The 67012-nt window shown below is 41.7% G+C and overlaps 1 protein-coding gene and 1 long non-coding RNA gene across 6 annotated transcripts; both read left to right on the top strand.

Moving 5' to 3' along the window:
* The first annotated feature begins 9239 nt into the window (after window positions 1-9239).
* On the top strand, window positions 9240-29102 carry ETNPPL (ethanolamine-phosphate phospho-lyase). Of its 5 annotated transcripts, none has more exons than XM_025465874.3 (13): window positions 9240-9258; window positions 12956-13074; window positions 13343-13502; window positions 15313-15399; window positions 18859-18949; window positions 19893-20009; window positions 22076-22158; window positions 22766-22991; window positions 23893-24047; window positions 24702-24791; window positions 25039-25169; window positions 26386-26453; window positions 27809-29102. In XM_025465874.3, the coding sequence occupies exons 2-13, from the start codon at window positions 13020-13022 to the stop codon at window positions 27935-27937; spliced, it is 1392 nt and encodes a 463-aa protein (XP_025321659.1). In that variant the 5' UTR covers window positions 9240-9258; window positions 12956-13019; the 3' UTR covers window positions 27938-29102. The 5 variants fall into 5 exon arrangements, with proteins under 5 accessions (XP_025321659.1, XP_025321656.1, XP_035565565.1 ...); XM_025465871.3 differs by lacking the exon at window positions 9240-9258 and adding an exon at window positions 10032-10241 and having other exon boundaries at window positions 15325-15399; XM_025465870.3 differs by lacking the exon at window positions 9240-9258 and adding an exon at window positions 10033-10241.
* Window positions 29103-33371: 4269 nt separating this feature from the next.
* On the top strand, window positions 33372-41086 carry LOC112671627 (uncharacterized). Its single transcript, XR_003143748.3, has 2 exons — window positions 33372-38312; window positions 39284-41086. It is a non-coding gene; the product is annotated as an uncharacterized LOC112671627 (long non-coding RNA).
* The last annotated feature ends 25926 nt before the right edge of the window (window positions 41087-67012 follow it).

Raw genomic sequence — 67012 nt, 5'->3', positions numbered from 1 at the left:
CAAAGGGAACAAAAACAAGTTCTAGGCAAGCCTGAGTTTTTATTTCTATAAACATTTATATCAACTTATTATAAAATATCTTTCTAATATTTCCCAATTTAAAAATCATTTCACAGCAATTATGTCAGCTGAATTTTGCAGAATCAATAAAAACAAGTTCAGGAAAGTGAACACCTGGCTGTAAGTCCCCTGTAGAAAGTGATGCGTGGGGACTGGAATCCAGCCCCAGGCAGAGGGATCTCAGATGTCTGACAAGATCTTTCACCAAGCTGCAGCTGTCTGCCAAAGAGTCAGGAGTTCCAACAATACTATCAGGGGATTCAGAACCATCTAATTCAAGATCACAACCGTGAGCAGGGTGGCGTCTTTTCATGGCTGGGGAATGCAACCAACCACCTGCACTCAAACCTTCCCAGAAATTCAGCACTACTGGATTTAATTTTTTCCTGAACTAGGGGTGGGAAAGAGTCTGGTTTGGAGCCTGAAATTATTCACTAATGTATCCTAGCAAATAAGCAGTAAGAACCAGCACTTACAGAGCATTTACCATATGTCAGGAAGATATAGATAATTTTACCCATCCTCCTCCCAGAATCAGCTGCTCTACTTCACCTGAGGAAACCAAAAAGAAAAATTCAATGATGTGACCATGGTCACATGCATCAGCTCAGAGCCAGTGCTTGAACCCAGATTCCCTGCCATCAAAGCCTTAACTCTTCCATCAAGTCGTGCTCCACCTTGAGAGGGTGCCTCAACATAAGCACTGAACAGTTCTGCTCCACAAAGACAAGGGGCTGGAAAGGGGCTTACTTTTCCAGGACTTGTTTTTTTTTTTTTTTTTTTTGTTAGCTTGTTTTTCTTTGTTTTTTTTTAAGATTAATTTATTCATTTGAGAGAGAGAGAGAGAGAGTGTGTGTGTGTGTGTGTGTGTGTGTGTGTGTGAGCAGGGGGAGGGGCAGAGAGGCAGAGAAGCAGACTCCCTGCTGACCGTGGATCCTTATCTGGGGCTCCATCCCAGGAGCCTGAGATCATGACCTGATCCAAAATCAGGAGTCAGATGCTTAACCACTGAGCCATCCAGGTGCCCCTATTTTATTTTATTATTATTAGTTTCAGGAGTAGAATTTAATGATTCACCAGTTGCATATAACCCAGAGCTCATTACATTGTGCCCTCCTTAATACCCATCACCAAGTTACCCCATCCGCCCACCCACTGCCCTTCCAGCAACCCTTAGTTTGTTCCCTATAGTTAAGAGTCTCTTATAGTGCCTCCCTCTCTGTTTTCTTTTTTTTTTCTGTTTTCATCTTATTTTATTCCTTCTCTTTCCCTATGTTCATCTGTTTTGTCTCTTAAATTCCGCATATGATGAGATCATGTGGTATTTGTCTTTCTCTGATTGACTTATTTTGCTTAGCATAATACCCTCTTGTTCCATCCACATTGTTGCAAATGGCAAGATTTCATTCTTTTTTGATGGCTGAGTAATATTCCACTGTGTATCTGTACCACATCTTCTCTATGGATTCATAACAAGATAAAGAGAAAATTCTGAAAGTCACTTGGGATGAGGGGTCCATAATCTACAAAGGTAGACACATAAGGCTGGCAGCAGACCTATCCCCAGAAACCTGGCAGGCCAGAAAGGACTGCCATGTCATATTCAATGTGCTAAATGAAAAAAATATACAGCCAAGAATACTTTATCCAGCAAGGCTGTCATTTGGAATAGAAAGAGAGATTAAGTTTCCGGGACAAACAAAAACTAAGGGAATTTGTGACCACTAAACCAGCCCTGCAAGAAATATTAAAGGGCATCCTTTGAGTGGAGAGAGTCCAAAAGTAACAAAGAACAGAAAGGAACAATCTACAGAAACAGTGACTTTACAGAACCTTCTTTTCAAACCCCTTTATTTAGTATGGCATTCAAAATTCTGGCATGTGGATGTATGCTGCAAATAATGAAAAGTTGTTAATAATCAGCCTAAAGCGATACAAAGAAAATGAATGTACATGTGAGAAAACTGAAGAGCACTAAGTCAGGGCATCCTCTCCCAGGCAGAGCCTGAACACCTGCCAGTCAATTTATAAGGAGAGTGGCAGTCCTGAGGGGGCTTAGTCGGTTAAGTGTCTGCCTTTGGCTCAGGTCATAATTTCAGGGTCCTGGGTTCAAGCCCCACATTAGGCTCTCTGCTCAGTGGGAAGTCTGCTTCTCCCTCTCCCTCCCCATCTACCCCCCGCTTATGCCCTCTCTCTCTCCTTCTCTGTCCCTCTCTGAGATAAATAAATAAAATCTTTTTTAAAAATTTACAGGGCGATTGTTGAAGTTTAAGGAAGAACAGAAAGTATATTTCTTAGAACTGACATTTTTTTGCAAATAAAATATATTTATGTGTCAACAGCATTTTAAATCCTGATAGCCAAAAATCTTTACACAGGATAAAGTAAGGGGAGAGAGGTTCGAGGCTTTTATGAACCTCCATCACTGACGTTTGCAATCATTTGGTTCTCTTTTAGTTAACCCCTCTGGGGAAAGGAGGTGTTGGTAGCATAGGAATTCCCAGATCTTTATTTCTCTAAAACTAACAGCAAAAATCAATAATTAATGTTCTACCAAGACCAGATATTTTACATATGTAATAATAATAACAACAAGAGTAATGACTAGCACTTACTAAACACTTGCTGTAATGTCAGGCACTATTCGAGATGCTTTCCTGTATTATCTCCTTTGATTCTCCTAATGACCTACTATTTGCCCTATTTTCCATAAGAGGAGGTTGAATAACTTGCCCAGAACTCACACAGAAAACAAATGATGGAATCCAGCAGTCTGACTCTAGGCCCTGAGCTCTAACCCACGTGTGACACGCCATGTCATTTGAGCATCCCCCAAGGCACCTAGGTGGCTCGGTTGGTTAAGGGTCTGACTCTTGATCTCAGCTCAGGTCTTGATCTCAGGGCCATAAATTGAAGCTCCGTGTTGGGCTCCATGCTGGGCACGTAGCCTACTTTGTAAAAAGAAAGGTGTGACAATTTGAACATCTCCGTAATCTTGTATCCTGTGAGATCCTTTTTATGGCTAACAAATTTGTAGCTCAAACAGGTGAAGCAGTTGAAACAGAGCTCGGCTTCAAATTCAGGCCACTCTACCTCCAAAACCCCTATTCCTTCTACCACAGTTTCTCTAATGAGGCGTCACAGATGGAGACAAGAAGAGATGGGTCTAGGGAGCCAGCTTTACAGATGCACCTCATATGTCGATGGGGGTTTCTCCTGCCCCAGGAGTGGTCAGGGGTGCTGTTTTGTCCTGGCCATCCTCGACTCCAGTCGAGGGCCATCCTGCCCCTGCTGATCGCTCTTCCCCTTTTCCTCTTGGAATTCAGCGCTGTCCCCATCATTTCCATGGTGGTCCCAGGTGGAAGCCCTGTTCTTCTGTTTAAAAATAAGAAAGTTTCTCAGAGCTTCTCTCCCACCCAAGCCCCAGCCTCTCATCATGACGCTCATCTCTCTCTCCTTCACCCTCCTGTCCTCTTTCCTTGAGCCCCTGTCTCCAGAGCAAGAATTCCTTCCCCCTTTCTAGGCTGAGAAATTCAGTCTCGGCCTCTCTTATTTAAGATCCCCTCCCCAGGCCTGTAATTTCATATCTAGAAACCTTTCAAGGCGTTTCGCTTTCCCAGAGGAGGCACAACTCTGGCTTTCACATTGGCAATCACCCCCTGCTACCAAACTTACCACAGATCTTTATCATCAGGAAAACTATGGGCTGGGGAATCATTTCAAGGCTACAAAAATTGAATATTGTAAAAACCTCAGTATACTTCATTAAAAAAAAAAAGGACTTTATTTATTCATGAGAGAAACAGAGAAAGAAGCAGAGACACAGGCAGAGGGAGAAAGCAGGCTCCCTGAGGAGAGCCGGATGTGGGACTTGATCCCAGAACCCCAGGATCATGCCTTGAACGAAAGGTAGATGCTAAACCACTGAGCCACCCAGGCATCCCAGTGTATTTTACTTTTTACAACTTTATGATACCAAACACGTAACATCAAATTAGACACTGCTTTATCTCCATTGCTAAAGTTAAACATACATCTTACATAACTTGGCTGTGGCTGACCTGCCTCTGTATCCCTCAGTCTCAGGGGCAAGTCAGAAAGAAAGGAATCTTGTTGGCCAAGCACTTGGCAGCCACGTGGCTCCTAGCCTGCCAGTTCCCAGGGAGGCTGAGTCCTGGCAGCCTGCCTGGAAGCCTCGGTACTCCTGTGTCCCACGTCTATTCTTGAAGTGTCACCCAAATTGTGACTCAGGAGACTTACTGATGTCTCTGGACTTTTTTCACATAAAAGCAAGCTAACACATCAGCTGAATGCTGCCTCGTTCATGACTCTAAAAATTGCTTTTCAGTTTCACTATGACCCTCAAACATAGACTTTCTCCAGGAAAAACAGCTGATGCTATCAGGCTCAGCTAAAGCTGCCAGGAGCTATCTTAACCCTGTATCAGCAGGCTAGATTGGCAGCGTGAAGAAGAAGATAAACACAAGATTCCTGAGGAAGGAATTCCGAGAAGGTAGGTACTATGGTGCACCAGGTAACGCTCCAAGCAGCTGGACAGAAATAAGGGCATGAGCTTTAGATCTTGTCCTGGCTCTACCCCAAAGCAGCTCTGTGGCCTGGAGTATATCCTGTGACCTGAGCCTCAATTCCCTTCTTTAAAAATGGAGATAATAATTTGTAGCTGTTACTGCTGTTACACTAGTTACCAAGTATGATCTTTATTTTAAAGGTATTTATTGAGTAGCTACTATGTGCCAGGCCCTGGACCAGACACAAAGGATACAGTGGGAAAAGGTCAGACCCCGTCTCCAGCCCATGGAACTTTAATTTTAGGGAGGAAAAACAGACCTTCAATGTGTAATGAATGATACAGCTAATCTATTAATTAGTTACTGTTGTGGCAAGTGCTCCTGAGGGAAAGTATGGATACTGAGGAAACAGCAAACAAAGATAAACTGGCTGCGGTGACTTCCTGAGGTGGGGCAGGGGCGGTGGGGGCTGTGGCTGACCCCGAGCAAGCACCACAGAAGCTGAGGCCTGAGTGAACAGGGGGAAATGGGAGAACCTGGGCCTCAGCACAGCTTCCCACAGAGGACCCAGCTAAGGAAGCTCTGAGGAGTGCCAATGCACCCGGACTTGAGCAAGCAAGAAGGGGAGAGCCAGATGCAGGGCTGGAGGACACAGGGCCTGCGGGCCTTGCTCAGGAGCATGGGGTGCATTCCTAAAACGAGCGGGAAATTATGTACAAGTATTTGTAGGAGAGTGGGAAAACCCAGCTTTCACAGGCAGTGAGGCTGCTTGGAGGATGGGGCACCAGAGGGGACCCAGGAGGCTGCTGGTATCACTCCACCAAGAGGCAAGGACATCTTAGCCCAGGAATAACAGACATCTCCTAAAATGTACCTTCCAGAGACTGTGCTTTTTATGACCCCAACCAGTGGAGGACCCACTAAGGTGTAAACTCTTAGTTACTCTTAGTTCACGTGATACTTGAGCTACTTAGAACTAAATTAAGCACGAAGTGACACATAGTGGCACAGCCAGAGTGACACTTTTAATGTGACAGCGGGATCATCCCCCTCCCCTTCTTCACGATCTCCCACTCTCCTCAGGGATACAGTCCATGCTCCTGAGCAAGGCCTGTGTAAGCCCTGTGTCCTCCAGCACACCCTCTTCCTCTCTCTTATAATATTTTGCTATAGTATTTTCAACATTCAGACTATCTATATTGGTATTTTTTAAAATATGTTCCTTGAAACATGAGTGTTTTGACCCCTGATAGATATACAGCTGCCAAGAGAGGTGAGAAGCTAGGCACTATGTAACTGCAGAAACTTCCAGGGACAGTTAGAATGGAGAGCAATGGAATGGAACACTTGTTTAATTCTACATTCTGTAAGCGTCCTTCAGAGCAAAGTACCTCCCCAGCCCAGAAGTAGTTGAACTTGGGACTTTGTTACTCGCCCCCTACCTCTGCCAGCTTCTGGGAGGAAAAATATCAAGACCTCACATGGATTATGTCCTTGGAAAATTCTGTTCAGAACTGGCATGGTTGCATAGCATCCAGTTGGAGTAAGAAGGAACCTGTTTGCAGTCTATCCAATTAGCCTCTCTATCAATTCACTCAAGACAAATTTGTATTCGCTTATGGGGAAGCACACAGAAAAATGTGACTCCACAGGGTGGTTAGAATCTGGAGCTAATATACCATCTTTTCTTGAAGTAAGATTCATTTAAGGGCATGTGGCTGGCTCAGTGGTTGAGCATCTGCCTTTGGCTCAGGTCATGATCCCAGGGCCCTGGGATCGAGTTCTACATCAGGCTCCCCACAGGGAGCCTGCTTCTCTCTCTGCCTATGTCTTTGACTCTCTCTGTGTGTGTCTCTCATGAATAAATAAATAAAATCTAAATAAATAAATAAATAAATAAAGTTTATTTATTTATTTATTTGAGAGAGAGAGGGTTGAGGGGCAGAGGGAGAGGGAGAGAGAGTCTTAAGCAGACTCTGGGCTGAGCACAAAGCTTGATCTCATGACCCTGAGATCACAGCCTGAGCTAAAATCAAGAGTTGGTCACTTAACCAACTGCACCACCCAGGTGCCCCAGAGCTCATATACCATCTTAATGGAGGAAAGGGAAAAGAAGAAAGAGTACTTATGACAAAACAAATGACATTTAGGAAAGCTAAATGGGCCCTTAGAATAGATGTCATGTTTGGTAGTTCTGTGACTATGTATGTTCAGGTGATCTTGTATCCAGATAGTAAGAATCAACCTTCCCTGGTTGTGAGGAAGAAAACAGGATTTATGACAGCTGAATTCTTGCTGGGGGAGTGGGTACTCTGCTGTCAGACAGATAAAGGGAGTTAAGGAAGAAAGCCCCTTCCTGACTCTCAAATGCCTATAGCTCAAAATAATTTTTATGCCACAGTGGCATATTCTGGACGCCTTCATCGTTAGAAACGAACTCATTAGAAATAAACTGAAGCCATATCCTAGATCCTTGTCTGCATCTTAGAGCATCACGAAGTTCTAGTATCGGACTCTTGAGTCACTCCTGGGTTTTAAGAAGGGGACAGGATTGTGCACACAGGGTGGGAAGAGGAAGCAAGGAAATGCTTCTGTATAGATCCTGGAGGAGATGCAGAAGGCTTCCATATGATGGTAGTAGATAGGGTGGTAACAGAGAGATTTAACATGTATTTTGAAGTAGAGTCAATAGAGCTTAGAAATAATTTGACATGGGGATGGGCTTGATGAAAAGAGAGGAATTACCCAAGACTCCTAGGTTTCTGGCTTAGGATCATTTTTCTTAGTTTATTTCCTTCAAAGCACCACAATTAAAGCAACTGAAGCCATTATCTTGTTAATATATTTATGTGTTTATTCTGTCCATCTAGAATAATCCTGTCCAATAGAAAAGTAAGGTAAACCACTTATGTAATTTTAAATTTGCTAGTAGCCACATTAAAAAAGAGGTGAAATTAATTTTAATGATTTATTTTGCTTAATTCAATATATCTAGAATATGCCTAGAATATTTTTTCAACAAATAACCAATATAACACTTACAAGAAGTTTTGCAGATTTTTTTTTTTTTGTATTAAGTCATCAAAAGACAGTGTGTATTTTACGCTGAGAGCACATCTCAATTCAGACTACCACATTTTAAGTTCCTAAAAATCACCTGTGGCTAGTGGCTATGTGTCGACAGTGCACATAGTATGAGCCACCGAGGGTGTGTCCATTCAGTCTTGTTCGCTGCTATCTCCTGCAACTGAAACATTCAATGGCACACAGTGAGCATTTGATATATTTTGGATGAACCACTGAGTGCCTGGTTTGGGGGACCCTATTGGAGGCAATCGTTTTGGGGGTGCGGATCAAAGCTTCCATTTTAGACTGATTCAGTCTGAGGTATATATGAGGCCTCTAAGTAGAGAAGTTAAGAAAGGAAGTAGATATTACAGTCTGGACTAAAAACAAAGATCTGGGTGGAGATGTAAATTAAGCACCTTGATGGGTCCTAAATCCAAAGGAATCATTGTGGATTACCTTTGGAAAGAGCATAGAGAACAGAAAGAGCCCAAGACTTTACCTTTAGAGATACCAACATTTCAATGTTAAGTGACAGAAGGAAATCAGGGAAGTGTGGTGGTGCCAAGAAGTCAAAAGAGTAAGTGCTTCAAGGACAAAGGAATGGTCTACTGCTGAGAGGTCAGGAATTTAAAAAACAACAACAAAAACAAACCAAAAAAAGGGTAGGATCATCAAGATCTTAACAATGATCCTGCCACACATTCCACAATCATCCCCTCTTTTAAGCCCTCCTTATAATGCTGAGTCAAAGAGAGATTTTTTTTTTTTTAATTTTAAGTACAAAGAAATCTGGCCTCCAAAAGGTCAAGAAGCTCAACTACTTTATGTAAGAAACAGATTACGCCCAAGACTCTTGGTCCAGTATTACTTACAGAACATATTTTAAAGCATTGGGAATAACAGGAAACTACAGAGGTTTATAGAAAAAGCATGACTATCTGTGCCTTTACCAGGACTGAAGGTTTTGAGAATAAATGTACATTTGGCATCATCTTTCATATACGGAACTAGACCAAGATTACATGTTGGGGATTTTTTGCAAGTTTCCTAAGTGCCTTCTGCCCTCCATTTATAATATCTAACATTCTTACCACACTGTTCCTCGTAGGACTCAGTTTCTCAACCTATCTTAGGCAATGCAATAATACCACTTCTGCAGTGTATTAATATAAGTTAAATAGCTTCTTTCAGGAGAAAGATCATCAGCAAACATTTTTCAAGTGTGTTGTTATAGGTAAATTAAGCTTTCTTTTCTGTCTTTCAAAACAGAAAGAATGAAATGATCTAGGTTAAACTCTATGGCTAAGTCGTTGCATGACCTTGAATAAAACTTCACCTTTCCTGCGCCTCACTGTTCTTATCTCCGGAACAGGGGAGTTAAATCAGAGGCTGTCTAGTTCTCAAAATAACATGACCTAATGTTATAGTTAATTAGGGTTAACTCTGTCCAGATACTGAACTTCTAGTTTGATCAGGTGTGCGAAGATCGTTCCAAAGGAAGTCAAGAAACCTATGAATCAATTCTAGGGGCACCACCAGCAACATGGGACATACGGTAATGGCATGATAACTCTCCTGATCGTCTCAAGGACTGAACCAGGTAAAGTATGTCTTATAATCTGTATAGTAGAGAAATTAGGAGTGTAATTACCGTTAAAGTAGATCTTTGAAACCCCGTTATACGTTATCACTCCAACAAGTAGCAGGCTGAGTCCCTGTTACTTGGATGGTTAGGTCTTGTGACTCGTTACTTCTGTGGGTTACAGGTACTGACATAGGCTCAGAGTGAGAAAGGAGACGACTGGAGGGCTGGGTCACCTCCAGAGAGCGCCTATCTGAATATTTACAAGAACATCACGGGATACACCAAAAATAAACAAGAAAGAAAGGGGGAAGAAGGGCAGCCAGCCGGGTGGCTCAGTGGTTGAGCGTCTGCCTTTGGCCCAGGGCGTGGTCCCGGAGACCCGGGATCGAGTCCCACGTTGGGCTCCCTGCATGGAGCCTGCTTCTCCCTCTGCCTCTCTCTGTGTGTCTCTCATGAATAAACAAGTAAAATCTTTTTAAAAGGCCGGGGGGGGGGGGGGGGGGGGTGGGGGAGGAAAGAATTCTCTGGCAGAAGAGGAAGAGGTGCAAAGGCAAGACCAAGCTAGGGAAATGGAATAAGTAGCAAGGATGGGGGGCGGGGGCGGGGGCGGGGGCGCGGAGCGGGAAGGGCAGGGCAGGCCCGGGAGCCAGGGCGGCCGGGGGCAAGGGTGGCGGCGAAGGAGCTGCCAGTCCGGCGACTCGCCAAAGCCCGCACCGGGCGGAGGAGGGGACCGGGAGGGTGGGGCTTGCGAAGGGCAAAGGCAAGCCAAGACTTAAAAAGGGAGATGGCCCCAGCTGCTTGAGGCCGCCAGTGACTTCCGAGGCCCAGGGCAAGGGACCCCACGAGAGATCACGGCGGGGAGGCCCGCCGCCAGGCAGCCAGCGGAGCGGGCTCGCGAGGGGGGCACACGCACGCGAGGGAGCGCCCGGCCGCCGCGCCACCATGTGCGAGCTGTACAGCAAGCAGGACACCCTGGCGCTGCGGAGGAAGCACATCGGGTGAGGGCTCCAAAGGCGCGGCGCGGCGCGGTCGCCCGGGGGTGAGGTCCCCGCCACCGCCGCACCTGCGCGCGCCCGCCCGGGGGTCCCCGCCGCACCTGCGCGCGCGCGCCCGCCCCCGGGGGTCCCCGGCCGCCGCCTGTCCCCGCGCTGCCCGCGCTCCGCAGCCCGCCGAGGGGGCGGAGGGGGCGGAGGGGGCGGAGGGGGCGGGGGGGTGCGGCCGGCGGCTGGAGGGCTTGACCCGCGAGGGTCCCGAGCCGCAGCCCGGGAACTCCACTCCCGGGACGGGCGCTGCGACGGGAGATGGGTAGCTCCCCGCCACGGGCCACCAGCTCGAACGTGTCTCAGAATTTATGGGCTCAAAATAGTTGTCACCGCGGCCGTGAAGCAAACTCATTCTGACAACTTCTGCCTCCAGCGGACCCTTTCTTCCTGCGTGCTTGGTTAGCAGATCGAGGGCTAACCCAGGCGGTGTCCTAGCACAGGATCCCGCAGCCTGTTTCTGGCGGGGTGGAATGCCGCTCTCCCGACGTGCTCGCCCAAGCGGCGCCCCCGCTGCGCTCTGCAGATGCGCTGCTCTCGCCGGTCCGCTTCTGTTTTGCCCGCGTTAGAAGCGTCCAGGACTGGCCGTGAAGGGGGACCTGGCCCCTGGTCCTAGGACGGTGTCTCGTCACCTGTGCGACCTCTGTCCAGTTACTTTAATTTCCCCTTCTGCGGAAGCAGGAGTCACATTCTGCTTCACAGGAGCGAGCCCGTGAGATTATTAATAAGCGTGATCGGGTTTTTAAGAAGGCACGTGTGAGTATGAAAGATGATCGCAGGGTTCACGCGGAATCCACGCTGTCCCGGGCGCACTCGAGACAGGACTGGGGAACGTAGGAAAGAAGAACTGGTGTCCTCTTCTGAGAAGTGCTGGCCGGTTGCTCCTACTCATCTGCTGGTCTCAACCGGGGAGGTTTCTAGATGCCTCTTAGGAGACTGGTTGGAACTCTCATCCCCGCATAGGAAAAGCCCAAAGGGTCCTATTCCTCCCTCATTAGCCAGGCAGCCCGTTACTCTTTTCTGATCACCAGTCTGTTCTGTTTAGTTTTCAGTCCCATGTAGTAGTTAGATTCCAATGCAAATTCAGTGATTTCAGAGAAACTAAACCGAAGCAATTCTGTGAAGGGAGGAGTGGAGCCGTGGACAGCCTGATAGAATTTTACCTGAAGTCTGAGTGGTGAGGTGGAAAGTACCCACAGCAAGGGAAGGTGAAGTCTGCAGTGAACAGCCCACATTCATGACTCAAAGGTTTTCTTTGGCTTTTAACTCACAGGTATATAAACTCACAGTTGGGATTGAACCAATAAGAAATTCTCATTGAATATTAGTTTCATTTTAACTGATGACACTTAAGCTGAGGCAGTTTTAAATTAAGATTACCTATACACAATAATTAAAACAGTTTCTAAAAAGTTGCATATCAATTTAATATATAAGCATCGAATCACCCTTCAAAATACCTCCAGTGCACGTGCCATTTTCTTTGTGCAGGCAAAGTCACCAAAGTTAAAATAACATATTCCATTTTAGTTTCTACATGTTCAGAGGGTGAACATCAGAAAACTTTGTGATGTTTCTCTGTTGCTAAAATTTATACTCCAGACATTCATCCAAATAACCAAGAATATGGATGACTTTTTATTATGCTCAAAATAATGGATTAAGGGGTAAGAAGAATAGTTGGATTTCATTATTTAAGAATGGTAAATCCATTTGATACAGGACAGGCACCACTTAAAAGACTTAAACCAGTCTCTTGTAAAATCTCTTCTACAGTATTTATTATCAATTTATTTGTACTTAGCTTTCAGTGTTATTCATTTCTTTAATTAGATCAGAAGAGGAGAGAGAGAAAGCAAGCAAGCACTGTCTTGGGTTGTGGTTTGGACAGTCTACTTCCAAATTGTTTGTTTGTTTTTTTTCACTTACTAGCTGTGTAATTTTTTTTTAAGATTTTATTTATTTATTCATAGAGTCAGAGAGAGAGAGAGGCAGAGACACAGGCAGAGGGAGAAGCAGGCATCATACAGAGAGCCCGATGTGGGACTCAATCCAGGGTCCCCAGAATCATGCCTTGGGCTGCAGGCGGTGCTAAACCGCTGCGCCACCGGGGCTGCCCTAGCTGTGTGATCTTGAACAAATTTCTTGATTTTTCTGTGCCTCAGTTTCCTCACCTATAAAAATGTGAATAATAGCCCCTACTTCATTTGATATTTGGGAGGATTAAATGAAATACTTGTAATACTTGTTGCTTCCTGACACATAGTAAACTTCAAAAAAAAAAAAAAGTTAGGTTTTTGGTTTTTCCTTTGTTGTGTTTTGTTTTGTTTTCTGGTAGAATAAAACTTCCCAAAGAAAAATTAGTTATTGATGTGTGTAATTAGAGCTGTCAGAGTTGATCCATGTACCTCTAAACAGAGTTGTCAAATCGTGGCAAACCTAATATAACAAACATATAAACTGTGAGCAATGTCACAAAGGGGGGATTAAAGTAGAAGGTTCCATGCTATTGTGAAATGATAATTTTAAAAAAAATAACGTATGTCACCCAGATTGTGTTTTTCCCTTTCCTTTATGTAATTGAAATTTTCCACTGATCGTGACCTTCAACTGAGAAGGAAAAACACGGAGCAGTCCTTCCAGACCGAAGTGTTTCCTTTCATTATTTCTAGGCCCTCCTGCAAAGTCTTCTTTGCTGCGGATCCCGTCAAAATAGTGCGAGCCCAGCGGCAGTACATGTTTGACGAGCGAGGCGACCAGTACCTGGACTGCATCAACAACGTTGCCCACGGTAAGCGTCCTGGTCCTGTCCCTGCTGTGGAGCGAGGCAGACGCAGCATCACTAAGATGTGCCCCGGGCGGCAGGTGCCTGGGCCTCTGGGGGGGGGGGGGGGCGCAGTGCTAGCCTGGCAAAGTCACAGCGCACTGTGGCAGGGAAAGCCACTCAGCTTTTTTTCTTTCTTTTTTTTTTTCCTCCCCCTTGCTTCAGAATTCCCCTCACTTCCCATGGAATTTAGAATTGTAATTCCTTTTTTGGGTTTTTGCCTCCTAAATTTTAGTGGGACACTGTCACCCAGAAGTGGTCAAGGCTGCCCTGGAACAGATGGAAGCGCTGAACACAAATTCTCGATTCCTCCATGACAATATTGTTGAGTATGCCAGGCGCCTGTCAGCAACCCTGCCGGAGAAACTCTCCGTTTGCTATTTTACAAACTCGGGGTATGTTTTGAGGTTTCGCACCTGCCCCCATTCCCACCAGTCTGGTTTTTTACCCTCTCACACATAACCTTTCTTTTTTATTCCTGGTGGAGCATATACGGCTAAGGTTTCCAGAGATTCTTGCCCTTTACTAAATGACAACCCGATGGGGCCTGATGGTTCTGTTTCTTTGGCTTTACTTCATGAGCTTGTGGTAGATAAGACCCCCAGCAGTGCGTTCCAGGGTTTCTGACCCAGTCAGTGACACTAACATGTACATGCCACTCAACTTTTTATTACTGAGGCTTCCTTGGTGAAAGATGGGGAAAGCAGACCTGGTATGCCTTCCTATCCCTAAAGGTTAAATCCTTGGGTGGTAACGATGGCAAAAATATCCAAGCCCGCCGTTCATGTGAGAAAACCTAACCAGTCAAATGACTCTCACCTACTGAGAAGGTAGAGTAAGTAGCTAAAGAGTCAGTGGGCCTGGATAGTTTTTTTATGGCATGAATGAGGGATTTTAGCAAAAAAAGAATCCTACTAAACAAGCCATAACTTTGGTAAAGCTTTTGATTGACTTGCTTCTTAGGCATTCAACATTTCCTCAACACAAATACAAAAAAGGCAAGAGGAAATTCAAAAGAATAGATGTGTTCCAGCCTTTAAATTCTGTAAATCCAAGTTATTATGTATACATTCTGTGGACTATTATGCAGACATTAAAAATATGTTTTTGGAACTACATCTCTAATGACAGGTGAAAAGCTCAAAATGAGATGTTATATTGGGAAGAAAGCTGTACAAACAGCAAAAACTCATATTTTAAAAATTATGTATATGTATAAATGTATTAAAACTATTAGAAATTCTGTAAATGTTCAATTATATGATACTGTGATTCACTTTTGTCTTCAATGAAATTTTAAACCAAATTTATAAGCAGAAGATTGTCCCTTTTTCGTTGTAAAGAATTAAGGTATTTTAGGATCTAATTTATTGTTCTAAAGCATTTTTGCCTTCAGTACATTAAATATTTGACTTTGATTTCTAAGGAATCCTCTATTGTCAAAGAGTGCTGTCACCAGAGACTGGAGGTGACAGACTTAGGACAGTACAAAGAATAATCTTAAAGTTAAACAGACTTCAGTCTGGATGCTGGCTCTATGTCTTACTAGCTGCGAGAACCTCTGCCTCCTTCACCTCTCTGACGAGGTTTCTTTATCCCTAAAAAGGAGATGGCAACCCTTGCCTTGCAAAGGAGTTACTAGAATAAATGCAAACAAAACACTGAGCGTGATGTCTGGCAGATAGTAAACATCCCACAAATGATTGTTTTCTTTTTCTGTGTCTGAGTAGTATATTTAGGCTATCTAAGCCAAATAGAAAAAAATTATGATCTTTATTTTATCGATAAGGAACTGATCGACTATTGGGTCAGTACAACCACAACATAGTTTAGTGGTCAAGGTGATGGGCTCTCCCACTCCCATTCCTCCCTTTGAGATCAGGCTTAATGTGGGCTTCCCAATATTCTCAACGTTAGTCACCTACCGATGTCGCTGCTGAACTGGGCAGAAGTTTGAAATGAGCAGTGTATCCTTTGAATTGGGTTTCTTCTGTGTGTCTCGTTCTTTATTGAAGATATCTGGGAAACTTGTGTTGGAAGGATGAAGTGAGATCACCGAGTGGGCAAGACCAAAGGGGAGAGAGAGGATTCCCCGTACATTTCTGAATGACTGGGATCTTACAACTTTTGTAATTAACATTTTGAAATACTTGAAAGAGTGTATTGAAATATTTTAAAAAAGAACGTATAACCCCTCTCTCTGAGTTGTCTTAACAGATCTGAAGCCAATGACTTAGCGTTACGTTTGGCTCGGCAGTTCAGAGGCCACCAAGATGTGATCACTCTTGACCAGTAAGTTGTAGGTGCAAGACTTCTAAATAAGAAGCTCCTTTAAGAGACAAAATTTTACTGTTCCTGTCCATAGTAATACTACAAGCATATATGGAGGAGGGTGGATACATGGCATGATGATTTTTATTATGTATTAAGGTATCAGGGCCAGCTTAGGCCTGCAAGATACTTAATTCCGTCTAAGTTCCTGCAAATGGAGGGGGCTCTCTTGGATGCTGTGATCATGGCCTTATGGGCTTTGCATGAATCATTAACTGTTTATTGAGCCACTATAATGCATTACTCAATATCTTTCAAAATAAAAATAGAATTGATTTCTTCAGACTCTATACGTTCACATCACTACTGTGATTATCCACTGTAATTAATTTAAAAGATAACAATTTAGAGCAAATTTTAAAGAAAATAAGAAACCAAGTACTTTCTCCTTAGTTTATGACTATTACCAGCCATTATTTAATCTCATCTCTTTAACATGAATTTATTACATTTAAAATAAATTCATTTTCTTTTCATTTGTTTTCTACCTCTCTACCCCCCTAATCTCAGTCACAGAAGATTAAATTGAACACAAACCTCATTTCTTGCCATTAAATAGGCTTCTCTTGTGTTATGCGTTGGACCATATGTTCATTTTCTATTGCTGCTATGAGAAATTAACCACAAACGTAGTGACTTAAGCAACATGAATTTATTCTCTCATGGTTCTGGAGGTCAGAAATCCAAAATGGGTCTCCCTGGACCAAAATCAAGGTGTCAACAGGACTGTGTGCTCCTTCTGGAAGCTCCTTCTGTTTTCTTGCCTTGCCCACCTTTTAGAGGCTGCCTGCCTTCCTTGCTCGGGAGCCCTCCTCTCATCTTCAGAGCCAGCCATTCCACCACTGCCCCCAGCCTCACCTCACTTCCTCTGCCTCTGTCCACCATCCCCTTGCCTCCTCCTTTCGCTTGTAAAGACTCTTGTGATTCCACTGGACCCTCCAGGATTGCCTCTCCATCTCAAGATTCTGAATTTACTCACATCTGTGAGGGCCCTTTGGCCATGTAACATATTCCTAGGTTCCTAGGACTAGAATGTGGGCATCTTGAGAGGGGGTGCATTGTTCTGCCTACCATAGTTCATTTTTTGTTTCTCTTTTATTCCCGTTTCCCCCCCTCACCTACAAACAACTGTTCTAATCTGTTAGATGTACATCTTTTATTTTTGTATTCCTTTTTTTAAAGATTTCATGTATTTATTTGAGAGAGAGCATGGGGGGCAGGGGTAGAGGGAGAAGCAGACTCCCTGCCAAGCAGGGAGCCTGATGCGGGGCTGGATTCCAGGACCCTTGGATCATCACTTGAGCCAAAGGCAGACACTTTTTTTAACTGACTGAGCCACCCAGGTTCCCTATTTTTGTATTTTTATTAATATATATTATGTGAATCTGTTTTAATTTTACAAAAACTGCTATAAATCTCTTTCTGTTTTGAACTTTTTTCCCTCGGCACTGTTTCAAGTCTGTATTACTGGATGTACATCTAGTCTCTTAATTCAGTGTTGTCTGGTAGAAATATAGTATGAGCCACATAGGGCATTTAAAATTTCCTATTAGTCAATATATTCAAAATATCACTTCAACAGTTAATATAAAATATATTGAGTTTTTCTTTTTTTTTTTTTTTATTAAATCTCCAAAATCCAATGTGTGTCCTACACTTACCATGTGTGGGCAGTAGCTGCCATAGGGGACAGTGCAGCTCAAACTCCTGCCTCATCCTCCCCACAGAGGAGGCTACTGTCACTCTCCTTTTCTCCTCACTTCTGGAAGTGACTCTCATTGAGCATCCTTGTACGTGTGACCTTATGGACCTTTTAAGAAGGTCTTAGGGATAAACACCCAGAAACAGGATTGCCAGCCCCTAGGGGTCCCAGAAACATTGTTAATTTGACTAACTACTGCCAGATTAGTCTCCAGAACGGTTGCATGAAAGGTCCCATTTTCCCCTATTCTCACCAAAACCTTATAATACCCTGCTTTCTCATTTTTTTCTAACTTCTGCCAGTCCAATAACTAAAATGGTATCAATGTTGTTTTAATGTGCAGTTTCCTAATTATGGGTTTGAGTATCTCTTCAGATACATGCATTTGTGATTTCTCTTCTGAGAAGTACCTGTTCATATTCTTTGCCCATTTTTCTTTTGGGATTCCCATCTGTTTCTTGTTGGTTTGTGTTTGCTGATATAGTCTAGATCAAAAGATTTCAACCTTGACTGTGTCTTAAAATTACCTGGGAAAAAATTTCCCTAAATGCCAATGCCCAGGTCCCACACCAGACCAATTAAAGAAAATCAGAAGTGGATTCCAGGAAACACTATATATTCTTAAATTTCCCAGGTGTTTCTACCATGTGGGCAGAGTTGAGAACCACCAGTGTGAATGAGCATTTTACTTTGAAACATTTCAGAATCTTTTCCCACACTATCATGTGTCTTTTAGCTTTGTCCATGGTATCTTTCAACAGAAATCTTTCATTTTGATCAGATCAAATAAATAAAATTTTCATCATACGGTTTATGTGTTCTAAGTTTTGTTAATATCTCTCCCCCTACACCTCCCACATCCCCAGAGCACAAAGATATTCTTTTTCATTTTCTTCTACTGCCTCATATGAAATCTACCCCTGTGTTACATTTATGTGTGGGTGTGTCTCTGATTTGACCTTCTGTCCCAGTCTCCAGTTTGTTCTCATTTGGATGCATGCTAACTTTATTACTGTGGCTTTGTAGCATGCTTTAATCTTGCTAAGGGAAGTCCTCTCTCTTTGTTTTATCTATTCATGGGCTTTTTAAAAATTTCTTTTCCAGATCTCCCAATTATGCCTCTGTGCAAGAAACAGAAAAGGGAATATTATAACCACCTATATTTTAAGCAAGAGAAAAGACTCTCACAGCCACTTGGCCATCTCTCAATCATACTTCTTCCTGAAGAGACCTCCTGCTCTTACAACTTGTGTTTGCCCAGCATATGCAATCAGACATCCCATAGAAACCATTCCAGACAGAAACACAGCCCATTCTGTGATGTAAAGTTGTTTTTAGAATTTACTAGAATGTAACTGTCAAATAAATTTAAAGGATACATACTTTTCAAGTTTTTCATGAAGCTATAGAAAACAATTTTTACATTTAGACAACCTAATTTAGCACACCTAATATCATCCTAAGAAATTAAGTTTTCTTTGCCTGCTTAAAAAAATTGTCTATGAGGATACATACTTGGTTTCCTATGTGTTTTATTACATGAACAAAGAGAACTGGACAAATTAAATGGCCAATCTTGCCATGAAGAATTAGATCCTGTATAGTTCTATCTGGCACTAAGGTTGAGATTTTCCCTTGATGACGTACAATGCTATTTTTCATATACTACAAAAACTTCCTTCTCTGAGTGATTTTAGTTACTGTTCTTTTTCTTTCAGTGCTTACCATGGTCACTTATCATCTTTAATTGAGATCAGCCCATATAAATTCCGAAAGGGCAAAGATGTCAAGAAAGAATTTGTGCATGTGGTAAGCATCTTAGAATCCAAAAATCAAAAAAAAAAAAAAAAAAAAAAGAATCCAAAAATCAGAAAGTTAGTACTGGAAGAATGCCTAAGGACAATCCAGCCTGATCCTTCCATCAAAATGAAGCTATGAAAAAAGAAACTAAGATCAAGAGCATTTATGTGACTTACTAAAGTCAAAAGGCCAGAAAATGACAGGATATGGTTTAAAATCCATTGATGAGCATCACAATCAGCAAATTAGCATAGTGGTAGTGAAAGCTATTATTCATTGCTATCATTTTATTTTCCTCACCTTTTGGTCTTCAAGTTTTCTGTCACTGATGCCAGCTTGAAATTTGGAGTTAAATCTAACATGTATGAATGTCTTAAACTGCTCTATGCTAAATTGTTATATAGAGTTATGAAGTAAAATGAAAAGTAAAAAAAAAAATAAAGAAACCAATCAAGTCATTGTTGAAACATAAAAACTCATTTGGTTTAATTAAGGATCAGTAGTCTTTCATAAGAGAATTGTCAGTTCTTTCTTCCAAAATGTTAAGACTTGGCATCAGTGCTAAAGCATTCTAGTTTTTGGATGATTGCAGTTTGCCATATAGTCGGTAAGTGTTGGTTTATTTTCAATATAGAATAGTTAATAAAATTTTCATCCATTGAAATTTTCAAATACAGCAATCACACTTGTTGATTTGAATGTGTTCTTTATTTGAATAGGGATGCAGTCTTGACTTACAAGGGTCTAGGAGCAAATCCAAGCTCCTGTTCACAATACAAAGACCTCAGCTTTCACAGAATTCAGGAATGTTAAGGAAAAAGAACAAAAGAACCTAGAGTCACTTAAGTCCACATAGTTACCTTTCTAAATGCTCTTGTGGGGAAGTGCCTTTTTGCAATAGCTCATCTGTCCAAGACGTGAATCTAAAGAAACTCTACCATTTGGTTTTCAGGCACCAGCTCCAGATACTTACAGAGGAAAATACAGAGAAGACCATGCAGACCCAGCCAATGCTTATGCAGATGAAGTAAAGGAAATTATTGAAAAAGCTCATAACAGTGGGAGGAAGGTTTGTATTTATAGTTTTGAAAACAGCTTAACATCTTTTATGAAGTGGACTGAAATCACTGTGACACACTGGAAAGGTGGAAAAGGATTAGATCTCAATTCCCTTTCTATTTTTCTCCACTTACATTTCATTCAGCTCATGTTTCAAAAAGTGCATTATTATGATCATCCTCTAAGATTATCTATTTTTATTTATTCTGGAAATGCAATCACTATGCCTGTTCCAGGACTGGTGGCCTAATTCTCACTTTCCCAGTGGGATGCCGACTCTTGTCCAAAGGGCTAGAGGGAGAGAGGATTAGGAAAGGTGATAGGCCGTGGACAGACTCTTCCAAATGAAAGTAGCATGGGGAGCTGAAATAGGAAGAAGGGGAAGAGTCATAGTGGCCTTGGGGCCTCTGAACCAATGAGGGTTCCTAGGCCCAGGAAGCCTTGGTGCTTCCCTTGAACTGGTACAACTTTCCTGAAGCTGCAGACCCTGGTTTAACAAAGGCAAAACAAATGTTTCTCCAATCTGAGCCTGAGCTTCAAAGACAGAACCAGAATCGTCTGGTAAGAAAAAGAGTTTCCGTTTTCTCAGTCTTCACCCTACTCAGCCCATTTGGGGGTTATTTATGTGGAGTTTTAAAGTGATTTGATATATGCTTTGCCTTTAAACTGGCTTATGGCATCAACATGGCAATACAAAAATCTTAATTGAGATAAAAAATGAAGACTTTGCTTTTTCCAATTCAAATATATTTATCTTAGTGACTAGAGAGTCATTTGTATTTAACGGTTTTCTTCCCATCCAATTCATTGTTTGTAGCTGCACAACTAGTCCCAAGTGCTACCTGTTATGGGGAGCTCTATATGCTTTTCTTTTTCAAGGGTAGTCTGTATTTTCTTACACAACGGTAAAGAGTGCTTCTAGAAAAAAAATTCACATTACCCGGATCACGTGGTATTTTTGCTGCTAGAAGGTTCGGATAACTTTTTCAATTACATTAACATTCAGTAGTTACTGACTTGATGCTGTTCTGTTAACAATGCTGAAAGCAATGAGCAAATAGAAGATGGAGGCTTCAGAATATTAGATGTGCTTGCAAAGTCAGGGGATTTTAGAGCAGCAAACTCTTAAGTCCAATGGCTTTGTTTTATAGCTAATAAATGAAATATTTAAAAGTGAAGAACTTAAGCCAAGGTAATATAGTTACTGGATGTAGTCTGGACTAGAGCCTTGGTTCTGTTGACTCCATATCTCATCCTCTGCCTATGCTTTCTCTTCTTGATTCAATGGTACCTATTTTCTACTCCTCCTTTCTTCCTCTCTAGAGCATTTCCTTTGTAATTCCTCTTGTGAATTGCCTGATTCCACTGAGTTAAGCCCGGTTCAGGGTAAGAACTAGAAATATAGCATAGTAACTAAAGTGTGCGGCCAGAAGTCACCCTGGACTTTCCTGAGAGCAAATTCCAGGCTCAGGCAGTCCTCCTTCACCAAGCTGAGGAAACAGGCACCACGATAATGGGTTTAGAACCTGGGTAATTTTTTTAGAAATTCGTATCAAAGACTGCTCAAAACATCATTCTTGTTCAGTTGATCCTAAGGAAAACACTGCATTTAATTTTTTTTAAGATTTATTTATTTATTTATTCATGATAGACATAGAGAGAGAGAGAGAGGCAGAGACACAGGAGGAGGGAGAAGCAGGCTCCATGCCAGGAGCCCAATGTGGGACTCAATCCCGGGACTCCAGGATCGCGCCCTGGGCCAAAGGCAGGCGCTAAACCGCTGAGCCACCCAGGGATCCCCTGCATTTAATTTAATAATGGAGAACTGGAGGTTGCCCTTCCTCCATTTCTCATGGTAGTTCCACTGGTACTCTAGAATTTTAGAAACAGGTGCTTCAGATCAGTTGCTTCTCCAATGCGAACATCTTTTCTTTTTGTCATCAAGTGGCCTATTTGCTACTTGACATAGGTCCATTCCCAACCATTTTGAAAATTACCTGCTCTGTTAAGAAGTCCTCTTTTTTAGGGGGTTCAAGGGGGACCTAATGGACTTTGACGCCGTCTTCTCTTGTATAGATTGCTGCCTTTATTGCTGAATCCATGCAGAGTTGTGGCGGACAAATAATTCCTCCAGCAGGCTACTTCCAGAAAGTGGCAGAGTATGTACTTGACCTGGGCATTCTTTGTCAAACTGAAGGCTCTGTGACAGTTCTGAGAGGCCATATTGGTTAAAATATTGAAATACTTCCAGACTAGCTGGTCAATAGCCACTTTGGCATGCCTGCCACACCAGGACTCCCCAGAACCCCTCTACCTTCCCAAGATCCAGCAAATAAAGGGATAAAGGGTTTACACGTGGTCCAGCAGGGGGAGCCTCCGGGGCTGGGCTCCGGTCCCCAGCCTGGCCTCCTCCCTGGCTGGTGCCCATGCCTTACCAATTAGTAAAACTTTGAAGATTAACCCTGCTAAACACTACTTCTTGTTCACTTCTCTCTCTTCCCACTTAAAATACCACAGTATAGCTTACTTGAAGCAGCACAAACCTAAATAATAAGAATGTGTCTACTCTGGAAATTATGTGATTATATTTCAAAGTCAGTGACATCATGGAGATGTCACTGGGGATTTGAGCACGGAAATGTTTTTGACAACGATTCCAGACCTCAAGTTAACATTTTCTTAGGCCCTCCATAATCGGTATCTTTGTGGGTGGGTTTGGGGATTCTCGATGACTTGAAAACATTAGATTTCCCTTTTGCTTTGCAGATATGTACACAGAGCAGGAGGTGTGTTTATTGCTGATGAAGTTCAGGTGGGCTTTGGCCGAGTTGGGAAACATTTCTGGAGCTTCCAAATGCAGGGCGAAGACTTTGTTCCGGACATCGTCACAATGGGGAAACCAATGGGCAATGGCCACCCAATGGCATGCGTGGTAACAACCAAAGAAATCGCAGAAGCCTTCAGCAGTTCTGGGATGGAATACTTCAATACGGTAAATTTTGGCCTCCCCGTTTGTGCTAAGAGGGGAAAATATTGTGTGTTCTTATACTTCTTGCCAATGTAGTAAAAAATAAAGTTTAGTATTGCCAGCTAACTACCCCAGGACCCTAGCCAAACTTTTATCTAACTATATTTCATTCTCTGGCATAATTCTTGTATTTTTCCTTGTGTATCTTTCCCCTTTCTAAAATGATTAATTGTTCCAGTGATAAATGGTTGCCTTGCTAAACTCTAGAGATTATGATGTTTTGTTCACAGGTGGTATGATCTTCTTTATTTTGTATCACATTTAAATTCCCCAAACATTTCTAAAGTGTTTAGATGATACAGTACTATAAATGTTATATGGCTGTCACAGGAGATACTAAAGTTTCTATCTTTCGGAAATTTTATTTCCTTGGTTTTACCCCCCAAAAGTCATGAACTTTAAGCTTGGAAAAATTATTATAGTTTGTGCCATATGTGTAATAGGACTTGTGACAATGAAAAGTAAGATTCAAATCTAAGGACATAAATTATTGAGAGAAAATGCCATTGCTTAGCTGTTTTTACACAAGTGTTCAGAGGTAGAACCCTTATCCCCCTCAGCGAACCACACTCTGAAATTCTTAGTTCCCAGTGCAATGTCTGGTTTTTGTTTAGATGAACTAATAAATTCCCTGATAGTCCTTCATACCAATTATGCAGCATGGAGAATAAAATTTGGAATTAATTTTCACTCAGTCGTAAACAAATAGAATCACACTATATTCCAAATCTAAAAAGTTTACATCGCAAGAGAAAAATTCACTGAAATTATATCTTTACCTGCTTATGTATGAGCCAATTTCTCGTAGATGAAGCAATACCAATAATTCAACCATTGTGGATTCTTTTAAATCTTTTTTCTGCAGTATGGAGGAAATCCAGTATCTTCTGCTATTGGTTTGGCTGTCCTGAATGTAATTGAAAATGAAGACCTTCAAGGAAATGCCACTAGAGTGGGGGATTATCTTACTGAGTTACTCAATAAACAGAAGGCTAAACACACTTTGATAGGAGACATCAGGTACGTTTATTATGAAATTGTCGTGTGGCTATTCATTTTTCCAAATGAAAATAGCTTAAACTTTATCTTATAAATTTAAAATAAATTACATAAAACTAAATCTAGAAAACACTAAAAAACATTTTTAAAAACCTCATTCTTAATTTAGAACCCTGATATAAAAATTAACCACTGTTAACCACTGTATATATCGTTCCCAACTTTTATACTTTAAAAAAATAAATAAAGCCAGTATAACTTTAGCCCCTAAGAGATGAGAAGAAGTAACTTAAAGTAACTCTTAAAGATTTATTAAAAATTATTAAAATTACATCCTGGAAGACTTGGTATTTTTCATATATATAAACATTGAACATTTATCATCATTACTGTCCTGAGAAACTAGCATAAGAAGGTTGTTTCTTAAGACTTTTTCTTTTATAATTAAGTAAAGAAAAAAAACTGGGTGACAAAACCAAGTTGATTTCAAAAACTGGAAAGACCTGTGGCACTGGATTGATATCTTGGATTAGTTAGAATCAATAACAGGTTACCCCTACAGGGAATTATATCCAGCTTCAAATTAAACTGAAGTTTGGGGACAGTGGTAATATTTTATGACAATGCAGTATCTGATAGAGCATCTGTCATGTTTTCTCTCTTTACCTTCCTCAGGGGCATCGGCCTGTTTATCGGAATTGACTTGGTGAAGGACCGGCAGGAAAGGACCCCCGCCACAGATGAAGCTCAACATGTCATCTACAAGTAAGAGCACCCCGACACCCGACTTGTCTCCCGCCTTGAAACCTGTCCCCTCTCCCCCCGTACCCCCCATAACTTGAAATCTTCTTTTACTTCCCCCCACATCTCCAAATAAGGGAAGTTTGAGACGCATGCAGTTGATAAATGTGGGCTGCTTGCATGAGAATACTGAGCTGCTCTGTGTTCACATCATTCTTAAATAACCTGTTACTAGTTGTATGCACTCACGCATATTTCCTGCGCTAATTAGGATGAAAGAAAAGCGAGTCCTTCTCAGTGCCGACGGACCTCATAGAAATGTGCTTAAAATAAAACCACCTATGTGCTTCACGGAAGAAGATGCGAAATTTATGGTGGACCAACTCGATGAGATCCTAACAGGTCTGTTCACTGACATTTAGGATGCCACCTTGTCCCACACTGGGTCATACAGAACGTGCGTGGGGTTTTTCACAACAGAAGTGAAAGAGATTGGAAATGAATGTGCAACTTTGTATGTAGAACTAGAAAAAGGTAGCTGAAAAGGTAATAACTATGTAGACTCTTCATTAAATCTAAATTTTCTGCCCGGGCTCCCACAGCTCCAGCTCTGGGTTTTTAAGGACCTGAAGACAACTTTATTTTTCTCTACTTTCACTTTTTAAAAAAGCTGCAGGTCTGCCTTACACTGAGCACCACAGATGCTGCAGTGTACAGTGTGTTAGCATTTTGCCTTGGAAATGTGAGAAACATTAATAATAAAAATTATAGGTTACAGGTTAACAATCATTTGCTATATGCTGAATTGCTTGACTTGTGTATTTCACTTACTACATTAACTCTTGAGGCTTTCTGTTTGCCATTCAGAATTAGCCTTGTCATAGGAATTTATCTTTTGCTTACTACCTGTATTATATACTTAAGTTCATTTGTTTTTCTGTTATGAACATAAATTGAGCTTAAAAAGTGAACTAGCAATGTAAAACCATGTTGGAAAACGTAACGTACTGTCAAATGTTAGAACATTTTTTATTTTGCTTTAGTTATATTTTCAAGATTCAACTTCTCTGCTCCCTTCTCAGACTTTTGGGGTTAGGGCAAGGCCGATAAGCCAGGAATTGATATATCATACAAAATAGATTGTCAGTGTTGGAAAACTTGAGAGCCAGCCCAAGTTATCTTTAATATGGTCACTGTCTTTGAACCAAGAGTACTCTCACACCCACACTTGGCAAGCATTCTTCACACACCTGCGTGAAGGGCCAGGTGGAAAGAAGAGTATAGGATGGGGCGAGTCTGTACCCTTGCTTCAGAGTCATCTCAGAGATTGAGCATTAATAACAGTGAGGTGAAGAACTTACTTTGAATAAAGTGAATGGGGCATACCTAACACAGGTTTAGTGTCGCTTGTAAATGATAATGATGAAATGCTACAATGAAAGTTTAAAAGCAGCAATTCTAATAGTGACATGTTTCAAACACAGTACATTTACTTCTCAGTTCTTCATTAAAGGTATTTTTATTTTTAAAAAAGTATTTTTATAGACAGCAAAAAGTTTTTTTTTTTTTAAGATTTTTATGTTATCCTGTCTTCTCTATTGTATCTTCTTTGATGTAGTTTTAGAAGAAGCCATCGGAGCCAAAAGTGAGAGTGTAATCTCTGAGAATACTCCATGCAGAGCAAAGGTAAGAAAGAGTCTGCTACTCTATTTTTAGGGGAAAATTTTAAAACTTTGGAAAATTAAAAGTAATGCAAAGTTTTAAAAAATTGTACAATAACCTTTAGAATAGAATCCACCTTTGCTAGGGTTGGCTTGCTGTTGCAATTTTGAGTGCACGATTACATTCCAAAACAAGTGTCATACCACTTGAAAGAAATAAAGCAGGAGCACCTGGGTGGCTCAGTCGGTTAAGCATGTGCCTTCAGCTCAGGTCATGATCCTGGGGCCCTGGGATGGAGCCCCACATCAGGCTCCCTGCTCAATGGGGAGTCTGCTTCTCCCTCTCCTCCCCACTTGTGCTCTCTGTCACTATCTCTGTCTCTCTCTCTCAAATAAATAAAATCTTTAAAAAAAAAAAAAAAGGAAAAAAAGAAATAAAGTCAAAGAGCCGTTCTTACAGGATTATACCCATAACCAAAAAAATCCCTCATGCCTGCTAAGGGAACCAGCAAAATATAGAAAGAAATGATGACAAATGTCCTAAGCTCCTTCCTGTTTGTCTGAGGGCCACCTGACACCTACACATCACTCTTTAAAATCAGCAGAAGCATTGGCAGTGAGGCTCCAAAATGCCGGGGTTTGGTCCTGAAGTGAACTAAAGCATAAACCTCGACTGGCAGCCGGGGCCTGGGAACCCTCTGGCACCAAGTGGCCTAGTTTCTGCATTTGATGTGCTTCCAGCAGAGGGCCTTTCCATTCTCTCCCCGAGCTGCCCAGGGTGTGAGAAAGAGCTCCCCGGCTCAGAAAACAGAAAGGCGAAAACTTGAGAGGCTCTGTTGCATAATTTGCTATTTGTTTATGACTTCGATGCATAAAGGAACACTCAGTGCCTCGAGTCGGCCTGCACGTACAGTGCAGTCAGCAAAGTCCTTTTTCTGGTGGAAAAACATTAGGCCCTTTGAATGAGAGCAAATGATTTGCTAACAGGATTGTTTCTGTCTCTTGGTGGAACACACACCAGTTGTAGAAATCAATTCTTATCTGAGCATGAGAGTCGCTTATCAAGCCCAGGACAGAATCGTAGCTGAGAACTAAGCAAGCATTGAAAAGAAGCTTACGAAAAAGGGAGTTCACCATGGGAAATCGCACATTGGAGTTAGCACACATGTTCCTGAAATTTTGGCTCGGAGTCCCACATTTTATGTTGACATGACATTTCAGATGTCTGTGGAAGAGACTCAGCAGGGTAAGGGGGAGGAACGAGCAGGGCTGCAGTGTTGTGTGGTGCTATGTTTGCCCGCTGCCTGCTGAGTCAGCTGTGCAGAGGCTGGGCAGGTCAGAAGTGCCGGGCCTGCTGGAGTCTGTGTGCCTGTCTTACAGATGCCTAACGAAGCACACTCGGAATTGCTTGGTGAGGGCGCCTCGGACCCCAGAGAAAATCCCGGCCAAAAGAGAAATGGACTGTGCACAGATAAACATTCCCTGCTCAGTAAGAGGCTCAAGACATGAGAGATTAGCATTTTAAAGCAGGATGAGTGTCCAGGGTTATAGAGAATCAATGGAAGTGTGTCTTCTGTTAGTAGCTGGATCCTACCCTCCAATAGTAAAATTTGCATTCCATTTAGATGTGTAAATAAAAAGATAAGGGAGTAGAAAGAATAAGCCAAGTGGTAATCAACCCATGTCAAGATGATTAGTTCAGCCTCTTGCCTGTTAATTCCTTACTTGAGGTTTCTGAAAGTACTTTATTTATTCTACTAAACTTATGCTTCAGACTGAAAATTTGGGTTGGCAGTTTTACTACTCATGTATTAATGTTTGAAATGAGAGAGCAAAGTACAATAGGTTCCTAAACTTTGGATACTTAGTGCCTTAAAAGATGAATGAATCATTATTGATGTAATTTATGTGTATATTTTGGGCTATAATAGAAGATGAGGTAAACCAAAAAATGTTTACTAGGAAAGTGTACCCTTCTTTTGAAGAGAATATTAGGGGTAGTAAAATCAAAGCTATTTGGAAAAAAATCACATACAGCAAATGTTAGGAAGTTAGTGGAGAAATCGGACCTCTGGCTAAGGACGAGGTTAGTCATGATCCTGTGGAGTCATGGTCGGGTCCTGCCAGCAGGAAGGAGGATGAGGAGTAAACCCAGCAACACTCACGCAGACATAGCTGGCACAGCAGCAGTAGCCAAAGCGCTGTGTTCAGTCAGGAGACCTCGGCTCTGTAACGTCAGATTATGTCACGTTGGCAAGTCACTTAGCTGTCAGGTAAGAAGTTAACCGGTCATCTTCCTTTCTCATCAGATTTATCAGTACCCAACACACCCCCACATGAGAGTGGGAGCACACACACACATTTTTAATAAGACATTGGCCAAGGGAAATGAGGAAATCTGGAACCTCAAGAGTCTCTCTGTAACATGCTGGGACCACAAGACATTCACTTGGAAGCCAATGAACTGCAAGAAATTTGTTTTCATATTGACTGTGCATTCTCTCTGTCTTGCCATCCTAAGACTTGTTAAACTTTGCATTTTGGTTTTTGTTCCTACTGGAGAGTGAATAATTTTGCTGTCTGTTTCATGGCAGCTGAGAGGGATGTTGAGAGGAAAATGATTGTAAAATCCTCCTTTCTGAGTTTGTCATTAATTAAAATGCTATTTTAAAAAGCAAGGTCTCATTAAATACTTTTTCCTCCAAAAAAAATATAACCGACTCTATGGATTCTGGCTAGATAACACTGAGATTGGTCCCCAGGAGCTGGCAAAAACTAGGGGTTTAGAGGTCTCTGTGGCTGGCTTCTATGGAACAAGTAATTGGATCTTTCACAACACAGATCAACACCCCTTTGAGCACCACCTGTGGGCATGTGCAGACAGTAATTGTCCTCTTCATTTTGGAGTGGGTATTCAACAGAGGAAGGAGAAAATAACCCTGTGTTACACGTTTTCCAAGTATAAAATAATAGAAAATTAAGACTTTATTCTTTGATATACTGCACTCTTCTTCATTGCCTATAAGTTAGGTTTCCTTGATAAGAGGAGAGATCTAGAAGTAAGTGACACCTTCCTGAATGCAACAGAGACTCCCTGTGTGTGAGGCTCCTGGTAACTGCCTCATTTCTATGACATCACAACTGAGGTTGTGTCCATTCGGGTCCCCTGGGTCTCTAGATCAAGTCCCAAGACAGATCCAAAACCAAGATAGTTGGACATACAAGTAATAGTTTAGGGGTAATGCCTGTGAAAGATAAAGGAGCAGAGAAGCAGGAGTCGTCAGGAAAAGCTTTTGGGCCTGACATGTATGAAAAGAGAAGAACCAGAGTGGAGATTTGAGTAGGAAGAGCCTCAGCCAGAGAACAAGAAAGCTCTGAGAAAAGTCTCTGCCAGCACACTGGGGACACAGGCTCTCAGATTGCACATAAAGAACCGCGGGCAGAGATGACAGGGCCCTAGATAGCTCTACAGGCTTCCCTCACTGACCAAGAGCTCCAGGAAGCACATATCCTGCTTGAATGGTGCTGTGGATCTTGAAGATGCTGGAGCTGGAGGCCGTCAGCTGACTGCTCTCTCACCACAGGCTCCCTGTTGAAGGGAGAGCTGAGCAGCACACCCCCGTGGCTGCCATGGTCTGCCCCTTGTGCCACATACATCCACTTCCCCATACGTTTGGGAAGTAGGCCTTCAATGGTTCCTGTGCATCTCTCTTCCTCAGGGGAGACTCAGAAGAGTGAGCTTAGTGGAGCAAACTACAACTCCTGTAACTACAAATAGTTTTAGGGCCACTACTGGTACTCATTATTTTCCTTCTCCACTACTGAAATTCCACTCACCCTCGGCCATCACTTCTGGATGTCCTAGAGTCGTGTGTCCCAGGCCCTCATTCCTAAGGCGTGTGAGCCTCTGGAAACCATGTCTTCTCCAGGCCAGGGCTGAGGGACTGTCCATTCATAGTTACAATTAGGCAAGGAGTACCAAAGAGACATAAGAGTTTCACAGGTATCCTGCCTCCCGCACTGTGGAACAAAAGCCCTACCTCCTTCTGGAGATCAAAGTCAATTAACCCTGCCCATATGGTGACTCCAACTGCCTAGCTGCAAGGAGTCCAAGATGCTCATAGGTAGCTTATAGGTTAGCAAGACTCCTTCTTTGGGGACCAGAGCCTCCAACCCTACAGATCCCAAAGCTGTAGGGATAGGAAAAACAGAATTCTCCACTGAGTCATTGATGGTAAGTGGGGCCATTCACGCTTTCACCTCTTTAATCTAGGATTCTCCTGGGGGGACAGTGCCTTATGGGGGTCTCTGACTGGGTCCAGATACTACCATCTGAAGGATAGCACCCCATGCTTGCAGAGTATTACCTCTGAGCCAGCACCTTGGCTACACCTTTATTCAGGAGGGTATTCCAATACCCTATCAAAGTGGCAGCTTCAGAGTAATGTGAGTGTAATACAACTGGTCGATTTCTACCCTGCACATTTTCACTGTAAAGTGGGTTCCTCATTTGGGTGATGTTTTGTGGGATTCCATGCTTATGGATCAGGCATTCCATAAGCCCCTAAATTGTGCTTCTGGTTCAGGCTCTGTAAGTAGGAAACTCCAAGGCAAACCCATACCCTAAATAGATGTCTATTGTGCAAATAAACCACTGGCTCTCCTCTCCCAGGACAGAAGGAACCCCATGCATTTAACTTGTCACCAAGTGGCCAGTTGATCTCAAGGGATAGTGTCATGTCAGAGACTCACTGTTGGTCTCTGTTGCAGGCAGATTGGGGATGGAGAAGGGGCAATAGCTAGATCTTTCTTGGTAAGTGGGAGTCTATGCTGTGGGCCAACATCTCTGCCATTATGACCACTCTGTCCATGTGCCCATTGTGAAGTGGCTAATGTCAAAGGTTGACTAATGTCAATTGCCAAATCATTCTGTTCACCTGGTTGCTCAGTGCCTCTTCCATGCTGGGTGCTTTTTGATGTACATTAACATGTGACACAAACAAATTTTAGTAAATGTGTTATTTACTCCATGTATACAGTTCTATGCCTTTACCCGGTACCTCCTTTGTCATGGATTCTAACACTTTCTTTCAGGCTCCTGACTGGCTAACCAGACCATTCACCACTGCTCATGAGTCTGTTTCTGTGCTCACTTTGAGGGGTGATCACGTGTACCGCTCAAAGTTCTACCATTGGAAGATTTTCCCTTGTCACTGTCTTTCAAGGCCATCATTGAGTATGGCCATCATCCTCTTTACTGAAATGATAGATCCTGATTCTTAGTAAGGTTTATCTCCCATCTTCCTGAGCAAACATATCCTACTGAGGTTTCTAATGCTAGTATATTAGTATACCTCCATGCTAGTATACCTCCAGTATACCGTACAGTGTACTCCAGTATAGTACCTCTCTTCCTACAGGATCAGAATGATGTCATCTGTAACTTATCACCAATAGTCTTCAGGATACCTAGATAGTGCAGATCTCTTGAGGTTAAGTTATGACAGGGGGCAGGAGAATTATTCTAGTTCTGGGGCAAAAGTGTAAAGAATATTGTCTTCCATAAGAATGCAAACTGGTTCTCATTTTTATTTTCTGATTGGTTTAAAATAAGCATATTTTCAAAATTAATGACCACATATCATGTACATGAGGCCTTATGAATCTGCTCTAGCAACACCACCATGCCTAGCACTGCAGCTGCAATTGGGGCTACTTACTGCTTGGTTGAGCTTGTGATAGTGTGTAGTAATTTTCCAGTTGTCATTTAATTTCAGTAGAAGCCAAGTCAGCTAATTAAGAGATGATACACACAGCCGCCCCTACATCCTTTTAGATTTTTTTAAATTAATTTATTTATTTAGGTAGGTAGGTAGTTGGAAATACAATTAATTTTTGCATATTGACTTTGATTTCAGCAAACTCGCTAAACTCACTTGCAAATTCCAAAACTTTGTAAATTCTTTTGGATTTGTACATATATAATCATATCATCTGAGAATAATGACAGTTTTATTTATTCCTTTGTGATGCTTCTGTGTTTCCCATCAATGCTCCAGTCTTCTCTGCATAGAATTCCCTTAATTATGTATTCTCTTAACGCCACTTTGCATTACCCCTTGGATTTCATTATTGCTTTCCTTGACATCAATAATCACTTTATATTTTGTTGTATCATTTTATTGTATATTACATTTTTTCTTTATTCCCCCCAAGTTTTTATTTTGAAAATTTTTAAGTCTTTAAGAAAGTTTCACATAGTAATGAAAATTCCTTGTATCTTTCACCTGGATTCACTGATTGTAATATTTTGGCCCACTTAGTTTCCTATCTATATACTACTTCACAAATTTTTTATCTTTGGTTAAGCCATTTGAGCCATTTGAGATTTGTGGCTGATATCCAGGCATTTACCCTAAATATGTCACCTTGTTTTTCCCCCAAACAAAGGCATTCTCCCACACATCGATTATCACATTAAGGATATTTAAGATTAGTTTATAATATTATCTAATACGCAACACATATCCAAATTTCCTAAATTGCATCAATAATGTCCTTTATAGCCTTTTTTAAAAATTCAGAATCCTAGGAAGGATCTGGCAAAGTATTTAGTGGTCACTTCTGTTTAGTTTTTTTTAATCTAGAATATTTTCCTATCTATTTTTTCTCTCATCACACTAACATTTTTGATGAATACAAGCCAGGTGGACATTTTGAAGAGTGTCTTTCAATTTGAATTTGTATAATTTTCTCATGATTAAATTCAGGCTAAATATTTTGGCAGAAAAATTACATAGGTAATATACTTAGATTTATTTTCAAATGGAAAACTAACCTGAAATTAACTTCATCATGATACATTGTTTTATAGTCTATATATAGACTATATGGGGAATTTTTTATATATATATATATATATATATATATATACACACACACACACACACACATACACATATGTATTACATATTTTGTATTGTATTTTATATTTATATATATTCTATATATAGGCATATATATAATTTGAGACAGATACATATCTTAAATGTATGTATGTACAAAAATCCTAAACTCAATTCTGGCAAACCAAACCTGTACTTATTAAAATTCAACAATGCAAAATTAAGTAGAATTTTTATCCTCTTCTTGTTTAATGCAGAGACTTTGTAATATTTTTATTTCATTTGCCTCTCTAAATGTTACTGTTTTAAGTCTGTAATTTTAGGCATATGTGTGTGTATACATGCTTTTATATATATACTTTTTGTTTTTCTTCATTTTTTCCTTCCCTCTGCAATTATTTTCCTTTTTTATTGTACAACATCCTTTTATTATTTGCTTTTAGAGTGGGTTCTTGGTTCAGTTTCTTTGTTTGGTAAACTGAAGGCCATAGATGTTAAGTGACTTAATGAAGTACAGTCTTTAGAGGCAAAGTTAAGACTGGCATCAAGATCATTCTGACTTCTGGGCTGGTGCTTTTCCCTCCACATCATTTTAAGATGTAGAGATCAGAGGCATTAAATTGACAATTTTGACATAGATGGTTGAATCTCCTGATGAAATATAAAACTAGTTATTTTGATAAATGGTTTTGAAATACTAGAAGCAAAAGGAAAATACAGTTTATCAGTCAGTGACAGACACAAAAATACTAATTAGGGAAACTCAAATGATACAGTAACAAATACACAATAATTTTACTAGCCAATATTGACCTGTATGTAATATAATATTGGCCGCCAGATGCTGGTTTATGCATCCTTGCTACTTTTTATACCAATAGCAATATCATCTGTGAACTGAAATAAACAAGGAAAGTAGAAATCCGGGATGCATTTTCCACCCCCTAAGAGAAGAAAATTTCAGTAATAATACAGGATTTGAAGGAGGAACAGAACTATGGGAGCAGAAAATGCAGATTTCGAGAGCAAAAATGATTTGCAAGGAGCCATGGTCCCCTAACATTTGTTCCTTCAGAACACACTGAGGACTGAGTGAAACCATGTCCCCTCATGCCTCACACACACAGTTTCTGGTCTTCTTGGTGTAAGAATTGTAAAAGAAGAAATAAAGAAGATGGAGAGAGAAAAATAATCCCCCATCCCTTTCAAATATTCATTAATCTGCTTTAATTCCTCACTAATAATATTGCTGTGTGATATTCTTGAGATTACTAACCTATGGTGTCGATCTGGATCCTAAGTTTGTTTCTTTTCCTTTTATCTTCCAGAACTGCTTCTTTAATTTCTCTTTCCTAAAGGGTTTCAATAATACAAATTGTTTTATAAAAGCACCAATTTCCTTGTGGTGGTCTGATTCAGTCACCCAGTCACTCCTGTCATTGCCCAATGGGGTAATGAAAAACCTGGCCATCACAGCAGGCTTAGGGGTTATGCACAGACTCAGCAACATGGACTTCTGCTTACCAGAGTCAATTTGGCTACAGCCACTCCCGATTGCCCAATCTGTCAACAGCAGAAGCCAGTGCTGAACCTCCAGTATAGCACCATTACCCAGAGAACCAGCCAAATAACTAGTGGCAGGTTGATTAAATTATATTGCTTCAACCATGAGAGGGGTAGTGCTTTATTTTTACTGGAGGAGATAGTTAACTCCAGATATGGACTTTCCTTTCCTCCCTGCAATACTCCTACCAAAACCATCATTCATAGATTTCCAGAATAAGTCCACTGTCATGGTACTAGACGCTACATTACTTCTGACACAAGAATTCATTTCACAGAATAATGAAATGTAGAAAAGGGTCCATGATCATAGAGTTCACTGGTCTTCCATGTTTTCCACCATCCTGACATAATTAGCTTACAAGAATGGTGGAATGGCCTTTTTATGACCAGATTATGGTGCCAGCATCTTGCAAGGCTGGAGAAATGCTCTTAAGAGTGGAGTAAATAGTCTAAATTAATGACCAATATATGGTGTTCTTTCTCCTACAGCCAGGATTCACGGTACTAGGAATCACAGGGTGGAAATGAAAGGGAATCCTCTAACTATTAACCACAGGGATCCACTAGAACAATTTTTACTTCCCATCCCCACAAGTTTAGCCTTTGCTGGTCTGGAAGTCTTGGTTCCAAAGGAAATAATCCTTCCACTAAAGGACACAACAATGATCCCTTCTAAAAGCTGAGACTGCCATCTGGCCACTTTGGGTTTGTCATGCCACTGAATCAACAGGTAAAGAGGATGATTGTTTTAATTCATTGGAGTGATTGACACTGATCATAAGCAGAAATAGTGTTGCTAGGAGGCAATAGGGGTAAGGAAGAGTATTTCCGGAATGCAAGAGAAAAATAAACATCACCCCAAAAATTTTTTTTTAGGTGATGAGGTGCAGAGGGAGAAGGAGAGAGAGAATCTTTAGCAAGCTCCATGCCCAGTGCAGGGTCCTATACCAGCCCAAACTCACAACCCTGAGATCATGACCTGAGCTGAAATCAAGAGTTGGATGCTTAACTGACTGAGCTACCCAGGCACCCCTCACCCAAAGATTTTTTAAAGTGTGTGTTGGAGTGGATTTTGTATCCTTTTCTGGGGGAAAGGGATGTGTGTTTGGGGTTGCATGTGGTATAGGTGTGTCATGGTTGGTGGAAACATGAAGTTGCTATTGTCTTTATTTGGAGTTTAAATACAGTTTAAGGAGATGCACATAGGTTCCAAGTCAAGGAAGGAAGGGCGTGCTGGGTTTGTAATGTGTCAGCATGCCTAGAATGAACTGTATTTCCAAGAATTCCTTTTCCTGTGTGTTTTTGGTTAGGGTAGGCCATAAGACAGATTCGGGTTTGAGACTTTGAATGAGGCAGTGAAGCAGAAGTCACTTTGTAGCTAACACCCATTGTCACCGATGTGCTGACTCACCTGTTTGATGTGAGGCAGTGACTGGGCTGCAACTTACCCACTTCCCCTGGGTCCCCTTAGCTCCTGCAATTCCTGGACTTGAGGTATGTGTTGAGTTCCATGATAAAGGACCCAGCTAACGCATGACACTCACACCACTAGGGTCAGAGGCAACAAAAATCGACATGAGTTTCAGTCTGTCCTCATGGGCTTCTATGCTTTGGATTCCAGATCTTGTTCTTGCCATATTACATCAGCCTTGCCTTTTCAAATAGATGCTAGGACTGTCCTGCCTTACAGAGATTGTTACACAATTACATAAGGTCAAATCCCTGTAACAAATCCCTATAAATATAAATGTAATATAAGTATAAACATATGTGTACGTATATGAAAAGCAGACTTACTAGGATATATATATATAAGTGTGTGTGTGTGTATATATATATATATACACACACTATACTATATACTATATAGATATACTAGTGGTTCTTCATTTATTATTGGACCAATACTGATACATAATACAAAATATATTCTCTTACCATAATGGAATTAATCTAAAAATCCATAAAAGAATGATTACAGGAATATCTCCAAACACTAGGAAATTAAACAACACACTTTTATTTATTTATTTATTTATTTTTAGAGAGAGAGAGAGAGAGAGCATAAGCAGGGATGGGGAGGGGCAGACAGAGAGGGAGAGAAACAATCTTAAGCAGGCTCCATGGTCAGTGTGGAGCTGGACCTGAGGCTCAATCTCACAACCCTGAGATCACGATCTGACCAGAAATCAAGAGTTGGACACTTAACTGACTGAGCCACCCAGGTGCCCCAAAACAACACACTTTTAAATCATGGGTCAGGGACGCCTGGATGGCTCAGATGGTTAAGTGTCTGCCTTCAACTCAAGTCATGATCCCAGGTCCTGGAATCGAGCCCCACATCGGGTTCCTAGCTCAGCGGGGGGTCCTGCTTCTCCCTCTCCCTCTTTCTCTCCCTTTGCTTGTGCTCTCTATGTCTCTCTCAAATAAATAAATTAAAAATCTTAAAGAATATATAATGAATCAAAGAAGTCTCAAATGACATTAGAAATGTTGAACAGCAAATATACCAAGTTTTTCATGCTACTCTGTAGCACCTAGAATACATTAATACGTCCTCTATTAATTGAAGGGTATCTTAGGTGGGGTTCCCCAGAAGCAGAGCCTGAGACAGGGATTCTTGTACAAGTGACTTATTGGAGGAGCTCTCAGGAAGAGTGGATTAAGGAAGTAAGGGGAGAGGAGAAGTCAGGAAAAGAGCAGCAAAGCTCTTTTAAGGATAGCAAAGCTATCCTTAGCAGGAGCCTACCTCTAGAACATAATAACACCATACAATTAACCCCCTTCAGACAAGGGGCTGTGGCCTTTACAGTATCAGGCAGTCATTGGCTGCAAGCCAAAGTGAGGGCTGTTTCCAGACATCTCTGGGATAGCCAGCTCCACTGGGCAGAGGTCAATTCTCCAGAGAAAGGGAAGCCCTGAGCCATAAGCAGTCAACACTTAAGAGTAGCTGGGGGCTGGGTGTGCTAGCCTGATAAAAGGGTCTATCTGGGCAGGGCATCAGCAGCATCCATTAAAAAGGGTTTCAGAAGAAATTTATTTGTCATGAGACGTCTAACACATTTTCTTTTATTTTGAGACAGAAAGGCATCATCTTTCACTATGGTGTGTGAGCATGGAAACAGCATTTAAAAACATGGTTTCCTTCTACTGTCACAAAAAAATAATTCTTAAAAAAAAAAAATCTAACGAGAGAGCAGCTTTGGAATGGCAACTGCAAGAAACCTGTCCTTACAATTAGCCACACATCTAAGGAGACACTGATGTGTGCTCAAGGGCATTAGGTTGCCTCCATAAGTGAGGTGAGCTTGGAGAACACCAGCCCAGGGGGTGCTCAGGCTCTCTGCTTTCAGAAGCCACAGCAGTGTTCCGGAACCAGGTGGAAGCCGGGGGTTCTCTTCCAGCTTTGCCAGGTAATCACCGTGTGACCTCGGTGACTCGTTTGTTTTGCCAAATCTGTGTCTTCGTCTGTAACATCAGGTAATCACACCAGGGCTTGCTGCCTCTTAGGTGGTTGTGAGAAGGAAATGAGAGAATACATAAGCAGGGTGCCTGGAAGCCCCAGCTTTTGCTAATGAAGCTCCTAGGACCAAGTTTGCAAACACCCACACAGCCGCCTTAGGTTGCTGAGGGATTATTAGTTCTTCCCCAAAGACAGAGGTCAAAGGAACCATGAGAGGAAACTTGTGTGGGTGAGGGTGGCTTGACCTTGGTGTCTGATGGTGGGGGCAGGGTGGTTGGGGAAGGACGCCCCGACAGCTCAGCTTGGTGGAGAAAAGAAAATAAGAAGGGAGATTGTTGGGCTCACCCTCACCATTGCCTTGAGTTGCCAGGTGAGTGCCTTCAGACCTCAGCTCCAAGGGTCCCTAGCACTGGTGTCACAGTTGTTTTGAAAGGTCAGTAGGAGAACTGTAGGTGGGGACTCATAGACCTCAGACAGTTGTTTATCCACCTCTCTTCATCTTCCAAACCCTTGGGCTAGGAATTACAATCTAAGCCTTTCTCCCTTTCATAGCTGCTCTTGGCAAGCAAAGCCAGGTGGAGTCACTGGTGAGGAGTGGTGGCCGTGGGGGCCTGGATTTCTGATGCCTGCCACGCTCTCCCTCGAGCTCTTCCACCCCTACTCCAGTCCCATTCCCTAAACCTGAGGGTTCTAAACTTGTCCCAAATACACTGCCCCACCATTCTGGATATTTTTCTATACATCTCCGATTGCACGTTTCCCTAGTTTCTGCTGAGTGTGTGCTTAAGAAGGGAATTACCGAGTGTGTAGGGTATGTGAATGTTCAACTGAAGTAGATAATACTAAACTATTCCCACCCAAGTCATTACCTCAATTTCTCTTCTCAATGGCAACTTTTTTTTTTTTTTTTTTTTTTTTTAGGTTCGAGAGTGCTTTAATGGGGAGCCCTCCTGGGCGAGGTTCCATGACTCGGAGAGGTGGCCTGAGTCAGGGAAGTCGCTCAATGGCAACTTATAAGAAATCCTCCAGACCCATGTCCTCTCCAGTATTTCATATTGTCAGTAGTGCTGTTCATAACAGCAAAACCTAGAAACATGCAAATGTCCCCTCAGCGGTTGGGTAGGTTAATAGGTCATGAAATATGTACACAGTGGACTATAATATAGCATTTAAAAATGATCAACTGGGGAGCACCTGGGTGGCTCAGTTGGTTAAGCATCTCTGTCTTCAGCTCAGGTCATGATCTCAAGGTCCTGCGATCAAGCCCCGCATCAGGCTCCATGCTCAGTGGGAAGTCTGTATCTCCCTCTCCTTCCTGCCACTCTGCCTACTTGTACTCTCTCTCTCCCTGTGTCAAATAAGTAACATCTTTTTTAAAAAATGATCAACTGCCATGCCACACAATATAGATAATTTTATCAATAAAATCATAGGTGGAAAAATATGTCTGAAAGATTACATAAAACAGGAGACCCTTCCTATAAACACACACATACAACATATTTTTAATAATGCATTTAAATACCAAAAAGAAGTATATAGAAAGCAAAGCAGGTTGTGATGAGCACAGGATGAGGTTGTGGGATGAAAAAGGATAGTTTGATAAAAGGTATCATGTGGTTAATTGTAAGTTATTGTCAAGGTCCTAGCTTTCAACTTAGGTATTATGTTCTCAGATATTTATGGCATTATTTAAAATAATCCAATAACTAACTAAAGACCATACATGAACTAATGATGGTCATTAGTTCACAAACCAGGGACTGCACTCATTCAGTTCTATACACATATATATATTAGTTTTCTAAATGGAAGAAGGGAGGGAAAGAAGAAAGAACAGATAGAAGGAAGAAACCACTAACCTTAGAGAATTAACAGAAGTCATTCAAGACAGAGCTTTAGCCTAATGCCCTATACACACTGGTTGGTTGGGTATTTATTTGTGAGTCATCTATTTTTTTTTTTTGCCTCCCTTCATGCTTTGCCCTCCTTGTGCCATTTCACAAAGATGGGCATCCATCTTCATAAAAAAATCTTTATTTTTTTTAAATCTTTAGAATACAAGAACTATTCAATTTTGCAACCAATTCCTAGGACCACAAAGTCTGAACTAAAATGGTGGCAAGGAGAGTTTGCCCTTATTTTGTATCCAGTTGAAAGAGAAAAAAAAAATTAATCCTTTCCTAATAGCAGTTAAAATGGGTGTTCTCAAGTCTTGGTGGTATAATAATCACCTGGGGGCTTTTTTTCTTTAATAGGAGAGGGGGAGGGGCAGAAGGAGGGAGAGAGAATCTTTAAGCAGGCTTCATGCCTGCCATGGAGCCCGACGCTGGACTCAATCGCCTGACCCTGAGATCATGACCTGAGCTGAAACCAAGAGTGGAACCCTTAACCAACTGAGCCACCCAGATGCTCCCTGGGGACGTTTTAAAATGCAGATTCCTTAGAAATTCATTTTCAGGTATCTGCATTTTTAACCATTATTCCAGATAATTCTGACATAGGTAGTCTGAGGGCCATATTTTGAGAAATACTGGGTTAAAGAATTGAAACAAGAGAGATAAAGAATTGAAACAAGAAGGATATTTATATAGCTAAGCAATTTGCCATTAAGGAGTCAGTAATGGAACGACTAAGGACAACTCTACTATAAACACATAAAATCTTGTAAGTTATGAGTCAATTAGGGAAATGACTTCCTTTTTATGTGTTTAGTACATATTATTTCTGATAATTTGTATTGGTATTGGTCCTTGGGAGGGGTGTGTGTGTGTGTGTGTGTGTGCGTGTGCATGCTTATTTTCCAACAGGTACCTGGAGGACACTTAAAAGTATACTAGCATATCTGCAAAACTTATCCTGGCAATGAATCCTTAAAGAGGATTAGATTTAAAGGACTCAACAGCCCCCCATACAGGTCTTCTGGAATGGCACGCCAAGCCCAATGCACACCATCTGAAGCCAATAAACTAGTCATGACTGGATGCCATTTTCCCCCCATTTTACCAAACATAATGGTGCAGAATGACCCTTAAAGTGGAAGGGGGAAACTGGCATTTGGATTTCCAATATTATTAAAATACTTCCCAACTTATCTTTTTAAAATTAAACAACTCCTAGGCTCTTCTCATAGAAATTTGTTTCCTAAGCATTGATTTTTTTTTAATTCAAGGTTAATTATGTGTGAAATACAATTTATACACAGTAAAATTCACCCATTTTGGGTATGTATATTAATAGTATACTTCATATTTGACAAACATATATAAAGAGTGTAGAAGCAGCCAGAACCCCTTCTTTCTGGTCTGCGGTCAGTGTGTGTTTGATTCCAGGAGCCATGGTTGTCAGGATAACTATATGTTTTACGAAAAGTCTCAAAGAGAGAGGTAAGAATATTTGAGCTCTCTACATATCTAAGTGGTGCTTCTGCAGTTTATATTCTGTGTTACTTGGCCCAGGCTGCCACAACAAAATACCATAGATTAGATGGCTTGCTTAAACAACAAAAATTTATTTTCTCATGATTTTGGAAGCTGGAAGTCCAAGAGCAGGGTAGAAGCATGGTTGGTTTCTAGTGAGACTCTCTTCTTGTCTTACAGATAACTGCTTTTTCACCATGTCTTCACATCTCAGGGAGAGAAAGACAGTAAACTCTCTGGTATCTCTTCTTATAAGGGCACTTATCCCATCTTGAAGACTCCACCATCATGACCTCATCTAAATTTAGTGATCTCCCAAAGACCTCATCTCTGAATACCATTACACTGGGGGTTAGGATTTTCACACCCAAGTTTGTTGGGGGTGAGGAGAGTTCAATTCAGTCTATAGCATACCCACAGAGTGTATTTCTGGCTCAAATCTTCAGAGTTATACTGGGTTTGGGAGAGGAGGGGTAAAGAACCTCCTACTTCCATAGGAGCACTCAGAGAAACTCTTTGCCTATAATCAAGTCCTGATGGGGAAATATGAGAATCAACTCTTTCTGTGGGCAACCCAAGAGCTGGGTGATTTCTTACCCCTTTCCAGGTAAGAGTCAGGTTGAGATTTCACATAATTCCTTAGTGTCATCACTTGAGTCAAGAGTCAAAGTTCTATCCTTCAGAAAGTCAGGACCTTCCCTGCCCTTGGAGTCCATAGTCAGACACATAACAACCTGAGGTTAATTTCATCATCTTTATTATACACATTGCTGTCCAGGGGTCCCTGGGTGGCTCAGCAGTTGAGCGTCTGCCTTCGGCTCAGGTTGTGATCCCGGGATCCTGGAATCTAGTCCTGCATCGAGCTCCCCACAGGGAGCCTGATTCTCCCTCTGCCTTTGTCTCTGCCTCTCTCTCTCTGTCTTTCATGAATAAATAAATAAAATCTTTTAAAAAAATAAACATTGAGGCCCAGATGCATCTATTTTATAAGAGCAGGGTGATGAATTTTTATTAATACTCAGTTATAAAAATAAAAAATCATGATGGCTCTGATGTATTGGAATAAAGAATATAGCCTCTATAGCTGGTACTTTACATGAAGTTGGCCTTTCCATGAAAATGTGAAAAGTTATCACTGTTACCAAGAACTTCTTTGGGTTCCTCAAACAAATCTGTCAGTTTACATATTCAATAGGAAAAATCTCCAGTGAATCAGACAAAATTCTAACTGAACCCTCGAACTGAATCACTTTATCTCTACCAAATAATAATAATAAATTATTAAATAAGAAATCTGTAGCTCTGAAAAGAAAACCGAGGACTTTCTCTAAAATCTTCTAATGTGATGGGATCCAAATATAAAGATAATTTGAATAAATAAGCTTTGCTCCAAAAATGCATGAAATCCTTTCATTATGATTGTTTCCATGTGTCTTTCTGAAAGCTTCACAGGTCAAGTCCAAGAATGATAGAAAACAGTCTTTTTTTTTTTTTTTCTTTTAATGGCATGTTTGCGTTAGATAGTCCTGCATTAGTTTTCTATCTGATCTGGCTTGATTCTGGGTGTTAGAACTTGGGAGTCCATCTGACAGGGCCCCTGGAGGGGGAGTAGCTGCCAGTCAGGGGGAAGAGAAGCAGAGCCTTGTCTGACTTACAAATGCTTAGGACAGGCAGTGAAACTTCAAAATGAAAGAGCAGCAAAATTTTCTTATCTCCATCCCATAATTAAGTCATAAAAGTCTTGACTTTCCCTAATGGGTAACCATGTGGTTTTACACTGTGCATTAGTTTGGGTTTTCCTAAAAAGCAGACACTGAGACAAGGGCCTGGGGACAAATAGTTTGCTTTGGAAATAATCCCAGGAAGCAGGAGTCGGGAAGTAGGGAACATGAGACTGGGAAGTGAGAAACACAATAATGAAGGCATCACCTCCCTCATGTGTTTTTTTTTTTTTTTCCAAAGTACCTTGAAATCACTGGTTAAAGGCCAAATATTAACTCTGACAAACCTCCGATGATTTGTAGAATTTTGTCTATCTTTTCTTCTAAAAATAGTTCCATGCTGGGCCTACTGTCTCCATACTTGTGTCCATATGTACGATGGTCATGGTCTAATAGCATCTGTCTCCCAACCAGCCTCTCCTGGAGCATTTTCATTGGCTGGAAAGCCTGCAACTGAGATGTAGGTCTCTGTGGTAAGTGCCAACCCAAAGGAACCATTGTAAAGTCCCTCTGCACTGTGCTGGAGGCGGAAAAGAGAGACAGCCTGGCTCCCCAGAGACCCGGAGGCAGGCTGGGGCGATGCCAGCATGATCATCAATGCCTTTGGCAAATATTTCTTGGATTTTTCCCACATGCCTGCTTTAGGCTCAGTCCTTGCCAGGACAAGATGTAAACAACACGATGACAGCGCAGGGTGGTATGTGCTACATATCATCAAGATGCACGAAGAGCGTGCTGGGATCACTGAAAAGGGAGCAGTCCCCAAGTCTGCAGAGTCCAAGAGATGTGGAAAGAAAGGCATCTCCCAGGCAGAGAAGAGTAAACACCCCCTTCCAGACAGCACATGCAAAAGCCCAGGGTCTGCAGTGGGGACCAATGAAAGAGAAAGGGAAGAAGGAAGACTAGAGGACCAAGAGAAGGGAAGGGTGGTAGAAGGTGATGAAAGAATTGTAAAGGAATTTGGACACCATCTCCTAAACTGTGAGGGGCCTTGAGGAGCCTTAAGTGAACAGATTTGCATTCTATAAAGCTCTCTAAGGCAGCTGCTGGGTAGAGAGCAAAGAGGTGAATCTGAAAGTAGGGAAGGGAGGCTGGGATGGTTTGTTTTCTTTGTTGCTGTAACAAACTACCACAAACGTAGTGGCTTAAAACACAAATTTATTCCCTTAGGGTTCTGGAGGTCAGAAGCCAAAGAGAATCCTACAGGGTTAAAAGGCAAGATATTAGCAGGGGTGATTTCTTCTGCAGGCTCCAAGGAAGAGTCCGTTTCCTTGTCTCCTCCAGCGCTTAGAGACCACCTGCATTGCTTGGCTCCTGGTCCATTGCCTCCACCTTCCAAATGCATCACTCCAACTTCCAGATCTCATCCCAGCTCCTCCTTGTTTGACCTGCTGGCTGCCCTCTTACTAGGACCCTTGTGATTACATCGAATTCAGTTGGACAATCTAGGATAATCTCCCCATCCCCAAATCCTTAATTCAGTCACATCTGCAAAGTCCCTTTGGATATAAGGTAATAATATTCACAGCTTCAGGCATTGGGACAGGACATCCTTGGGGGGCCATGATTCACTCTACCACAATGATAGTTTCCAAATGAGACAAGTCAAATGAACCTATACGATACATGGGAATATCTTAACGTAAGGGAGCTCTAGGGAAGAAGAATATCATGTTTTATTTTCTTTATACCAATGCAGAATGTGTGCATGTGTGTGTTCCTTATACAAGTGCTGTGATTCCAGAGTGGCATTGCCTACGAATCATCCACAATGTAACAATGTTCTCTCTCACGAGACTTTGATAATAGCATCAGAGTTAGGTCAGGTGGGGAAAGCACAGTGATGTGTAGGTACTCAGGGAGTCTATCTTATCTCAATACTTCCCTTTGAGGTCCTTGAGAGCACTAGTTGCTCTGATTCACATTTTTATCTCCCACAAAGTGGAACACACATTCTACATTAGGTATTTGTTGTCTGCTGACCCAGCATGCCTCTCTTCTTCCCTTATTTTAACAATACTTGATTCTCACATGGATATTTCACATACACACACACACATTGGTGTAGTCAAACAGTTTTCTGTTCCTTGGCTCACAGTCCATGGACCATTGGCGTAAGCTGTTCCCAGTAGAGTCAATACTGGAACAGAAGAGCTCTCCTGGTGTGAAGATAAAAATCTGGGACTTCTACAGACACTTAACCAGCAAGAGGATAAAAGTAGCAGCTCTATGGGAGAAGCACATTGCCGAACTGCTGAAAAAAATCAACCCTCTTCCTCTGGATATTCCAGTTAAATGAGCCAATAAATCTTTTTTGTCATTAGGCTAGTTTGAAATGGGTTTTCTCCTTTGCAAGCTAACATTATCTAACTGGTCCATATGTATTTCTTGCTGAATGAATGTGAATGAATAAATTATAGCAAGAAAAACCACCTCATTACAACATTCTTCTTCATGCTACTCAGAACATTTTTAGTGTTGATATCATCAAAATATCTGCTTTTTCTGGGTTTGTCATAAGGAAAATATGGTTACATAATTTTAGAATTACATATATCAAATAGAGATCAAGAGGCATGATTTTCTAGATGGAGGCTTTGAGGGGCAACAAGCCTAATTAGACTCTTGGTCTTGGAGAGGCTTTTGCAAGGTAAGCAACTTGTTCTGCTTTAGCTTAACTGAGTTTGGAGGTTGTCTTTGGGGGTGGCTGATGGAGATTATGAGGGAGTCAGGGCCACTCTTTGATGCCTTAACTGGTTTAAAGATTGCTCCTCACTACTTCCCAAACATCATTTAGTGTAATGTAATATTAAATAAGGAAAGAGTAAAATCAGTTGCAGAACTAAAAAGGAATCCTGTCCTCTGGTTACTTATAATTATGTTGATAAGGCAGCTAAGGGAAAATATCCAAAAGAAGGGAAAATAAACAGGGTAGAGTTCCACCCTCTCACCCCAGTCCTCCTCCCATCACCAAAGTCATTCCCTCTGTTTCTATGAACATCCATATGGGGCAGAGAACTGAGCATTTTTGATTCCTCTAAAATAACAGAATTGGCCTAAGCCAACATTTAAACTTTTTCTCCACACTCTCATCTGCCCCTCCATTCTGCCTGATTTGTCAGTTTGTCTCACTCTACTGACTCTCAGAAGAAAGTGGAAAACAGGCCACCCCATCCTAGGCTGATCCGTGGCTTGGCTCTTTGCATTTCTGTATGCATCGTAAGATCAGCCCGTCAGTGTAATTGCTGGCATTTTTATTGGGATTGCCAAATTTATACATCACTTTGGGAAGAACTGACATACATACAGTATGCTTCCACTTATACAAAATTGAAAACTAAGAAAAACTAATCTATCATGTTTAGATACTGGTAAATTTAAAATATAGCAAGGAATTGATTACCACAAAATCAGTGAAGTGGTTACTTGTCTTTTTTTAAGATTTTTATTTATTTGAGAGAGGGAGAGAGAGTGTGTGTGCAAGGGGAATAGCAGAGGGAGGGGGGAAAGCAGACTCTCCACTGAGCAGGGAGCCTGATGTGGGGCTCCGTCCCAGGACCCTGAGATCACTACCTGAGCTGAAGGCAGATGCTTACCCAACTGAGCCACCCAGGCACCCCAAAGTGGTTATTTCTAAGAGGGAAATAAGGAGAGATGATTTCAAAAGGATACATGAGGAGCCTTTGTCTGTTTCTTGTAGTTATATGGGTCTCTGCCTTATAATTACCTATTAAGATGTATATTTCTGATTTACCTAATTTTTTGTATGTGCATTTCATAATAAAATATTTTAACAATTCTAATTTGCCTCTTGCTAGTTGTTGCATTAGTCTTAGTTACATTGGTCTCTTTCTCTCTCCCTCCTTGCCCACCCTGACTTATTTTTCCCATTTGTAGCATAGAGTTCATACCTGCATCACAGATTTGTCTCTTCTTGCAACATAGCAAACAGTACACAGTACAGTGCTTAGCACATGCCAGAGAATCAAAATATGCTGTTTTCCTTCCCCTTTCATGGCAAACTCTAATAGAATCAGCCAGAGATGAGAGGACAACCTCGATGAGGGTTATGTATTCAGGAGTCCCCGGCATGCAGCCTTGGACTTACACCATGTCCTGTACAAAAGGAATGTTGACTAGACAGTGACGTTATCTCTTGCGTTTTCTGGAAATCATGACATCTGTCAGTTTCATCACCTTAGGTGTAGGGCAAAGTGAAACTCGTTCAATAAAGCTTATCTCTAAACCAGCTTTCTGCCAGAGTCACCAACTGGCAATAGGCTTTCTCCCCACCCCTTTCACTCTGTCCTTGGTTCTAGAGAAAGTGAACCTGTAGCCTTTGACTCCCACGGGTAAGCACTGCCAAATTGCATCAGATAGTGGTAGAGTTTTTTAAATAATTTGTTCTGAATTGATACCACTTTAAAATAATGCCATAGAGTGCCTGTATGTTCTTCATAGCTTTTGGGAGTTAGGCACCCAAATTAGTCCCTTAATAATAAAAATTAAAACAATAATTTTTAAGATATATGGAGTGATTGCTATATATGCCAAGTATTTTGCTCAGTACCTCAGGAGTATTATTTTTTTTTTTTACTCCTCACATGATACTATTATTTTTAGCCCCCATTTCATAGATCAATAAGCCAGATCTTAGAGAAGTGATGATTTACCCAATGTCCCAGAACTATTGAATTGTGGAGATCTTCACTATATATGTAAATTTGTGTACTAACAAGTTTCAGGCTGAAATAGGAGCTATACATACACATTCATGCACACAAACTGGCTCATGTCATATCTTCTATTTCTGTGATGATTGACGGTCACAATAGTGGTATGTTCTCCAACCTGTGTGATTTTTAGGACTCATGACCACATGTCAGAGCACTAAAAGATCATCATGGTGAGTCCCCTGCTCAGACTGGCTCAATGAGTATTAATTTTAATGGTCAAAATGAGAGGACAGAAAAAGAAGAGCACACATCTTACAACCCTAGTTATCACAAGTGCATTTTGTAGCCCAATTGTTCCACAGCTGAAGGAGAGAAAATTACTGACTTGGTGCAAAACAGTTTCCAGTTGCCAGTTAGAGAAAGTAATTGTTGTGGTCACAAGAAATACCTGATCAGAAACCAATCAGGCCCTCTGCTGCAAAATTTGGAATTGGAACAGAGTGGTTTGAGTCTGGTTAGCCAGAAATTTTTTTTTAAAGATTTTATCTATGGGAGAGAGAGAGAGAGAGAGAGCTGGGGCACAGCAGTGGGGCGAGGGGCAGGGGGAGAGGGACAGAGAACCTCAAACTAACTCTGCACTGAGCTCCCTACATGGGGCTTAATCTCCCAACCCTGAGATCATAATCTGAGCCAAAATCAAGAGTCTGATGCTTAACCAACTGAGCCACCCAGGCGCCCCTGTTTAGCCAGAAATTTAACACATAAACTCGAGAGCTGTGAAGGAACAATATGCCTTGTGCCCCAAAGAGCAGAGAAACAGTGGTGCAAAGATAAGTAGAAAAAGGAGGTTAAGGGGATTCCTGAGTGGCTCAGTCGGTTGAGCATCGGACTCTTGATTTCAGCTCAGGCCATGATCTCAGGGTCCTGAGATTGAGTTCCCCATCAGCCTCCATGCTCAGTATGGAATAGCTTGGGATTCTCTCTCCCCTCCCTCTGCTCCTCCCCACCCCACCATCACCTGCACGTGCTCGCCCAAGCATGCTCTCTGTATCAGAACAGAACAGAACAACAACAAAATGAGGTTAAGAGAAAGAGCTCTGAGGATTTGGTAGTTCTTCGTTTCAGCTCCTCCTGGAACTCACTGAATACTGTTCTGGGTTCCTCAAACATCTCATTATCCTTTTCATTAATATCCATAGTTGTTGGCTGGTGAGTTTTCATCTCAAAGTAGTTTCAGTGTGAAGAGGGGCTTAAGAGGAAAAGCCCCCCACCCCCCGCCTTCCCTACAGTAAAGCTTAGAGAATTTTCATTTGTCAGTGCTTCCTGCAGAGTCTCTGAGCTTCCCTCAGTGTCTGTCCCTGTGACTGGTCCTCGTGCTCTGCTCATAGCTTCCCTGTCTAGTTCCACCTGTGCTCTTCAAATGTTGCTCATAACATTTCTCATCAGCATTGTTCTGTGGCCCTAATCCCAGATTTGCCACATGGTTCCCGTCTTCACAGTAACAGGATAGGCATCAGAACCTGCCCCTTAAAAACAACCCAAAAGTGCATTCCTCTAGATCACTAACAAGTGGCATGAAAATAGCCATAGGCTATTTTCCAAAAAAAGAACTTGAGGGCTCAAGTGTACTATTAGACACGGACGAAGGGGATGGGACAGAATGAAGGAAATGTAAACCAGATGCATACTGAAATCACCTGGGTATTTTTTAAAACCATGATGCATGGTCCCACCCCTAGGGACTCTGATGGACTTGGTACAGGTCCCTGGCATCAGGATTTTAAACAACTGCCTGGCCTCCCACATGATTCTAATGAGCAGCCCTCGCTGAGAATCACTGATGTAGAGAAGCATTGGTTTTAGGAAAAGGTGATGAGAATTCTGCTGACTAAATTTTTTTTTTTTATCCTCCAGGGCATGTAGTTTTAAGTAGCAACCATCTATTAAGCACCTGCTGTGTGCCAGAAACTGTGCTTTGCCTTTATCATCTCCATCCCTCACAGTGACCCCAGAATTTCTCTAGCTGAGGAAGAGAAATTGTTCTGACTTTGGTGCCATGGAAGTCACCAGGGGTGCTTACTAACAATGCACTCCTGGCCTCTCCAATGGGGGTTCCATTCAGTAGGTCTGGATTGGTTGAAGTCTTTCCCCAAAATCACTCCAGCTTAGTCTGATGCACACAGTTCCCAGACAGCTTTTGGGAAATAGTTTACCAAATATACGGTTTCCTCTACCATGGGCCCCCACTACTGGGGCTCCCAATATAATAGATGCTCAAGAAAAAATTACCAGAGGGAGAGAGGAAGAGAGGGAAGGAGGAAGGAAGGATAGACTTGGGGCCAGAGTAGTAACTGAGTAATAATTATTTATTGAGTAATTGAGTACTAACTGAGACGGCTGTGACAAGATAGTTAAAAATATTAAGGGAGGGACACCTGGGTGGCTCAGTGATTGAGCGTCTACCTTCGGCTCAGGGTGTGATCCTGGGGTCCTGGAATCAAGCCTGTGTGGGGCTCCCCGAAGGGAGCCTGCTTCTCCCTCTGCCCGTGTCTCTGACTTTCTCTGTGTTTCTCATGAATAAATAAATAAAATCTTAAATATATATATATAATAAGGGATACACTTGACATATCTGTGGGGCTTGTTTACCAGCTTTCTTCCTTTTTGACATGGAAGGGCTAAAACGAGAAACCCGGAAAGTCGGGGGGATAGCATTACAGAGGGGGCAGGGGAGGAGGCGGGGTGGATACACTCTCCTAGGAACCACCAGCCTGGCCCAGACAGTGCTCTGGAGCACAGAGGGCTTTCTTGTCCACACACCTACTCTATTTAACTTGACTTTGACACTTGTGAGTAAGACATCCATGAACACACACAAAATTGCAGAGGGGCAAGCTGACAAATTCAGCTGGAATTTCAGCTCTGCTTAATAAATAGTACCTTCTAGCAAGAAGGATTCCACAGCTTAAACCAAAGGTCGTAGGCAAAGCGCGAGAACAAAATAGACTCGGAGACTAAATGACCCTTCCTGCACAAGCGGAAGAAAATCACTCTGCATTACATTCCACTGCCCCCAAAATCTCTGTGTTGAAAAAGCAATAGTTACCAAGCCCTAGCGGCACATAATATTTTATCCAACCACGTTCGTGGCCAATAAAGGGATCGGACAGCCCCTCGGAGTCCGTTCACTGCCAAGGGCAGGACTGTGTTGCAGGACTGACACAGGGCCAAGCCACATCGCTTCCTGCTCCTCCCCTCTCCGCGCTCCTCTGCCTCCCCAGAAATTGCCTGTCAAACCCAGTGAAAACAGCCGAACAGGGACTCGGAGATAAAACTTCAGTGAACATCTCCTCTTTCAACCAAATGTATTTGGACACAACTGGCCGAGGATGGACTTGCAATATGTGTTTGTTGAATGAATGAACAAGTGAAAGGATTCATTAACTTAAAAACAGCCTAGGAACCGATGTAAACAATGTGACATAACAGGAAAAAGACAAATGCTTGGTATTAACTCAGAAGTTCTGTAGTAGTTGCTCAATAAATGAGTGTGAAAAAGAGACACTGATGACCAGGTGAAGGATATTTATTCAAAACCCCAGGGCCATGTTTCTAAATTGTGCCTAATACTAGGAAGCGTCTGGTGTTTTTATTAAAAATACAAATTCCCCGGGCTCCTGCCATGTAGATTCTATTTCTGCAGATCTACTGCAAGGTCTGGAAATGTAAAATTCCTGAATACCCCAGGGCCAAGGTGTTAAGGTAGTTTGCTATTTTTCTTCAATTTAGTGGAGTTTGACTGTCTCATTCATTCAGCAAACATTTATTGAGTTTCTGCTGTATACCAGGCACAGAGTTAGGCACTGGGCATATACAGCATGACCAAGATCCCCGTCCTTAGGGGGCTTACCCTACGGGGGATCTGCAGCGCATTCGATGAAACAAGATAACAACTCAAGAATATCAGAGACTGATCCAGACACACAAAAACAGTCTGGTAGATGAGAAAAGGAGGAGGATAAACAGAAAGAAAACTCTCTAAAAAGGATTGAAATTCAAAGTTTAGGAAGATGCTGGAATTTGTGCAAATGCACCATCCTCAGCACCCGGGGTGGTAAGGCTGAGAAAGGCAGCGTTCCCTGGTTTGCTCGGGGTCACTTCAGTGACATGAAGTAACAGTGTGGCCATGGCTAACACTCTTGTCCCACATCCAGAACAGGAATGTGTCCCTCCCTGGGGCCTGTAGGATTTGACTTTAGAAGAGTTTTCAGAAAATAAATGTTGTAATTACTGCACCAGATGAGGGAAGCTTTCTTTGCTTTCTGAAGAGCATTTGTTGCAAAGCTCCCCTCAGGGAGCCTGTGGAGAGCCTGGGGCCATGCATGTCTCCATCTGATCACCAGTAGAGAGTAAATGGGTCACAGGGCTGATGAAGGACCAAGCAGCACCCGTTTTGGACTTAGGGAGAATGAACTGGAACCCTGGCTTCTCCACTTATTTATTGCATTAGTCAAGGTTACTACAAGCCTGTTGTCTTGTCCCTCAGGATCACTGTGAACATGATATCACAAGATACATAAGAAGTGATTAACCCAGTTACTGGGCCATTGCTATTATTATTCTCATAGGTGTGCAAAAAGGATAACAAAGACCTATGTCTTTATGGATATCAGTTTTTGTGGCTTTTATCTTGACAAGTTCCCTACCTACTGAAGCTTGGAGTTTCCATGCTTATCTGCCAGATTTTCTATATAGAAGGTATTTATTAAAGCTTTCCTCATTCTGGGGCTGTGAGCTTGAGGATCTAGTGGCTTCCGTGCCATCAAAGGAGGATCCCCAGGAAAGATCTAGCCAAAGATGAATTTCTAGAGACTCCACTTTGACCTCTCCTCCTTGCCAAGCGAGAATCGTTTCTGGTGGGCAAATTTTGACCACAGGTGTTAAGGGTTCAAGTATTAACAGTATTGATTTTTTAGCTAAAATGGGACTAGAAAAAGAGTTGAGAGTAGCAGTGGATCATTGAATTTAAACTCTGAGAAAAAGATGGTTTCAGTGGGTGAAGGAAACACCCAAGGAGCCAGGGTCAGGATGAAAACAATGGGAATTGGGGTGAGAAGGATCCCAAGGAGGAAAAGGTGGTCCAAGAGAGGCCAAAATATCTCAATTGGGACCTTGGGTATTTTGAGCATTCACTGGGTATTACCTGAACCCTACCAGGTCATTTATTCACTGGTTTGTTCACTCACTTATTCATTCGTTCATTCAACAGGTGTTTACTATGGGCCTAACATGTAGCTGCTCATCATAGCAGGTACAAAACAAATTCCTGAACAAGATTAACAGACTGCTTCAGGTAATGATTGACATTGGGCCAGTTACTCAATTTACTCATTGGTGAGATGAGTATAATAGTAGTACTTGCCTCATAGATATGTGGGAAGGAGTGAATTAATACATGTAAAGTGCTTAGAAGACTACTTGGAAAATGGGAAATTCAGTAAATACTAGCTGCTGCTTAGTATTAATAGAAGGCCATTTGGGTGTCAAATTAGGAATTGTTATTTCCAGGAGATTATCAATTTTTTCCATTCTCCCCACACACACACACACTCACACTGACACCCACACACCCACACACATACACACACACACACACACACATACACACACTTTGGTCAGTGCAAAATCATAGGATTTAAAGTAGCTCAACTTTTCCAGACCTTAAAACTTCAGAGCCTTTTCCTTTTCCTTCCCTTATACATCTCACATAAGATTCTTCTGTTTCAGAAGATTCTCATTCATATTCCTTCCTTTAATTTTAGCAACTGTAGAATTCCTGTATTTGTTCAGTCGTTTTATTCTCATACTTGTTGCTATCTCCTAGCACTTGCTTCTTTAACACCTACAACTGGAAACAGTTTAAAAGATGGAAACAGAAAGTCCTGGATAAAATTCTCCACCTTCTACCTTCACCATGTTTCCTAGCAAGACTTTCTATTCTTGAGATCTATGGTTTAAGTTAAAAATGACTGGCTCATCTTACGGTGATTAATAGACTTTAATTCATTCTTATGCCCCTAAACTGATGACTCTCACAGGACTCAATACAAGATTTACTTATATTTGAGCTATGTCTAGAATTTTCTTCAAATCTCCCTGTCTCATTTGCCCACTCTAGAGAATGGAAATCTCATCAAATTCCTGCCGACCCCACAAGGGTATTATAAAGGTTAATGAGGCAATTTCCCAGCAGTGCTTTGAGTGCTGAGAGTGTATGACCATTATTATTGCAAGATTATTGAGGACTTCCAGTGCTTATAAAATAGCACACATTCCCTTCAGGCTATTAGATAAAATTCTCAATTTTAATTTTTCAGATTTTAATAAATTCAAGGTTTTTTTCATCTTTAGAGTTCTGTTAGGCATTTTACTGATATTTTGATGAGATGGGATTCTGCAAGTCTTATGTAAATTAGAGTGTATATATAAGTACAAATACTTTTATGTATTTATACATATGCATAAATACTTACATTTCTATACCAAATCAGTGATTTTATGTATTATAACCAAAAAAAAAAAATCCTTCCAGACATAAGTTTCCAAAATAATAAGTATTAAGGGCTCAAAAAGGGAACATTTAACCCTTACTACATCCTCAATCTGATACTCGAATTCCCTCTAAGTCATCACTGGCAAATGTTCTCCGGTCTATGCTTAAATCTTTCCATTGACAACTGGTTGGGTTTTATAAACTTCTGAACATATAGAGAATACCTGTTTTCTCTAGGAAAGAGCTGTTTCGTGTTGTCCTCTCTCCCCTGAAATCTCCAGTTCTCCCCGCCATCTCATCCAGTGGACAGGCTGGTTTCCCGCTTTGCTGAGGCAGCCGACGCCATCAGGAAAGCACTTGCACACACCCCCATCACCCGGCCGTCTGCCTTCTCTCTGATTTCTGGGTGGGGGTAAACTGTCTGTGCTCCTAGCTAAAGCCATCCCCTCTCACCTACTTTGGCACATTGCACCACCTTTCTCCTGTCTGTCATTTGCATCACCCACTTTTCTCTCTCGACCGAATTATTCCCATCAGCATGCAAGTAGATTGCTAACTTGCCCAACTTAATGTAACCTTTAAACCCCACTTGACCATTCAGCTAATACTCATTTTCCCTCATCCTTTTTGGCAAAAGTCCTTGCAAGTATTACATGTACTGGTCCAATCTCTCTTCTCCCATTCCATTATAAACATCCCACCACATCTTTGAAACTGCTCTTCTCCATGTCACCAGTGACCTCCACACTGCTACACCCTCTGATCATCCCAGTGCTTACCTTACTTCACCCAGCAAGGGCATCTGACCCAGGGGATCACTTCTCCTTGAAATTCTTTCTTCACCTGGCTTGCAGGTTGCCTGCCATCTGGGCCTGATACTCCTCTCTCTTTTGTACCTGCTTATTCTCTATCTCTTCGTTGGTTCTGCCTTTGACATATATCACTTCTAGCCCCTGCTAGCTGCCCTTTGTATAAGCTATCTCCATCACTTCTCACCTATGTTATTGCAACTTGCCTCCTAACTGATCTCCCTACAATGGCTCTTGCAGGATATTCTCATCACAGCAACCAAATTGATCCTGCTAAAATATGTCGAGTTGAATCATTCTTCTGCTCAAAACACTCCAATGGCCTCCCATCCCATTCAATATAAATGTCCTACCAGGCCCAACGTGATAAGATCCTATGTTATTTTTTCTAACCTCCCCTCTCCCACTGCTTTTCCCCTGAGCTCACTCTACTCCAGCCAAAGGAGGTTCTTCTTACTGATCCCCTGAATTCATAAGACCCACAATGACCATAGAGCCCCAAATTGCCTCATGGCTTCCTCACTTCCTTCATTTCCTCACCCAAGAATTACCTTTTCAGGAAGGCCTTCAATTGGTCATCCTATCAAAAATTGCCAGAACAACCCCACGCCAAATTCATATCCCCCTTTTCTGCTTTACTTCTTCCTTAGTATTTCTCCTATCTACTCATATTGTACTCATTTGTTTATCCCGTTTTCCATGCTAGAATCTAAGCTCCAGGAGGATAGAGATGTCTTTATCTATTTTGTTTTCCATTTTATCCAATGTCTAGAGCAATGTCTAGGAAATAATAAGCATTCAATATAAATATTTGCTGAATAAGTTATGAATGAAACAAATTGATAAATCAGTTTATTATAATTGGTAAAGTGTTAGGAAAATATAAATCAAATATTGGCACCCAAGCACCTCTTCACTGTGGATTAAGCCATCTATGTGCCTGTGTGATCCTGGTGTTGATGACCTTCACCTCGACCCCACAGTAGTAGGGGCTGACAAGTTTTCCCTGCGGAAGCTCATCTTATCCTTAGAGAGGACTGGCTCTTCACCAGAAGAGGTTTGTCAAGCTCACGGTTATCAACTCATCAGCAGAGGCAAATAAGATTTTGTTCTTTCTCAATATGCTGTGAGGTTATCAGGCCTCAATCTTCTTGGCTTTTGCCTCTTAATTTTGTTCCCAAATGTAACTGGCAAAGATTCTATTCGGCTTAATTAAACTCAGGGAACTGGCTCTATTATGATTCTCTGCTTCTATAGTCTGTCTCTCAGTGTCAGCCTGAGCATAAACATTTAAGTAAAATATCATTCATCATTCAACAAACATGGAGAGACTTTCAAGGTTCCAAGTACAGTATAATGGATGCAAAAATAAATAAGGCCCAGTCCTTGCCTTTGAGGAGATCAAAGTCTAAAGGGGGAGGGAGATTTTAGTCTAATTTAACAAGTGTAATAAGCCCAGTAATGGAAAAAGGGTAATGGGAACAGGAGCAAGGAAGCCTGCGGGGACAAAGAAGCTTTGAAGGATGAGAAGGGGCTTGCTGGAAAGGGAAAATGCATTATATCAGAGTAACGACAAGAGATTTTCCCCACCCACGGTGATCTCTGTTTCTCCCACTATGACACAAAACAAGTCACGTTCCTCTTTTCTTGAGGCCGAATGATGCTCCAGTTAAAAATGACTTGATTTATTACAAAATTTTATGGATCAAATTCATGTCATTTGATCCATCTCTAGCAATCCGCTGGGGTGATCATCAGGCTGAAGCAAGTGTCATAGGATAAAATAATCCCAGGAACCTAGTGGGTGGGTTTTCCACCTTGGGCTCACAGATTATTAGAGCTGTGACTTTAGAGACTAACTCTGCCCAAACTTGAGGCTCTCCACTGCTGAGGAAGCCAAGCCCTGAGATGGTGCTTGCTCTCCCCAGGTGAGCGCAGTGAGTTAGGTCACCCTCTCTCTCAACAGGACCTAATTTGAACCCATATCAAGTAAATGAATCAGTTCTTGCAATTTACTTCCTGCATTTCCCAAGCCAGGCTTACTGCACTCCAAACCTAAAGTAGGCAGTATTTCTCTGATGTATTCTCCTCCTATCCTGTCATTTTGGATACAAAGGGCCTATGTAACCAGAAGAAGCTAGTGCCAAGAGCTCCAACCTTACCACTCTCCCACGTTGAAACATAGTCCTTGCATGAGGCCAAATTTTGCCTTTAAAGAAGCTTGAGTGGCTTTCAAGGGCTGTGAATCAAGCTCCAAAACTAGGTCTTTGTTGAGCTGTTAGAACCTATCACATCTTGGCATTGAAGATTTTTTTCAGATTCCCCAGCAGATTCTCCAGAGTTTGTCCAGATCTAGAACAACAAGTGAGATGGAAAGAATGACATGTTCTCTGCTTAGTACTTTGTCTTCCCTACCAGGCCATAGCTCCATAGAATAAATATTCGTAGCCACATATAGATGAGCATCAACCAGGGGCCATTTCGCTCTTTCAACTTCAGTTAAGTGGGAGTTATTTTAAAGTATCAGGGGTCAGTGAGAACCAGAAGCCTTCTTAGCAGGAAAACAATTGGCCTTGTGTACCCACTCAGGGTGCCACGAGGGACTGGCAGTCCACCAGGTCATTGTAGCATCTCTATTCTGTTACCTCGACCACTCCCCTCCTCTCTGCCTGGTTCTGTACCTTTTATCAAGGCTCTAGCTGCCTCTCCTGCTGCTACCAACTACCATTAAAAAATATATGATTGCATCATTTCCACAGTCTAATTTCATTTCTGTTAATCTCCATATAGGTCATCTAGTCAGTCTCTCTATAGCTGCTTTGGGCTTAGGAGCATCTGCAGATTGGTTGAAATCAGGGCAACCAAAATATGGGATTCAGCACATGGAGGCCTGGGCATCAAGAACTGCCTGGAATCAGTTATCTCAGGGAAGGGGTGGTGTAAATGGCAGCCCAGATGTCCTATCCAGTACACATGGTTTCAAGCTCTTTGGTCTCTTTGGACCACTGCATGAAAAAGAGCATCCTTGATAAATATTACGTAGAAGAAACTACAAGAGCTCTGAACATTCATGAAGCAGGCAAAGAACTTCCTTGTCTTTTTCAGTTTTATCTTCTTAAAACCTGGCTTTAGATCCAACTTACAGAACTGTTTGAGAGAGTTAAAAGTGCTAAACACAAGGCCAAAAGCATAATCAGAATTTGTCATGCATGATTATCCTCTTCCTCTGAAGCATACAAGCATACAAGTAGAATCTTCGCTAAGCCATGGTTCTGGCCATTCCTTTGAACCTAGATTAAAGGAAGCAATAACACTTGGTGTTTTTTGAGAGCTTTCCCTGTATTGACACCTTTAACCTCCATACCCTTGCTCTGATTCATTTTTCTTCCTAACACTTGTCTACCTGATACTATTTCTTTGTTTAAACATGTCTCCCCCTCTAGAATATAATCTTCATAAGGACAAGATCTTTATTTTGTTTAAATATTTGTCGAATAAGTAAATGTAATCCCCTCATATCCTATGATATAGGTAATATGATTACCTCTTATTTCAGGTAAGAAAATAAGCACTGAGAGGTCAAGTAAATTGACCAAGATCCCCCAGTAAGTAGATGGTGGAGGCCAGATTGAAACTCAGATTGCACCTAGCATCTCCAGGCTCTGCCCTGTGTTCTGCTGCCCCTCTGCACTCTACCCGTGCATTCTGAGAAGCGAGCCTTCTTTTCAGTCCCTCCCTGTATGCAGTAGACTCAGATATGGTTTTAAAAAATAATAATAAAATAACTGCTCCCTTTGGAACTGATGTAATTTATCCTGAGAAGCAACACAACTGCTTGAAGGGGGAATGGCATGGCAATCACTGCAGCCAGAAACATACCTGCTCAGAGGCCACTGCCACATCCAGAGAAGCAAGCCACCAGGGCTTCCTGGAAGGCTAGCTGAACTAATACCATAGCAGCCTCTCAGAAAGTGAAGGCGTGTGATCCCACACAGTGGTCACCCACTGGGCTGTAATCTTAACTATCAGACAGAGAGGATCTTTTGACAGCGGATTCCTATTTTTCCAAAAGATGAACCATCAGCTCTTCATAATCAGTGAGGAAAAGCGTGCCCCACATGGATATCAGAGTGAAGAGTGTCAGTTCACTTCATTTGCAATCTGTTAGAACTTCATATGCCAAGACTGTCTCACAGGACAAAACCTTGAGTATGGTTCAGTCAACATGGAACCTGTAAGGACAGAAGTGGCTGGAGGCAAAAGTGTGATTGACAGGCAATAATGGTTGTGTCACAAGTAAACATGTCAAGAGAATAGTGTTAGAATTTAAATAGGATCCAAATTAGAGATTTGAAGCAAGACTTATATAATTCCGTGACTGATATTTACGGGAATCTGAAATGAATTCTGTAGTTCTGGTCTAACGGCTAATTTCTAATATATTTATATATTTGTAAAGATTGGTTTACAGATAAAAAGTTTATCTCCTTATCTGGAACTCACTTCAGATTAAGCTGGGGAGTGGAGCTAGGCACTGATGAATAAAACTGGCCATGGTGGAGGCACCTGGGTGGCTCAGTGGTAGAGCGTCTGCCTTGGCTCAGGTTGTGATCCCTGGGGTCCTGGGATCAAGTGCTGCAGCAGGCTCCCTGCTGTCTATGTCTCTGCCTCTCTGTGCGTCTCTCATGAATAAATAAACAAAATATGTAAAAAAAAAAAAAAAAAAAAAAGATTGGCCACAGGTTCCTAATAGATAAAGCTAAACAGTGAGGGAGGGGAGGCTTCAGTTTACTCTTCACTCTTCTTTGGCCTGTGTTTAGAGTTTCCATGATAAAAATGAAAAGATAAGCAAACAATGAAAACAACCTTTACACAAGACATATTGACCCATCCGATGTGCACAGCACTATGTGATGTGCAGTAGGATGTGCCAGACCAGGTTTTGCCTCAAGGAGCTTAAAGTCCTAGCAAGGGTAATAGAGCCTATACTCCATTAACCCAAATCCTTAGTGGGGGTTGGTACCATAAGAGAGGGTGAGGGAAAATCCTAGAGGGTTCAAGTTCCAGTCTCCTGGCTAGTCCTGAGCTAATTGAAACAGCCCTGTTACCAAGATCCAAAATACTATTCCAACCTGCCCACACCTCTAGTCACATAGAAACAACATCTGTTATCTTGTGTGTCATGGGATATGGCAGAAAAATCGGGAAACTAATTTTCTTCCTGGACAGGACAAAGCTGTGCCCCAGCGTACTATTTTAAGTGAAATGCAAATATTTAGCTAGGAAAGAAGCTGGGGATTTTAGTGATGGACATAGTGGGTCCAGTCACAAAAGTGTCAGATGGAGAAGGTTTTACAGTGATTAGGTGGGCCTAACAATGTATCTCAAGAGTTTGAGGCACTTCTCTCCTTTATTGAAATCATCAGGCCAAACATGGAGATACTCAACTGGCTTGGAGGATTTTCTTTTTCATGGTCCAGGATGATCCTCCCCTATTTTTTCCCTTATCCACCTGCCAACCAATCACATCACAAGGTGGACATCTTGACCATCTTGACTGGAGTTGGTGTTTCCAACCTTCAGTTCTATATTTAGAATTTCCTGTTTTATGATCCAAGATAACAGACTACCTCTATTGAAGAAATCTTCTTTCAGCTTACTTAGAGTGCTCTTATTTCCATTTTCCTAAGGTTTTAATAATAGCTCACCCCATTGCTGAAGCCATGAACCACCTACATGAGCAAATTCCTTGATTTGTTCTGTTCCCATGCCCGAACTTAGCAACACAAAATGCAGAAGCTATGTTATGAAAAGGAAGTAAGGGACGTACGTATAATCTGGTACATAGAATTTAACTAACACGCTTTCAAAGAAAACCTGTATTAAAAAATATACTTTTCTAAATCCCAGTGAAATGGAGGCTACGTCAAATATCTGTAAGTAGCAACAAGTGGAGCAGTATACATGGACTTTGTAAAATTTAAAGCATGCTCCATTATTTCTACCTAAGTCCCCTAACATAAATCAAGCTCCTGTTATTAGGAGTTAAATTCTGGGCATATTGCTTAGATGCAAATGAGCAAGATCAAACTGACAAAATGTAGCAAGTGCTACAGCAGGTGAATATGAATATAGAGCTAGAGCTGTAGTGCAGAAAATTGTGTAAAGAAGTAAACAAGAAACAGAATCAAATCCTGAACTCCAGCAATTTCTAAGCCAGTTGCCTCAATCACATTAAAAGTTTCCCTAATCCTTTGAGGCCAAATAAGGAAGCATTCTCGGGGAACATTCCTTCATTGGGAGGCTCAGGAGCTGAGCTATAGATCCCCCATCTGGTATCTGTGCAAACTATGGCAAGCGACTTGACCTGGCTGACCCTCAATTTCCTCATCTCCAAAATGGACGTAATTGGTTGACCTGCTGGCATTGCGCAGATGCAAAGTTCATACATTGAAGGCTTGGAACAATGCCTGGGGCACAGCACGCTCTCAATAAATACTATTTTTAATACCTATACCTCCTTGAACAACAAAGCTTTTGACAATAGAAGCAGATCCCCTCATGGACAAGAATTAGGTGTTTAAAGGGTTAAGGGCCCTAGAGAATCTAGTGCTGTGACTCTAGAACTAATGAATCAGCACTTTCCTCTGCCTTGCTTAGGCCCTGCGTGTTCAGAAACTGATTGACACACTCAGGGGAAGAGATCCAAAATGAATTTCAATGACAAGGAAAACAACAACACTTGAAACAGGCAATTTCCTTGTTAAAACTTTACTTCGGTACAAGCAGGCTGTACCTGGGAGTTGGAGGGGAGGGCAAGAGAAAGAGAAAGCAGATCTGTATGCACCAGATCCAAAAGACCCAGAGATACAGTTTTAGTCTTCAGCCTTTTCTGGCACATATGTCTGTTCTGCTCAAAGTGCTGACCAGAGGACACCCACCCACGTGGTCCAGACAGATGACCAGCTTGTTGCAAAGACCTGCCCAGGTTGCTCAATCTCTGGGTCCCTCGAGGAAGATGCCCTTGCAGGAAAGGGGAACGTGACCTTCCATGAAGGCACACATGGCCAAGCTTAGTAAGTGGAAGAACTAGTAGTAATTTGATCTAGCCTATTTAAATATTTGACAAATCTTTTATTTGATTGCTGACACAGTTTTAAGTGGTACTGCCAGCTGAGGTGCAGCTCCTGTCTCAAGAAATCTCTTACTTAGAAATGTTGAAATATAGTACAGTATAATCACCATGCTATAACTGAATGTGGCTGCTTATAAAGTAGTGATCATTGATGTTGGATATTGTAAGAGGGCTTTTTTTTTAATTTTTTATTTATTCATGATAATCACAGAGAGAGACAGAGGCAGAGACACAGGCAGAGGGAGAAGCAGGCTCCATGCACCAGGAGCCCGACGTGGGATTCGATCCTGGGTCTCCAGGATGGCGCCCTGGGCCAAAGGCAGGCGCCAAACCGCTGCGCCACCCAGGGGTCCCAATGTAAGAGGGCTTTGACAGAAAAAAAAACAGTTTCAGAAACAGTTGGATTTTTATACTTTCTGTATTGAAACATTATTTAGTTGGTACCTAAAAAAAAAAAAAAGATGGTATTAGCATCAGCATCAATTTATAAATAAAAGATACTAAATGTTGAAAATGTATGTATAAATTGAAAATCGTCTTGAACTTTCTGTGGCTTCCGTATACTACTTATGATCACAACAGCCTTGAGAAGATGTGGTTTCCAGCTCCTAGAAGGTGTTTGACATAACAGATCCATCACAAAGGAGTCACTGGACTCCTTAATTCTGGGCTTCAAATCAGGCACTTAAGCATTGTGAAAGGTCTCAATCCAACTTTCCACAGGGAGTTTTTTCCTTGGTAAAATAATATGTGTTTCTTTAAACCCTTACCACATGTAAAAACAATAATCTGAGATAGGCCTGATAGAGATAGAACATGATAATACAAATCTGAAACAGCAGCAGGATTGTGCTTATGCTGAGCCCTTGCACCTACGGCAGACAAGCAATAAACGCCTCTTCCTATTCGATTATCAAGAGCTCCATCTGCTGGTCAAATGGAATTCCTTTGTAGGCCTGCAGATGCTGATTAGAATACCATGTGTCCGAAAAGGAGAAAAGACAAAAAAAGCACCAAAAGTGAGCACTGGATGTTATACTATATGCTAGCAAATCAAACTTCAATAAAATAAAATTAATTTTAAAATGTTTTTAATTTTTTAAAAAGTGAAAGAGGCTTTACAGTTCATCTGAACCAAACCCTTTTACAAAGACACTAATTACAATACTGGCATATTCCTAATTAGAAGAAATGGGGAAAGTCAAATAATTTGTTGATATCATAGTTCACATATAGTCTAAAAATTCTTGACAGACAACAGGCATGACATTTGAAAAGGTGAAAGGAATCCACATTGTAGATGCTTTTTGGTTTTAAATGGCTCCCTGCTCTTCTCAGAGAAAAAAGTAAAAGAGGAGTTTGGACTTGGAGTCAAACTAATGTTCGAATTGAGGTTTCACCTCTACCAGCTGTGTCTTTGTGGAGATATTTAGCTCTCTGGTTTAAATATCATCCATAAATTGTAAGTCATAATACTCCATGAGGTGGATGAGGGATCACCTGTCTAAAGCATATCAGTGGGCACACAGCAGGAACCCCAAAACTGGAGTAGGAAGGATGGCTGTGCTTGTTGCTTTTATCAACACCATAGAGTAAGGGTAGCTTTCCCACATGCCTAACAGTGGGATTGTCAGTGGGATAGAAGAATGGATGAGAAAGCTCTTTGTACCTTGAAAATGTGCAGTACAGCTAAGAGACCTGATGCACTAGAAATTGCACTTTAATCATCAATTTAACACAAAACCTTTTATAGAAGATAACCAAGGAACATTTCTTGGATAAACCATGTTTTAAAAACACAAGCTTTTGGAGCCCCTGGGTGGCTCATCTGACTCTTGATTTCAGCTTAGGTCATGATCTCAGGGTGGTGGAATCAAGCCCCGCGTCAGGCTCTGCTCTGGGCATGGAGCCTGCTTGGGATTCTCTCTCTCCCTCTCCCTCTGCACTCCCCTCCCTCTCTAAAAAATGAATAAATAAAAACACAAGCTTTTGTTTGCTACCTGGAAAGACTCTTCAGGGCTCTCTATCGCTCTAAGCTGGGCTCAAAAAGAGAACAACTCCTCTGGTTTATCTCTCTCTTCCACATGTCATTATACACAGTTAGGAAGAAGCCAGTTGACACTTCCTACTTTCAGCCTGGAAATCTCCCATGGGATTCATGAGTGCATTAGGTGCCTTTTCTATTTTCTTTGTCAGTGAATTTTATGTAGCACACAACCCTTTTCTTCAGCCACCAAGGTCATCATCTTCCTCACTGTCTTCAGCACCTCCAGCACTTCCCTGAGGACCTGCCAAGTGTCACTGATGGTATTCTCAAAACCCTCCCAGCTTGCATTCTCCATCTCCTTGAGACTCTGTCCGTTTCCACCCATCACTCAGTCCCAAAGCCAATGCCACATTTCCATCCCAGTTATCTACTGCTGCACACAAGGCCACCTCAAAACTTTGTGCCTAAAAGCAACAGTTTATTAACATGTCCCAAGATTTTCTAGGCCACCTGGGCTCAGTGGGCAGTTTTTCCTTGCTGTGTCTCATGCAGATGTGCTGTCAGATGGTAGCTGGGGCTGGATGGCCACAAGGGCTCACTCTCAAGATTGGCAGTTGATGGTGGTAGCCGGCTTAGAAATCAGGAATTTCTAGACAAGAGCAGCCACACATGGTTTGACCATGTGTCTTGGGCTCCTTATGATCTTGCAGCTGAATTCCAAGAGGGCATACCCCAAATGTGAGCATAGTAAGAGGGAGGAACCAGAAGGTTGCAAGCCAATTATAAGCCATACCTGGCACTGGCACAGTCATTTCTATTTATTTATTTATTTATTTATTTATTTATTTATTTATTTATTTATGATAGTCACACAGAGAGAGAGACAGAGAGAGGCAGAGACACAGGCAGAGGGAGAAGCAGGCTCCATGCACCGGGAGCCTGATGTGGGATTCGATCCCTGGACCAAAGGCAGGCGCTAAACCGCCGCACCACCAGGGATCCCCAGGCACAGTCATTTCTGCCATGTTGTTGACCAAAGCAGTCACAGGGCTGGCAAATTTGCAAGAGCTGGAGACATCATCTCTACCATTTGATGGGAAGTGGCAAGGTCACTCTGTATAAAACAAGTAGGACAAGAGCATTGTTGCAGCCATCATTGGAAACTACAATATGCCATTTAAGAATCTAAAAAAAAAAAAATCTATCAGCTCAAGAAAGGTGAGAGAGGAAGAAAACAAAGCATTGAGAAATGAGACCAATAGAACAAATGAAGAGACACAGAAAAGTCCAAATATGTAATTGTCACCATTCCTGAAAATAAATTAAACTCACTCATTAAAAGAAAAAGATTGTCAAACGAATAATCCTAAAATGTGTATAGAACCAGAAAGGAGGGCAGCCTGGGTGGCTCAGCGGTTTAGTGCCACCTTCGGCCTAGGGCCTGATCCTGGAGACCCAGGATCGAGTCCCACATCGGGCTCCCTGCATGGACCTGCTTCTCCATCTGCCTTTGTCTCTGCCTTTCTCTCTCTCTCCCTCCCTCTCTATCTCTCTGTGTCTCTCATGAATAAATAAAATCTTAAAAAAACCAAAAAACAAAAAAACAGAAAGGACCCTGAATAGTCAAAGGAATGTTGAAAAAGAAAAGCAAAGCTGGTGGCATCACATTTGGGGACTTCAAGCTGTATTACAAAGCTGTGATCATCAAGACAGTGTGGTACTGGCACAGAAACAGACACACAGATCAATGGAACAGAATAGAGAACCCAGAAATTGACCCTCAACTCTGTGGTCAACTCATCTTTGACAAAGCAGGAAAGAATATCCAATGGAAAAAAGACAGTCTCTTCAACAAATGGTGTTGGGAAAATTGGACAGCCACATGCAGAATGAAACTGGACCATTTCCTCACACCAAACAAAAATAGACTCAAAATGGATGAAAGACCTAAATGTGAGATAAGAGTCTGTCAAGATCCTAGAGGAGAACACAGGCAGCAACCTTTGTGACCTTGGCCACAGCAACTTCTTACTAGACACGTCTCCAGAGGCAAGGAAAACAAAGGCAAAAATGAACTACTAAGACTTCAAGATAAAAAGCTTTTGCATAGCAAAGGAAACAGTCAACAAAACCAAAAGACAACTGAAAGAATAGGAAAAGATATTTGCAAATGATTTATCAGCTAGTATCCAAAATCTATAAAGAACTTATCAAACTCAACATCCAAAGAATAATCCAATCAAGAAATGGGCAGAAGACATGAACAGACATTTCTCCAAAGAAGACATACAATGGCCAACCGACACATGAAAAAATGCTCAACATCACTCGGTATCAGGGAAATACAAGT

Source organism: Canis lupus, chromosome 32 (assembly GCF_003254725.2).
Source record: "Canis lupus dingo isolate Sandy chromosome 32, ASM325472v2, whole genome shotgun sequence".
NCBI classification, from domain to species: Eukaryota; Metazoa; Chordata; class Mammalia; order Carnivora; family Canidae; genus Canis; species Canis lupus.
Note: the sequence above shows the minus strand (reverse complement) of the source record. Positions and strands in the feature narration are given on the sequence as shown.

Bases quoted from the DNA above. Each gene is read 5' to 3' on its own strand.
- ETNPPL (XM_025465870.3), top strand. From the start codon at position 10,186: ATGTGCGAGCTGTACAGCAAGCAGGACACCCTGGCGCTGCGGAGGAAG. The intron at 20,010-22,075 runs GTTTGTATTTAT...TCTCTTGTATAG, and splicing joins CTCATAACAGTGGGAGGAAG to ATTGCTGCCTTTATTGCTGA. The intron at 24,792-25,038 runs GTAAGAGCACCC...TGCGCTAATTAG, and splicing joins GCTCAACATGTCATCTACAA to GATGAAAGAAAAGCGAGTCC.